Source organism: Phoenix dactylifera, chromosome 5, assembly GCF_009389715.1.
Source record: "Phoenix dactylifera cultivar Barhee BC4 chromosome 5, palm_55x_up_171113_PBpolish2nd_filt_p, whole genome shotgun sequence".
NCBI lineage: Eukaryota > Viridiplantae > Streptophyta > Magnoliopsida > Arecales > Arecaceae > Phoenix > Phoenix dactylifera.
Genome location: NC_052396.1, coordinates 2,609,402 through 2,662,094, shown reverse-complemented (window position 1 = coordinate 2,662,094; position 52,693 = coordinate 2,609,402). Strand labels below are relative to the sequence as shown.

General features: G+C 38.6%; 5 protein-coding genes across 11 annotated transcripts; 3 read left to right on the top strand and 2 right to left on the bottom strand.

Moving 5' to 3' along the window:
* The first annotated feature begins 1,706 nt into the window (after positions 1 to 1,706).
* Positions 1,707 to 9,651, top strand: LOC103704666 (ubiquitin carboxyl-terminal hydrolase 3-like). Of its 2 annotated transcripts, none has more exons than XM_008788056.4 (9): positions 1,707 to 1,924; positions 2,087 to 2,218; positions 2,340 to 2,390; positions 5,287 to 5,392; positions 5,636 to 5,694; positions 5,808 to 5,882; positions 6,622 to 6,670; positions 6,797 to 6,873; positions 9,080 to 9,651. In XM_008788056.4, the coding sequence occupies exons 1-9, from the start codon at positions 1,865 to 1,867 to the stop codon at positions 9,170 to 9,172; spliced, it is 702 nt and encodes a 233-aa protein (XP_008786278.2). In that variant the 5' UTR covers positions 1,707 to 1,864; the 3' UTR covers positions 9,173 to 9,651. The 2 variants fall into 2 exon arrangements, with proteins under 2 accessions (XP_008786278.2, XP_008786277.2); XM_008788055.4 differs by having other exon boundaries at positions 1,714 to 1,924; positions 5,281 to 5,392.
* A 2,289-nt stretch (positions 9,652 to 11,940) lies between these two features.
* On the bottom strand, positions 11,941 to 12,714 carry LOC103704664 (oleosin 16 kDa-like). Its single transcript, XM_017842166.2, has one exon. The coding sequence runs from the start codon at positions 12,596 to 12,598 to the stop codon at positions 12,200 to 12,202; it is 399 nt and encodes a 132-aa protein (XP_017697655.2). The 5' UTR covers positions 12,599 to 12,714; the 3' UTR covers positions 11,941 to 12,199.
* A 1,422-nt stretch (positions 12,715 to 14,136) lies between these two features.
* On the top strand, positions 14,137 to 26,229 carry LOC103704665 (COP9 signalosome complex subunit 7-like). Of its 6 annotated transcripts, none has more exons than XM_008788051.3 (10): positions 14,137 to 14,265; positions 14,357 to 14,544; positions 14,717 to 14,792; positions 16,845 to 16,933; positions 19,290 to 19,379; positions 20,394 to 20,438; positions 20,544 to 20,614; positions 24,676 to 24,808; positions 25,063 to 25,151; positions 25,907 to 26,229. In XM_008788051.3, the coding sequence occupies exons 2-10, from the start codon at positions 14,386 to 14,388 to the stop codon at positions 25,926 to 25,928; spliced, it is 774 nt and encodes a 257-aa protein (XP_008786273.1). In that variant the 5' UTR covers positions 14,137 to 14,265; positions 14,357 to 14,385; the 3' UTR covers positions 25,929 to 26,229. The 6 variants fall into 6 exon arrangements, with proteins under 6 accessions (XP_008786273.1, XP_008786274.1, XP_008786275.1 ...); XM_008788052.3 differs by having other exon boundaries at positions 25,043 to 25,151; XM_039126496.1 differs by having other exon boundaries at positions 14,142 to 14,265; positions 14,361 to 14,544.
* A 2,579-nt stretch (positions 26,230 to 28,808) lies between these two features.
* LOC103704663 (ethylene-responsive transcription factor 2-like) lies at positions 28,809 to 30,464 on the bottom strand. The gene has a single exon (XM_008788049.4). It carries the CDS (start codon positions 30,356 to 30,358, stop codon positions 29,387 to 29,389), a length of 972 nt encoding a protein of 323 aa, XP_008786271.2. The 5' UTR covers positions 30,359 to 30,464; the 3' UTR covers positions 28,809 to 29,386.
* A 20,816-nt stretch (positions 30,465 to 51,280) lies between these two features.
* On the top strand, positions 51,281 to 52,492 carry LOC103704662 (ethylene-responsive transcription factor ERF105-like). The gene has a single exon (XM_008788047.4). The coding sequence runs from the start codon at positions 51,372 to 51,374 to the stop codon at positions 52,218 to 52,220; it is 849 nt and encodes a 282-aa protein (XP_008786269.2). The 5' UTR covers positions 51,281 to 51,371; the 3' UTR covers positions 52,221 to 52,492.
* Positions 52,493 to 52,693: the final 201 nt, after the last annotated feature.

The following is a 52,693-nucleotide window of genomic DNA, read 5'->3' as shown; positions in this document are numbered from 1 at the left end:
TATATGCATGTATGTATATATGTATATATATGTATTCTATTATGTATAGAATATACATAATAGAATCCCAAAGTCGCCCCAAACCCTGATCTCGAGTCGGCACCCTTGCCGGCCTACTGGTCTTTCGGGAATCGAGGGAGAACCCGTTCGAATTTGATAATAAACCAAAGGAGCTCAACCGGTTAGAGGGGATAGCGGCCTTAAGGATGACGACTCTGGGGTTGACTCAGTCGTCTTCCTCGGCTGCTGCGGCCCCTTCATGGCTGACAACAATCAGATCTTTGTGGCCACCAATCAAGGGCGAAGATCGGTCGTTGGGCCATCTCATCGGAGCTCGAATCCAGCTCACCACTATCTCCCAAGTCTCCACCCCGTCTCAACCACCATGGGAGTAGGAGACTTCGTTTAATCTTGCACGTCCCTCTCCACCCCCGGCACCGGAAACTTGCAGGCTACTTCGGTGTTCCCAATTTGCTGACAGTCGTGGCAGAAATTAAGTACATTCTTATAAACAAAGGGCTGCCACAGAACCTTGGACTTGCCCTTCATCTGGACTCCGAGCAGCAACAACATGGTGACATCGATGGCCAACTTGACCCTTGCAAATCCCAACATCCTTTGCTGCTTTGTGATGCCGTCAACGTCCAGCAGCCAACTGGTCACCGTGGCAATTCGCAGGATGGTCTCACTCGCCCAGAGAGCTTCAGCATCCGAATCTAGACCACCGTTGTCTTCACCGTATCCGGCCTCGGGCGAAGTCGAAAGCCCATGGCTCCATAGCTAGTAGCTGCTCCACCACCACCCAAGGACCACCAGTGAGCATGATGTCCCAGTCAACCTCCGTCTTGAAGTGGAGGGCTAAGTGATCCTCGACAAGTGGCATAACCTCTACCTCGTGCTTAGTTTTCCCCAAAAACAGCACGTCTTGGGCCACCCATTTCGTCGGAACCCGATAACTAAAACTCCGAACGACCACCGCCTGATTTTTCCATGGGTTCCTCAAAGCTTCGATCGGCTCCTCCGACACTTTGAGAACCACCGTGAAATGTCGCTGGAGGTTCTCCACCTCCTCTTTTGAGATCCGGTGCATAGCCCAACCCTCCGGTTTTGCCTGGCCTCTCTTCTCCTCGTCCCGTGCCAGCGGTCCCCGACTCCCACTAGCGGCTGAGTTACCCTCCGCCTTGCTCACTCTGTCAACCATCGTCAGTCATGCATGTATTTCGATGCAACCGCCCACTGAACCAACTAGTCGTTATCTATCATATCTATGGCACAAACTACAGGTTGCTATTTGTGACTACTAATTTCCTCAACAAGAATTTTCACCATCACTTGGATGGCTGGTTAGTTCATAACACAGAACCTTGTCAACAAAACAATTTTCCCAGCATCAATGTTATTTTATGATAACTGACCTAAGTTCGCCTTGATAGCCTATGGCAATTAGAATATTTTTCTCATTGATTGCATATAACAAATACTTTTTTGATAGGTCATGGCAACCAAGGTTCTAAGTCCAGCAGGATGGACAACGTCCTGGCCATCTCATCGCGTTCTTATGAGAAAACAGGATCAAGACGGGTCAAAATTTGGAAACCCATCTATGCGGAAAAAAAAAGAAAAAAAATATTTATTAAATAAATAATTTATTTATTAAATATATCAAAATTTCAGTTCCAAATCTAAGTATTTTATTAAATAAACAGTTTAATTCCATCTACGATGAATCAAGTTATTAAACGGTTACGCATTGCCGCCTCACTCAACCCACCGCGCAAAACTCGCCCCGTACGGTTTATATACTCCCTTCGTCCCTCGCTGTCATTTGGATTCCTCAACGCGACCTGGACGAGACCCAATCCCGATGGCGGCATCGAGCAAGAGATGGATTCCCCTCGAAGCTAATCCCGATGTCATGAACCAGGTTCTCCTCTCTCCTCCTCCACCATCTCCTGTCATCGATTCCAACCTTTCCTTGATTCGGATTCCATTGATAAGGGTTTGGAAGATGATGAGAGCTATCAAAATTTCTGGGTGGAATTTTATCGTTTATGCGCATGGAACTCTTTTTTACTTACTGATGCAGTTCATCTGGGGACTCGGTGTTCCCGAGGAGGAGGTGGAGTTTAACGATGTCTACGGTTTGGACGATGAGCTCTTGGAGATGGTTCCGAAGCCCGTCGTCGCGGTGTTGTTTCTTTTCCCCTATTCTACCCAGGTAATTCCGTTCCTTTTCAACTATGTTTGTTTGATTTTTTTTGTTTTTTTGGCCATCTGGATTTATCCCTGTCATATTTTTGAAAAATATTTCTTACCGTTGTTTCGGCCTCTTGATTCAGGGTGAAGCTGAGAGGGAAGCTGATGAAGAACAAGTTTCGACTGAGAAGAAGGTAATTTGCATTAGTTTTCCCTATCTAATTGTATTAGCTTAGAGTTAAACATGTTTGTTCCGTTGAAAAGTCCTGGAAAATCCGTAAAAATTAATGGAAGTATTGGAAAATCGTTTTACATGTCATTCAATCTAATATATAGTAATAATGGTTGAGAAACGTTCTTTAGTAACATAAAATCCGAGAAAGAGTCGTGAATATATGAAAACTTAAAAAGTGTTTATAAATAGTATGAGCAGAAAGCTGGCGGCTAGATATCAAGGCAGCATTAAAAAAAAAAAAATCAATAGATGCAAAACATAACCCCAATATGCCATAGTTAAGAGGGGCAAAAGAACCTACAGTGCTTGGGTCCTGCACCCTCCACTACGGCCTGCATTTACAATGTATGGGCTCAGCACAAAGTCCATGCAAGCCATAAGAAAATGACTATAAATCATAAACAATGAAAATGACAGCGGAGAAAACGAGCCACTACTGTATATGATCTGTTTACTGTTTGGGGGAGGGGGCTGAGGTTGAGAGAAATGGACTATTATTTTATTTTATTATATATGATTTTAATGCCTGATTTAAATGAAGGTGGCAAGTTCAATATGGAACTGATGTTTTTGAATGTTCGCATGGGTATGCATCCTTATTGCTTAGTGAAAGGAACAACATTGTTGATAGACTGAAGCTGAGTCCTTACTCTGTTGAGGTCTAAATGATTCATAAAAGTGCTGCTAAGAGAATTAGTATCAGTTTACCACCACAAAGTGTTAGCGGACATTAGAGAGTGTTAATGTAAATGGATGCATTGAAATATATTTGTTTTTTATGTTATAGCTCCATATTAGGTTATCCATTAAATTAGTGCAACATTCAAACCAAATTACCAGCAGCATTTGGCTGGCTGATCGTTATTAAGTTAAAGTTCATATAAATGTCAATATGAAATTTTGGCTGTTCTCCTTTACTGTATCACTACTGGTGCTCTATTATATGTGAGTTTTCAAAACACCTGTAAGCACTTGATCTTTTAACATGTAGTTGTCAAATGCTTCTTGAATCATTCTATTTGGCTTTCCTTCTCTTTGACAATTCTTTTACCATTTCGTAATACCTAGTGAGAATCTTCAAGCTACCTTGCATATTTTTCTAGAAAATTTCAAGCTCTTAAGGCATTTTTTTCGGGAAGGCTTGAGTTTTTTTAACTCTTTGGTGTTTTCGTTGGACAATTAAATTCCCTCCTTGACTAATCATCCCCCTTCTCTCATTCGCTTCTTGGTTGGATTCATGCTCCTGCTTTAATCTGGCTTAGTAGTACTTTTGAGTATATTTTTTGGTACAGCATATCTTGGCTAGTTGTTTGTTTAATTCATTGCTTACACTACCTGCTACCATTTGCTTCTTATTTTGAAAATGTGTGTGCTCATTCTTGACAATGGACCTTTTGCAGTTAATTGTGTTTCATATGTCTAGATTGGAAGTAAGAACATAAGCAGATAAGAGTGCTTCATTGAGGATGCAAAATTTTTTTTGGGAAATATGCTAATGTTTGTATAAAATATTGAAAATAATACAAGGAATGCTTATCAAGATTCAACATGATTTATAACATGATTCATTTATTTTAGAACTGAGATTGATTTTGATCAAATAGGGGTGAAACCTAAAGTTACTTCATTTGAGATCTGCATTTCATATTAGCAAATGACCTATAGCTATGGGTTTGTTAATTGCTAGCCGATTTTGTGTTGGCACATTATAGTGGCATAGCTGGCACATTAACATCTATTATTAGATGACTTTGTTGTTTCTTTAGGACTGTTTTACTTACCTGAGCTCATCTAGACTCTGGGAAAGAATTCATATCAGTTTTAATGACTGAAAACCTCAAAATTGAGTTGCAAACTTGTCTACTTATGAAACAGATATTTATTTGTCACATGAGCCAGAAAGGATAAATGTGGAACTAAGTTCAATCCTTGGTACACAGTCTTGAGCAAGGTTTACATTCCATGCTTTTGCCAGCCTCAAGATGGCATTGTATGGTATAATATGGTACTGTGTGGTGCTGATTACATGCCCAGTCATGTCGCAAGGCACATAGCAAAATAAATGACCAAGCTGGTCGATAGCAGTCTGGCCGGCACATACCTCTGAATGATGTGCATACATGTCCTGTCTGGTATTTACAATACTCTGTGGAATGGTACGCTGTGATACTAAATCGATGATCTTAAGGAGTTGAGCTGCATGAGTTCAACATCATATTGTTAGCTTGAAACACTTCCTGTCTTTTATCATAGTATGTTTGATTTTTCTTATGTTCTAGGAAATTTTCCATTACATGGATCTGGAAAGGTGTCCTTAATGTTTGTTGGTCATAACAGGTGAGTAATACATTAAAAATGATTGTGTTCTTTATCTTGGTTGTGTTAAATAGAAATATAGGGTACAATAGATTTAATCTCAATAGTGTTTAAAATAGGTCCGATGAATGAATATGCAGTTAGGTTTTGAAACTTAATGGATAACTTAAGGAAAACTTAGTAAGTTCATCTTGGGGAAAAAAAGAATAGTGGTTAATGCAATAATGGGTAGCAATTGTCTTCAGAGTTTGTTTTCCGTTTTTGTGTTTCTTTTTTTTTTTGTTTTTTTTTTTGGGGGGGGAGGGGGGGGGGGGGGGGGGGGGGGTAATTGTCTGATGTTGGGAGAGAAATGTGAAGAAATTATGTGGAAGCTAAATGAGGATTGAGGAAGCTCATAATGATGAATGATATGGCCCTTTGTAGGGAGGAATGGTGAATTAGGCTTATAAAGACAACCTCTGACAGAAGGACAATATTTGCTTGTACCAATATTGCATTGAGTTCTTTTGATCTAACTTTTTCTGTTGCTTCAGTTGCAGGAACCAAATAAAGAAGTGTATTTTCTGAATCAAACAGTTGGTAATGCTTGTGGAACCATTGGTATTCTTCATGCTATAGGGAATGCGACATCTGAAATTAAACTAGGTAAGTCCAGGCTATGCATCGAGTTTGTGTGGCCCTTGGACATTGGTTTCTTGTACTTGCGCAGATAATGCTACATACGTTTCTCAAGTGAAGGGTCCTTTTTGACTGTTACTGAATTTAACAGATTTCAGTAGTAGTTGGATCTGATAGCCGGAACAGTTAGCTGCAATTCATTGATTGTTAATCTTCATGGCTAATTTTTTATAAACTGCATTGTCTCTTTGTTATTTTTTCTTTTTCTAGTTGAGGGCTCATATTTTGATAGGTTCTACAAGTCAACGGCTAACATGGATCCATATGAGGTTTTTGTCAACCTTTGCTTCAAATTCATTTAGCTACAGACTTCCACATTGTGTATTTCTGTTTCTTTGTTCATTAACTTTTGTGTCTGTTACATTATGCTTGTGTTCTTCAGCGTGCTTCTTTCCTTGAAAAAGACACAGAAATGGAGGATGCCCATTCTGTAGCAGCTACTGCTGGGGATACAGAGGTGATACTTCACTATTTTGATTTTAACGTGCATTGAGTAGCATACTGTCAGTTTGTCTCTATTATGATATTTTATACTAAGGATTGAGCTCATATTCTGCAATTAATATATGTCAATCAAACTTTTGGCAGCTTGTGTTCAAGTTTTTACAACTCATAGTACTATTAATAGGATAACAGCTTCAGTCTGTTGTAGTTGTATCTTTATATTACCAGCATTTGGTTAACCTTCAAGTTTGCAAGATAGGCATATATTGACTCCCCTTTTCTATGGATTAAAACAATCTCAGAGGAAATTATGTGCCAACATCCTCTTTTGTCCGTCCTATGCAGATATATGATAGTTTATGATCTTGATGATTTAAATGAGAAAACATTTAAAAAGGTCTCTTTTAGAGTAAACCGAAAAATGAGGTGCTGATAGATGAAGATAACTTATATGTACTGGGCGGTATCTAAATTGGGCTGTGATGGGAGTACGTTGTTTTCTCAATATGAGCTGGATTGTATTTGATCGACCCTGACATGAAGTACTTGGAATCAACTTTTAATGTGAAGACTTAAAAGCCAAACCAAGTTCATTGCATATTTGCCCTCTTGACCTCATTGGGTTGGGTCAGGTCAGGATTGGGTTTAACCTGTCCTGAGTTGCTAGCCTTGTAAGGAGCATATAGTTAGTAATTCTGTTTGGAGTAAACTGTGAATCATACCTTGTATTTGACTCCTGATTTTTTTCCCAGGCTTCTTCAAATGTAGATGAACATTATATTTGCTTCACATGTGTTGATGGTAAGGATGACAATTTCTTCATAGATCTTTGCTAAGTTATTTTTGTTTTCCACTTACCTTTGAAATGGATCATTTTTTGTTGTCAAAATTAAGCAATCATATTATTGTTTCTATGCCATATTATAGGAGAGCTTTATGAGCTTGATGGGATGAAGTCCGAGCCAATATCTCACGGTCCTTCATCACCTAGTTGCTTGTTGCAGGTACTCTGTGTTTTTTTGATAATCCTTTTTCTTATTGTTTGTGCTCTTCTATTCTTTGCTGACTAATTAGCCAAAACAGATATATAGTCTTATAGATAAACTATGAAATCATGATTTTGCAAGGGAAGCCATTTGTTTTCAGGGGATGGGAATAAGTGGGCAACAAATAACTAATATGATAGGAAAGTACTTTTATGAGAGGTCTTCTGAAAATAATAATTATTTTATACATCTATTCATGATGTCATCAGCCACTTCTTTTATCATTGTTGTTGTTGTTGTTGCTGCTTCTGCAACTACTGCTGCTGCTGCTACCACTACTACTATTATTTTAAATGCAATGTCCTAGCTTCTGGTTGATATTGCTTTTATTTTAAGCTATGCATCACAGTACTATCCGGTTGTGTAGATACTTCAATCTTGTCCAAGCAAACTGATTTATCTTTTGGTGGAGGTCCATACTGTATTCTTTAGGAAATTATGCCAGCATTTGATCATCCCCTGCAATTCTCCAAATTATTATGGTTAACTTTATGAATTCTTGTCCTTTCATTTCAATTGATGGCCTATGATCATCTGTCGACACCTGTTTCTTCTCAAATCCTTCCCCAAGTTCTATTTGTACTGATTCTGTCTCTTCTTGAGAATTTGCTGCACACAAGGTCTATGTATCACCTGGCTGTGGCATGCTGTTTACTGGCATATTACTTCCCTTGCTATGTCCAACTGTGTCATTCTGTGCCAATGCTGGATGCATGCTGGCACAGCAGCATGCCAAGTACCAGCACACAGATGGCATAAAGCCACTGCTGTATATCAATAAGGCAGTAGAATGGTACATATTGTTCCATGCCATGCCGACTAGCATATGTCCATTTTTCCAAGCCAATAGTTATTCTTCACTCTATCCTTAGCTTTGTTACCCGAACCAGTGGTTTACTTTAAATATCTGAAGCCAATACCAAGAAATAGGTATTGTCATGACATTTGGGTATGGATGTGAGGGAAGAGTTTTATAAAAATTCAAAGAATCTGACATTTTGACACATATCTGCACCTGGAAGCTCTTCCCAAGTCTATGTAACATAGATTCTTAGTGTGGTTCCTTGAATTGACTCATTTCAATCCTATCATCCTTAGTTTTCCAATCCATCTCATCATTCTCTTCCATGCTTTTATTCTCCATGGCTTCACATTATTGCTCTATACTTTTATTCACTCAACATTTTATTTTCTGTAAACAGACATTTACCATTCTAGAAACGTTCTTCCATATCATCCACATGTTTTTATGTAGGAATTTCTTTGTCAATATTGTGTAGTGAATTAAAATTTAAAAAAGGTCACCCTTGTGTATGCCTTTGCCATGAAATTGGAGCCTCATTGCACTAAATATGTGTGTATGCATGTGTTTATTTATTAGTACAATCGCAGTGCTAGACAACCCTGAATAGGGTCAGAACTTCCAGAATTTTCTGCTTTTAGGTGGCCTGCCAACTAGGACATCATCTTCAACCCCCGTTGAGTAGTTGGGTGCTATTCCTGTTTCTTCAGGGTTCTTTGTGAATTGCTTTGCCCATGGATAAAGATCAATGGTTAAATAGGATACACTAAGTTAACAATAGATTAATCAGAGTAATGCTTTATTGGAATTTCCTGAGGATGTTGGTTTCAACAGTGTGGATCATAATATAAATTTGATTTGTGAATAAAACGCAACCAACTGTTTATCTATTGCTTCATAAGCCCTAACAATGGGAATATTCCGTAATGGACTGGGTGGCAGAGAATCATCATCTCGAGGCCCTATTTCTGCACCTTAACAATGGGAAAGTGTGGAATGTTGACAACCATGAAAACGGAAAATGTTGCTTTTAATTTGATGAATGGAATGCTCATGATATGATGCATAGCTTGGTGGGACAAAAGTTTAAAGGTTTTTAATATTAAAGAATTCATATCAAGAGACAAGAGCATGCTGAAAATTTTAGCTTTCTTTTAGAACATAACACAGTTCAATTCTAATGTGGTCCGTTAAAAAAAGATTGCTTTTTTGTTGCTTTTGGCATTCTAAGTGCCATGGGATTAGCGGATACATTCTTTTCCACCTGCATGATTGGTTTTATACATTCTTGTGTAGGCATATCTCCTGTCGGTCATTTTGTTTGTATTTTATGTAATGCCCTTGCGAATTATCTTTTGACAGGATGCTGCGAAGGTCATAAAAGCCGTGATCCAGAAAAATCCTGACTCGATGAACTTCAATGTCATGGCACTCTCAAAGAAACAAAGTAATTAACCCTGAAACCAGTCAGCCATCCAGTTCATCTTTCCATATGAAGTCCACATTTGGCGTTATACTATCCTAAGTCTCAACAGGGCCCTCTCATTAACTTAAAAATCCTTGCAATAGTCCATGACATGATTGCAAATGATTTTTAGGATTGTGATGATAGAAATCTTTACCAAACGGTGGTGGACTCCTTAAGTTTGCAGGGAAGCAGTCACTGCTGCTGTTTTGGTTAACGTGCCGTGCCAGTACATGTGCTAGTACTCTCAAATATTTGTGCTTAAAAGATTTTTATCTCCATGTCATGGTAGCGTGCAGGCAGAAACACTAGACAAGCCTTGCATTGTAGTTGCACTTCCATGTTTTGCTGATTGTTGGCAGCTAGCCTTCCAGCCGTTGTGTTTTGGTCTATTCCTTGATGTTTTAAGAGTACAATTAATCTCATCCTCCTGATTTGAAAAAGAATGTTACGTGGAGAGCTTGATTCATCTGTTTGGGCTTTCCATATTGCTGGAACGTTGCACAAAGATATGAACTCGACGGAAAAGAGGTATGTTTGGTGGCCTGGTGGGCATTGGTGGAAATAGTGATCATCTATGGATTGTCTGCTAGCATGTAAAAGATCCACGTAAACGCAAGAATCTCGTAGGTGACTTCGGTGAACCATTTGCATTGTTTGGCTCCTTAAAAGTCCTTGCAGCATCTGTAGTCACAACTTCAGATTGGTTTCTGACAAACGGCTGTCAGATTGGTCATAAGTCTGAAGTTGCTGTTTGCAGGCCCCTTCACTTGCATTAATGACGTCTTCCTTTGAAGCCTAAGGTGGCTTTGTTGCCTCTTGAGTCTTGAGCCTCGGCAGCTCAAAATGTTGCATCTACGCTATTGTCTGCAATTGATTGGTTGGATTCGAAAAGTGGATAGATACGGTGATGGTCATTCTCTCATCCGTGAGACTCGTAGACTGGCTCAGGAGCTGAGTAATTTTTAGGTTCTACATGTTTTTTAAGAGGCGAATAGTGCAGCAGACTGGGTTGTCTTATTTGTTGCTGGGCACTCCGGAGAGATTACATGGACATCTATAGGAGATATTCCTCCTACCTTATACTCTTTACTTTCTTTTGATATGGCTGGATGTACTCGAGTTAGAGCTATATGAAATGCTGGTTTTACCAAAAAAAAAGAGCGGCGATTTCTGGAATCGCACTTCTCTTTCTCTCTCAGGCTGCGGGAGCTACACCTCAGCCTCGAGAAATGTGTCACCTCGCTTCAATACCTGAATTTTACGGCGTTAGAGTCCACGTTGTATGAACAACCCAAATGCTCGAGCACAGTAATACCACATTACGAATGGCAATTTATGGAATCTGTTGTTTGCTTAAGCTAGCATGCTATATCTCCTATACGAGGCGAGTTCTGGAGGCCCATTACGTCATCCTGAAGGGAGACTCAGTGAAAATGGTAGAGTAGGTTTTATAAGGGAGGCTGGAGGTCTTCGACCATCCGTTTCTAGAGGACATCAAACGATTTTGCAGGAGTGTGCTGTTTTTTAGGTTCCCCGTGTGTTTCGGAAGACAAACAGAGCTGCTAATTGAGTTGTCTACTTCTCATCATTCTGAAGAAATCTTTTAGACTCGTTGCGTACCTATTTCTCCACCGCTGTGAAGTATTTTGGCTTTTGACTTTGTAGGCAATGCTCATGCGAGATTAGCGTGAGCGGTCGGTTTATCAAAAAAAAAATAAATAAATAAAAAAGACAAAAAGATGTATTGTTTAGAACTTCGGATCCACCATGCAGAAAAATATTTGGAGATTTTACAAACTCTTTCATCTACTTATATTGTACTCTAGGATTGAAGAAGAAGCGTCATTTGGGCGGAACACACACGTGTGATACCACCATTAATTGCGAAGTACTTTTTAACAAAGGCTGCTTCTAGGTTTTTAACTCGTTAGTTTATAAAACTGCAGTCAAGGTTCCGATGCCATGTTGTTTGCTATTCCCGCTGCATGCATCCGAACATTGCAAGTGGGCGCGACACCTCATCTTGAAGTGACGACGTGTCTATTCCTCGACGCAAGATGACAACTAGCTGCTCTTTTTTTTTTTTTTTTTTTTTTTTTTTTTTTTTTTTTTTTTTTTTTTTTTTTTTTTTTTTTTTTTTTTTTTTTTTTTTTTTTTTTTTTGGTAAAAGCGGCAATTTATATAGCTCTAACTTGAGTACATCCTGCCATATCACGAGAAAGCAAAGAGTACAAAGAAGAAGGAATATCTCCTATAGATGTCCATAGAAAATCTCCGGAATGCCGGGCGACGAAGGAGGCAACCCAGTCTGCTGCTCTGTTCGCCTCCCGAAACACATGTGCTGCCTGCAGACCACCCATCTCCTGAACCAACCTACGAGAGTCTCTAATGAGAGGATGGCCATCACCATACCTGTCCACGCCTCGAATCCAGTCAATCACCACCGCAGAATCCCCCTCGAGATACACCCTCTCAGCTCCGAGGGACCTCCTCGCATATAACAACCCCTCCCATGCAGCCCGAAGCTCTGCTCCTACAACAGTAATCCCCGGCGTGCGCCGACCCCCGGCTGCTACCAGCCTACCAGAAGAGTCTCTGATCACGAATCCAACTAGCTGCTCTTTCCCCATTCTCTTTTTCCCCTTCACCCTTTTGCCGAACCCCTTTTCCCCGTCTCCAGTGCAATAATCCAAGAAACGGATCCCAGCCCCGCCCTACTTTCCCCCATTCCGAGTAAAATAATGTAAGCAACGACTGCAACATAAAAATCAAATCTCTATCCCATAACATACTGCATTTACAGTCCCACAGTAAGATCGCACAAACAGTAACCGCAATCTATTCATTCAACAATCTCGGCAGTAGGAGAGCAAACTAAAGCAACTAAGACAACACTCTCTACCAGGAAAAACAGCTGCAAATAAAAGATGACCAAGAAGACGCAGGATAAAACATGGAAATACTACTAGAATATAGATGAAGAATAAGACAGACGGTCCCAAGAAGCCATTTATCTAGGAGGATTGGGCCTGCTCGGTGCGGCGCTGAGCGTGGTCCTTGATGTCGCGGGCCTTGGAAGCGAGCTGCGCCCGTGCTTGTTCCAGCTGCTCGGACCCCGGTAGGCGCTTGCCGGTGAGGTACTTGTACAACCAGGACAGCACCGAGATCGCCGCCACCCCTAACCCGCCGGAGGTGACGAAGCCGGTCACCAGGAGGAACACGGTGACGACCGCCGGCACCAGCACCGGGCTGAAGATGACCAGCAGCGGTGTCACCACCGTCACCCCGATCACCGTCCCCGCCATCATCAGCCCCGACAGCAGCAGCAGCGATCCACCAATAGTCGCCGCCGTCACCCCCTTCACCACCCTGTGCGACGTCGGCTGGTGTTCCTTCTGCTGTTGCTCCGCCATCTGCTCGACCTTCTTCTTCTTGACCTACCCCTTAGTAGTGCTATGCTGCTAGCTCCTCTCTCTCTCTCTCTCTCTCCACTCTTTATCACCTGAGGAAAGGATGGGGACGCGGAGTGAGGTGTTGGGCTCTTAAAGAGAAGAGAGAGGGTAGGGTGGGACGCGTGGAGAGGCACGGGCCGAGGGGTGTCCCAAGCCGGGCGGTTTGCATGAGGCTAAAGTGGGCGGGGAGGTGACACGCGCGGGCTTCGTTTGGCAGCTATCGGCGTTGTTGGGGAGAAACTCGAGAGGTTTCCTTTGGATTCAGGGGGCGGGGGTGAAACTCCAACGAGTCGACTCACTGAGCGATGGGCTATGGATTCAGGTTTAGTCCAATGCCGAAAAGAGTCGACTCACTGAGCTCGTCCACAGCTGTCCATCTCCGAGATGGATAACGTGGCAGAACTGTACGGTCATAGATAAGCACGCCATGGTCTTCCCAATCAAAAGTATGTGAAAATATCTTTTTCTCAAAAAAAAAAAGTTGAAATTTTTAGCTATTATATTTACAATTATAAGCAATCAATTGATCAAACCAACAGGCTCCTTGATGATATATTATTACATGCATAAACATAATTAAATAAGTATATCATGATCAAATAATAATTATATAATGACTATAATAATATTATTATTATAAATTTAATTGATATAAGAACTATATATTATTATATTACATTATTATAATAATATATTTAGTGCATCAAAATTATATAATATTAAACTTTAGTAATTAGAGGGTGGTGATGGATTCTTTTGATGTTAATTTTTAATTACAATAAATATTGTACGATTTGTTTCTTTTTATGATTCACATGCAGCAGGTATCGAAATAGTTGTTTAAATATAGAGTTCATCATAGACCAATTTTGGAGGAAAAATATCAAATTTTAAATAGATTTAGTCAGAAGTTCAACTAAGAATGAATATAATTTAGATTTGAGATCCGGCCCATGATCAAGATCAACTCCATTTAAACGCCGGTGGTTTAATTATTATTATTTGCAACCACAACCTATTTATTTGCTAGTAAATAAATTTTGCATCAATATTTTTTAAAAATTTAAATTTATGTAAATACATTCTTAAAATTTATATTTATTTCTGTATCTAAAAAAAATTATTTTTTAATAAATATCCCTAATATAACAATTCTTTAAACATCTTTCATAAAAACCATATATATTTTAATTAAACATAAAACAAAATTTTGAAATTATCTCTTTTTTTTTTGTCTCCATCGCGTTTATCTTATAAAGGTTGCTTTTTGCACATCTACCTCTTAAAAATATTTTAGTCATTTTAATTTAAAATCGTTAATTTTTAAATGATGTCAAAGGACATCGGTATATATAAAAAATAAAAATAAAAAAATAAAATAGTAAAATAAATATTTTATAAGGATATAAATATAAATATTAATTTGGAGAGAATATTTATGCATAATTTGATATTTAAGTTGATATTCGTGCAAAAAAAACCCCAATAAGTATCCCCACCTGGAGCCTCTCCCGGTGGAACGCTAAAGCCCGCGTACTCGGCCGCTTTCATCAGCAAGAAGAAAGACATCCCGAAGGCGAAACAGAAGAAGGGGGGAAAGGAGCAAAGAAATAGCCCGCCCCCACCAGGTCCGATCCCAATTCCCTCTCTCCGCCCCTTTATTAGTTTATGGGTGCCATTTCCTCTTCCATCTAAACTAGTATACGGGAAAAAAAAAAAGGAGGAGGAGAGCGCTCGAGGGGAGAGCGATGGACATCGAGCGCAAGCACGCGGAGCTCATCGATCTCTTCGTGAAGCAGGCCGCCGTCCTGGACGGCCCCGCCCTCGCCGGCCTCGTCCTCGAGGCCTCCTCCCATCCCTCCCTCTTCGCCTTCTCCGAGATCCTCTCCGTCCCCAACCTCGCCAAGGTCCAAAACCCTCTCCTCCTAATCGTTTGTGTTTCTTGTTTCATTTCTTCCGATTTACGATCGCGTTTGCTTTCTTTTGATGCGGTTCTGCTGTTGGTTATTTATATTCAAGAAGAGAGGGGTGTCTCGGTTTGGGTACTTGTTTGTATCGCTAATCTTGTTCGGGATGCAGCTTGAGGGGACCCTGTATTCGTCATCTCTGGACGTGCTTCGATTGTTTGCATACGGCACGTGGAGCGATTACAAATGTAAGAATTCAGTTATTTGTTTCTTTTGTTTTCCATCTGTCAGATGTGAGTGTTGCATTGCTTGTCTAGGGTTCACGGGACTGTTCTTTAGGGTTTGATTTGTTTCAAAAAAATAGTTGTTCGTTATTTATCAACACCCATGTTGTTGTAGACGGATATGCTTGCTTCAGAATATCTTGTATTCTAGTTCTTGAAAATTTATACCCTGATGGCGTTTCATGAATTTTTTTTTAAAAAAAAAATTGAAAGAAATTAATTCCTTCACCATGTTTATCGAAAATAAGGTTTGTCATGCATAGCTGATAACTGGTGGTCGAATGACTAGCCAGCGGAAACTGCAATGAGATATATTTTAGTGATGGTTTCATCCATCTACTTTCTTGTCGACTCTTTCCTATTGGATTTCATTGGTTATGGGTGGAGACTAGGAGATCGTGACTTAGGATTGAAATTCGATTGGATATGGATCGAAAACTAGTATATCCATATCAATATTTTTTTTGTTTGACAAATACGGACACGGATATGGATATTAGTTGGATGCAAAAATTCATATCTATATTTATTTTAAAAGGACGTGGATACAGATTAGATATTGGAAGTATGAATATAAATACGAATATAAGTCGAATAATCAACCTTTATGACCACAAAAGCAAAAATATTACTAAGTAGATGGTCAATTAAGTTAATAACATATTAATGTGGCCATATATCTTATTTAAAAGTTCATAAGTTTTGTATAAAATTAAATAAGATTATAAATAGAATTGAATATTTGGATACAGATTGGGTAGTTGTCTGTCTGTATCTATATCTATCCATTTTTCTTAGATGGATACGGATATAGATATTAGTCAGTGGTTAAATTTTCATCCATATGTGGATAGATTCGGATACAAAAATGAATCTGGATGGATATTATCCGGTTCACTTGCACCCCTATTGTGACTGCATGTGCTTACCTACACAGCTGTGTCTTGTTTGGAGAAGATAGACAAGGATAGGATGGCTAATCTTGGTGCTAAGATAATGAAAGTGACTTTTCTCTAGGCTTTTAAAATCGATTTTCTTTAGGTCATAAACATAAATGCCATAATATTATGAATATTGAAAACCATAAAAATCCCACAAGGGTGCAAAATTTGGTTGGGTCATAGCATTTATAAGCCAATAAGCTATGTATTTTAATAAATTTTACATGCTAGCTAGCAGGTGATATCGTATAAGTCATCAGAAAAAGGCAATGGTTTGTTTATTTCCTATACGTAGTTTTCTCGTGGGCTATTTCTTGGAATTTTGTTCTGAAATCACTTAGATTTAGAATTGTTTCCTTGCACATGGTTCATCCTCCTTATTGGATGCAAAGCCATGAGTTACTGCTCTGAGAAAGCAAATTTGTTTAGCTAATCTTTTAATAGAAGCAATGGTAGTATGATAATTGGAGAATCCTAGCTTTCAATGTAGAAAGTTTATGAAGTTTCAGACTTGAGGTGTTTCAGTTAACTTTTCAAAGGAGTTCACAAGTCTTTCTTGAGTTGATCTGCTAGTTTGCTGGACCACTTCAGCTTCCTTGTTTGGATGATTTATTCATGTTAATCATTTAATGGAATGTTCCCCCTGTTAGGATTTAGATTTTCTTCCTTTTTTTTGCATTCTAATATTTCACATTATTGGTTAATAAAAGAGAAGTGTCCTTTCTTTGTTGTTGTGCTATCTTGGTAACATCCATCTAAGAGCTTTATAATATCACCTATGGATATTTTACTGTTTTACTTAGAGCTATATCTCTCTTTTTTTTTTTCAGTTTATAAGTTTTTGACAGGCTATCTAGCTCTTGTTTGTTGATGATCATTGATATTAATGTATGGTATGCAGTAGAATTCTTCTACACAAAAGTTGTTAAATTGTATGATGATGATAATGTGATGATGAATGTTGTAAGTGATGATGGTCATACACTTAATACTATCAGCAGAAGAGGATGCCAATCTTTCTAATATCTAGTAGAATATTCTTGAAATTTTGCTTAGAAACTTGCTCCAATTATAGGTAATGCTGGCTCTCTTCCAGCACTATCTTTTGATCAAGTCCGAAAGCTGAAGCAACTTAGTGTGCTGACTCTGGCTGAGACGAACAAGGTATTTATGTCCGTCTAGTCATTTTGTATATTGCATTTTGCCAGTTTTGAAGTGCCTTTCTTCTTAGATTCTTATATGCCTTGAAGCCTTCAGACTCTAAATATGGAACTGCATGTAGCACCAATGTTGCAAAATTATGTAATAGGCATATTTGTTGTTAGCACCTCATTCATTAGGTTTATGTTGTTGGTGGGTCTTTTCCCTTATGTTTAACTGTCACGTGATCAATTAGTATTATTTTTTAAAGAATTCCAAATTACATCTCTGTTTATCAGCAACATACAGATCTGGAAACAGCCTATAACAATTTGTTGATGCTAGTCAGTCAGAATTAGATAAAATTGCTATGTTTTGGATTTGCGAAATGTTAGTCTGTGTACTTCAATATTAGTATGCAAGCTTTATAGGAGTTGAAAACAACGTTGGTTTTATTTTGCTGTATGTACTCTGAAAATTGGAGTATAAAACACATCTGGTATCTATTCTGAGAAATTAAAATCACATCTAAGGCAAATGACTTAGATTTTCCATGTTCAGTGCAATATTTTAGTTAGTTCTCTTCTAAGAATGATCATTTCTTCCATTGCTTTAAGAAAGATTATTTGGAGAAAAATGTTTAGCAGAACCCTAGGTTAGAAGGGATAAATCCTATAGATTAAAGGATTTTAAGGTGGATAGGAGGGACTTGGTGGTGAATCATAACTTGCTACTTGAGAAAACAGTATCACATCTTTCCGCTGTCACTCTTCTTGGTTTTTGATGTGTATCTCAAGATCTGAATTTTTGATGATAATCATATTATACACTTCTTGAAATTCAAGAAGAGCGATACTGGGATAATAATATGAACTTCTGTGGGCCAACCAGCCTTAGCTCAGCTGGTTTGCACCCTCTCCACTTGGGAGAGGCCCAGGATCTGATCCTTGGTGGTGTTGTCCTATTTTATTTCTCCAAAAAAAAGAAATAAAGTCTTTTAAGGATTTCAGTAGTTTATTAGATTATTTTTCGAGCAAGATAGCTGACTATAAATTCAAATATTGAAAACTAGCACTGAGGATTTCTTTGACAAGTAAACAGAAACACCATGTGGTCATGCTTGTATGTTCTATTCTGTAACAGCAACAATGAACAATATATGTCTAATAGAAACGTTTTCATGCAGATTAATGTGTTGAGATAAATAACAAAGTGGCATTTTTTTAATTCAAAAGATTTGGCTTGTTGACTTGCGCCATATGGCAACCTTAGAATATATATGGTGCCTTTCTTGTTGCATTGATAATAGAGCAGCCATGTAGTTGTTTCTATATGCTAGCGCTTATCTACCTTTTCTCTAACATCTTGTAAGATCTTCATTAAGGTAAGTATAAGCACTGAAAGTGAAAAGATCCAAGAGAGAAGTAATGACTGCTTTATGAAAAGACTACTTGTTATGAAGACAGTTGATGCTGCTGCTTGCAGATAGTCAAGCTTATATTTAGGTTTTTAATGTAGATGTCATGTATACCCGTCTTGATAGCAGACCTGTAAGAGTTTGTGCTCTTACCATGTCATCCTTAATCACCTCTGCATAGCACAGCTGAGTTTGTCTGCATAATTAGCATGGTGGTCAAGGACATAGTGAATGTCTTTCTAATTTTTACTAGTGATATGAAGACAAACTATGGAACCCAAAAGATCTATGGTGATTTCAAAATGTATGAAAGTGTAGCATGCAAAATAGGAGCAAAATTTCATTGCAAGGTTTGTAGCATTATATAAACAATTTAAGCTCTATTTGTAGCTTGGCATGCATTTATAAATTTCACTGTAATTAAAAGTTATTTAATGACAAAAGATAAGAGCTCTTTCTATGGTTAGCGTGAATTTTTAAAGTTTGATTTCATATTACTTATATCAATTTCCACTAGTCATGCCAATGCATGAGTTAAGGTTGTAGCACTAGGAGCTAAAATTTCATTGCAAGGTTGTAGCTTAAGAAAATAGTTTGAGTTTTTTTGTAGTTTGGTTTGCATAAATTTCACTGTAATGGACAATTATTTAGTAACAAAAGATAAGAGAGTTGTTTTTGGGGCTGGCATGTGTTCTAAACTTTAATTTCATATAAGCTATATTTGTTTCTATTATTCATGCTTCTTATTAGTTTGACTTCTACCCACATTGTATTACTTGAGATATCAAATTTTGAAACTTCATAGATTTGGCGACCACAAATGCGATACATCTTGAATAAATGATGTACCAAACACCTTCTCAGTGTTAGTCTTTGGGCTAATTGCTGAACCGATTCCTATGGGAACTCTTAACATGAACTGCATTGCTTTTGCTTATAGCCGTTAACGATGGTGATTGTCAGGTATTGCCTTATGATCAGCTTATGCAAGAACTAGATGTTTCCAATGTAAGGGAACTTGAAGACTTTCTCATCAATGAGTGCATGCATGCGGTAAGTGTTCTGTCAAGTTGGTTTTTCTTCTTTTCTATTTGTGAGCCCTCAATTTCTCCTATCCATACCACAGACATGTTTCCTGTAAGAAGCAGGCACAGAGTGATCGGTTTTGTAATATAGGATCTAAAGTAATGGAGAGATAAATGAAGTCATATGATAGAGTTAGAAATGGTTGGATGAAGTGAAGAGGTTACATTGAGGTATTATGAGATTGATGCATTCCTTGGTAAGGAAAACCTTATAAAAGCAACAGTACAGCTTGCAATGTTGTATAGCTCAAAATATTAGACAAAAAGAGGTTCCCAGAAAGAAAGCTAAATGTAGCATGAATAAAAATGCTGAGATGGATGCCTGGTAAAAGTAGAAAGGCTAAAATGAGAAATGAGTATATTAGGGGAGTTGTAGGAGTTGCATCAACAAAGGACAAATTGGTGGAGAATCAATGGAGAAGGTAGATATGCACAAAAAAGATTTGACGAGCTCTTGCTGCGGGGCGCAGGGGGTGTTGTACTTTATCTTCTGTTGGAGATGTAGGAACAAGAGGGGAAAACTTGAGGTTACAGGGATGGAAGTTGTGATGTAGGATGTGGAAAGGCTTGCAATAACATTGTAGGTAGCTCTAGTTTTGAATTCCAGGTGAATTTTGGGACTAGGCTTGATAGTTATGGTTATGGATAAATATGAGCTGCGCCTCTTTATAGTCTAACAGAGATTCATATTTTCTTCTAAAAGAAAATGTTAATTGCATATGCAAATACCTTATCATTGGGAAAATTTTGGTCTTGGTGGAATAGTACTCTTCAATGTAAAGTCATGTGCTGGCATCTGACTCAGTGGGCACCAGTTATGATTGCATGGTTCAGAATTATGATTTCCCTGTATGGATTTTCTTCTGGTTCACAAAATAATTTGTATTTTTTGTTTTTTGCACTCTTATTGTATACATGTTATTTTGCAGAAATACATGACTGAAGTAAGTGGCTTTTGGTTATGTTTTTGTGGTTCTCGCAGGGTATTGTTAGAGGAAAACTGGATCAGTTGAGCAGGTGCTTTGAGGTATGAATGACTTTGCTGAGGACTTGTTCATTGATCTCTTCTTTTCTTTCCTTAATGAACAAATCTCTTGTTAGTATACATCCTTTGTTTTGACTTGTGGTGCAGGTCCAGTTTGCTGCTGGGAGGGATCTTAGACCTGAACAACTGAACAGCATGATACAAACATTAGCACACTGGTAACTTTCCTGTTTTTGGACATTGTACTATACATCATGTTTCCTGTGGCCTCTGTTTGTTATCCTGTTTCGTTAGTAATATCTTTCCCATGGCTGTCTTGTCAGCTAATCAAGATGGGTCTTTAAGTATCAGTTCTTTGTTACATGCTAAGTGGGGAACTTTTGTTGACATGGTTTGGCAACGAGATGGAAGAAAATGTTTATAATGTGGCACTAAATCAGGGAATTCATTGCATGTGCTTTTATTTAAAATGGTCTTAACTGGAAAACCATATATTTTCGTAAGTAATGAATTTAACCTATAATTCCCACATATTAGACTTGAATTCAATAATTTGTTTGTAGTAAACAAGAAATCAAACTGCCTACAAGAGTTCTATATTCCTTGTTGCATGACGTTATTGTAGAAAACTTGGGTGTCTGTCTGGCTGCCTGTTGATAATGTGCCAATTGTATTGCTTCCAACTTTTGCATTGATCGCTATTCTGTTAGCAACAAATCCTACTTGTATTACAAAGGAAATAGCAACAGTGGTAGGATTATTAGAGATGATTGATCTGATATTCCTGCAGAATGATGAAGAAAGTGCTAAAGGGGTGACTCAATCAAAAGGGTTTAGTAATAGAAAAATTCAGAATAATTGTAAAATAATAGCATCAGATCCCAATGTATGGGACTCAGGAGAATTAGTTGGGACCATGTATTGAAATCAAATATAACGAACATATTGCATGTTCATCCAACAAATAACATGCATTACTTTCACCAAATATTTATTTTTGCTGGGAATCTTATACACCAAATGTATTTAGTCATGTCATTGATTATTTGAGAAGCATATATTCTTTATTTTTTGGATTTTATGAAATACAGCATAATCTTGCTTGTATACATATTAAAGGTGTCCGGAAATCCCACATTTTTTAACCTGATTTATTCATTTCAAGATAAGTAATATCGAGACTTTATTTTTTTTATTTTTTTAACATGTATCCCTCATTTGAAGATTTCATATGATATAAAACTCTGATATAATCAGCTAATGCATCTTTCTTTCTTTGTATAAACTTATCCACAAATCTAGAAAAAGGTTTTATATTTCCACATTCAATTTCGAACCTGGTGAAGGAAATATATTTGAACAAGTTCATCTTAGATTTTACAGAAATGTAAAGTTGTAAAATTAAATGAAGGCAGTTTGACTTGATGATAGGAAGCTAGGGTAACAGGATCAAATTTAATGGAAGAATTAAATTATACAATTCCTATGTTGTAATGATTGGTGCATACTCTGGGTCCCACATGCTGCATCTGCATCAGGTGCACGCACCAATCACATACAGGGCACACTGCATGCAGGCACAGAGGATCCAGTCTTGATTAAAACAAAAACTTTTGTGAAGATCTTGCGAGTCATCGAGTCATCTCTAGTGGGTTTCAAATTGGATAGTCATTGGAGGCCATCTGCACTGTTCTTCCCTTGGATTTTTTTTTTTTTTTTTGGTATGGTCCCTAGGATTGATCTCTAAAGCTTCATAATTGGTCATTGCCTTTAATATGGCTTCAGACCTTGAATATAGGAAGAAAATTCTCAGATTCCATCATCAGTTTGGCATAATAGAATAGTTGGCACTCAAATCCATGTGTCCTATCATGAGTATTCAATTGCCTGATTTGGATCAAGATGGATCAATGAAAGTTGTCTAGAAAAAAAATGCTTACATGAGAAAATAGCAGTGTCGACAAGGTTGATTCCCCAAAGTCATGGTGTTTTAATGTTGCCTTGTTCCTTTAGTGAATGAAAAGGCTATTGGTTGCTGCTCTGAGATTAAGCATAATCTTTTTCAAGCTGCTTTAGTCAGTCTTCATTAGAAAATTGAGATTGGGTTGATGTCCAAGCATAAATTCTTTGTAAACCCTTTAGTAATTTTGAATATTTCAAGGTTGTGGAAAAGAAGATATGTGGGTAGAAAACCATTAACGAAGTTTACGATGTCTTGTGTTAACCTTCGTGAGTTTTACATACATAACGAGGAAAATACAGCACGGTTGGAAGATGTAAACACCACATTAAAGGAAAGAGAAAAAACAATCTTGACATCGTTACAACTCAATTCTTTAAAGGCAAATGAAGTGTTTTGAAGTATCACATGCCACAACAACGGTGATTTCAATCTGGCATGGCATGGTATCATAATGTACCTTAGCAGTTACATGCCCAATCACTTATCATATCTCATTACAAAATGCATGGTCCATGCTGATTGGCACAGATTGACATGCGTGATGCAATGTGCAAACCTCCCTGTATTGCATTCATGCAGTTTAAACCAATACATATTGGCTCAATGTATGGGCAAGAATCATTGATAAGTTAGATGATGACAGGATCAGAGCCACCTACCATTGGATGCTGCTCTTTAATTGATGAAAAATTCTTCTCTCATAATATGGAATGACATTATGCACTTGATGCAGTGTTGAAAGTGATAATGGGGCACATCAACAAATCCAAAATATAGAAGAGGAAAATGATATAGGGCTAGAAACAAGATTTTCTATACCGGCTCATGCCACCTCATACCATGCTTATCATATCGACATGATAAGGTTGCAGTACAAGGGCTCAATATGGTTCTATATTGATGCATGTTACAGCTGCTGCTGGAGCATTAACCATGTGTTGGTATGGGGTGTACCATACCAACCTGACTTGTACTGATAAGCCACAGGTACAGGATCAAGTGCTGAAACTGGAAACGTTGGTTAGAAGTTTGGCTTATCTTGAATCTGTAGCTGAATTTGAGCTAGGATTCTATAGTTAACAGATAATTATTATGGTTTTCTAAAGCTTATAATGGAGAATTTTAGTAGATTTTTACAGAAAATAATTAGAGTCAATTGCAGCCTAGCTTTCGAGTGTTGTAACATGATGTCCATGAGTTTATTTTAACAGTATACTCAATGTTTTTCGGACAGGTTGACTTCAGTTCAAGTGTTATTAGAATTTCATTAGCTATGGAATATGGATGGGACTGTCATTTTATCTTCGGAGACTTTAGTAGGCTAGGTATTTTCATCAAAAGTTCATCTTCAGATATAACTACAATTTAGATATTTGATGCTTACAAGTGAGTTCCAAGTCCATTTTAAAATATTTATATAATTCAGGTGTTTGTTCGGTCAAACTTTTGCATTCTCCCATGGGTTAAGGATGCATTCTTTATTTTTGGTTTATTTATGATGAAGACACTTGTTCCATGATTTCTTATCAAGGTCAGCTATTGTGAACCCTATATAATTTATTTTCTTTTTTCCTTCCCAGAATATAAAAATTGATTACTCACTCAGAAAGTGCTTAATGTAACCCCCAGTTCTGGTATTGGTGAGGATCCCTTAGCTTGATTGTGTTCATTGAGGCCTTGCGTATAACTTCTTCAAATCACTATCTGTTGAAAATTGATGTCCTTAGCATTTCTTCTTAGAAAGAGAAAATAGATGTCCTTTATTGTGTTCAACTCTCCATCTGTTGAAATTCTAATTCTATGCTGCATGACTTAAAATTATCCACTAAGCTAATTAACCTGGTACATCCACTTGCAGCTGGTTCAGTCTGAACAGCTATAACACCTCCTTTCTCAAACGAAATGACATTCAGCTAATCAGCTTACTAGGCGTTTGCTTTCAAGCCCTACCAATGTAGAAGCAAATGAAATGTCTATCTTATTTTATTTTGTGGAGTATTTTCACAACATGCTACTGCTCTATCCTTATAGTCTTCTCTCATTTGCATGCGGTGGTTCTGATTCCACAGGAAAGAACAAATGCAGGTCACCTCCGCACCCCCCCCCCTCCCCCACCTCTCTCTCTCTCTCTCTCTCACACACACACACACACGCACACATGGACGCACGCACGCGTGCACATTTTGTAAATCAGTATTTCTCTTGGTTTCATTTCTGTACAGAAGCAGAACTTGCCTTGCATTTTTTTTGTTGCTATTTCATGATCTGGTATTTATTATGATTTTTTGCTTCCGTCTGTGGATGCATACCCTTCAGGTTGGACACTTCAGATAGTTTACTTCATTTGATTCAAGATAAAATCAAGTGGGCTGACACAATGAGTGAGGCAACCAAGAAACACCGCAAGGAAATTGAAGACAGGGTGGAAGAAGTGAAAAAATCACTGAAGGTGAGTTTGATGATTTGAATACAAGTATATTAAGCTGTTAACAGATATAATACATACTGCTTACCCAAGTGTATAAAGTCCGACTCCACATAGAACTGTGTATGCTCTTCTATCATTATTTCACTTTTTTTTATGTCATCTATAAAATCATATGACTGCACATAAAAGCATGTAGTAACTAAACTGCTTATCAAAGATGGGCAATATTGGTCGATGTGTCTTACTTGGTGGCAGAAGCTAAACACTTTAAGCAGGCAGACATGGACTTACGAAGCAACGAGGAGATGTTCTTTGAACATGGAGGAATGATGGACTATGAAGAGGATCGTGTCCGCCCCAAAAGGTAATGTGAATCTAATAAATGTATTGCAGCCTGTGCATCATTTTGACTTCTGACATGTTTTATGCAAATGCCTGTGTTCATAAGCAACATGTACATCAGCAAACTCAGCCACCTGTAATTATTCCAATCTATGGCTGGACCATTCGTGCATCTGTGATCATCAATACTGATCTCTACTCCAGAATTGTTGTATCTTGTCATATCACATGAATGCTAGCAACAAAGTCTGATAGGACACTAGCATCCTTTGAACATGAGACGATTGAACTCCCTCTTTCAATTTGAGTTTGCTTTCCATGCACCATCAGTTGCATTACTGGTGCGGCTGCATCTCTGTATGCATGATCTCAGCCCATAATCAGTGAACCTTCTTTATTCATTATCTGTTCTATCTCGCTGTCCGGGCATTGGATCAGAAATCAGTCCCACATGCTTACATGTGGAACATGAGTATATTCCTTCCCACTGTCAATGTTTTACTTTGTTTTAATTGTTCATGATTTTTTCATATATTTACACATGCTGGTATTTTTTTGCTCCTCTCGATCAAATCAGCAAGCACCTGCGCTCACCTAAGTTAGGAAGAATATGGGGTCTGATATTTCTTCTTTCTGCTCAACATATCTTAGCCATCCAGAATTTTATATCACCACCATCATATGTGCTTGTTAACCTGCTAAACATTATTCTGCCATCTAGCATCTAGTGGCGTCTTATTGCATTGATTCCCCCCACCCCCCTTATTTCCATTGCAGGAGGCGGGCGCCAATGCCATAGGCATAGAGGGAGGGAGAAATTTGCGGTTGGCCTGTTTCAAGTGGGTCCCAGGATTAACTTTTTTCCCGCGAACAGTCTTTTTCGGGTTCAAAGATGTTCTACAATCAATCAGCAGCCTGCTCTCTCTCTATCTCTCTCTCTCTCTCTCGAATATTGGTTTTCAACCATTTGCATTCCTTTCGTGCATTATTTAAAGGAGGAGATTGTTTGTACAATAGATACAAAATAGATATTTGATTATTTCTCTATCGGGGGACATCTCACTCATGCATCTTATTGGGAATCATATTAGAGAGGTATACAAAGTTTGTCCGAGCACTTCTCCAGTCAACCGTCAACAAGGGAAGGGTATCGAGCTCGTCTGTTTTTGACTGCGGGGTCTTTGCTAGGGGCTTGTGCCAATGACCATATGCAGTCTGTCTGTATTGGCCCCACCTGGCCCTGGCAACCATCCGATTTTGAACCTGGGACTTTGACCAGGGGCCCCTGCCGGAGAATGCTGAATAGAATATTATACTGCATGGGGCCTCCTATCGTGTTTAGAAGCAGCGCCTCGTCTTCATGGCAGACTGAAGCTTCCACGCAGGGGGCGGTGTTGGATCAGCTTCCCAAGTGTCTCGTGGTGTTGGAAAGTGGTAGGGCTTAGGAATCTGATGCACCCACCCACACGAATGAGATGAGAAAGACTTTGACGTCTTGGACTTATATTTGACCAAAGCCAATCAATATATTTGACGTCTTGGATTTTGAATGCTAGTTCGGAAAGTCAAAAAGGAGATCTAAAGATCTGATGATAAATCTAGAGTCAGATTCCAATCCAACCCTCACGTTGATTTCTGCCTACCGATCCTCTGCCTCGCTCGTTTTCCTGAAGCCATCTTCTTCAGTACTGCCTGCTGGGGTTGTGACATCACTATCCGTTCATGGGCGACTTATCATAATTATGTTATTTGTGTGGCCTGTGGCAGCTGCTTGGGAGATCTTGATGAATGAATTGCATTCCCATGGATCTTTGGTCTTGAGGGATTGGGTAGATTGGTAGGTCGGTCCCGAGCCTGATTTAGATTTATGGACATGCGGATGGGTGTTTGTTGCTAAACTAATGGTGTGGCTTGGAAAGCATATCTTCTGTGGTTGGATGGATTAGCTATTGGAGTGTGACCGACGTAATAATATTTCATTCTATATTGACAGAACCAGCCATGAGATCTGCAAATGAAAGGTGCTCCGTGATATTTTATTTGGTGAGGGTGACGATGTGATGAAGTAGCTAACCATGAATAAGATCATGTGCTTCAAGGATATTTAATTTGCATTTGCTGCGCAGTGAAGGGGCCACATGTCATCCTCTTAGAGTTATTAATTGAGAAAAGTTATTCAGATGGTGAGGCAGCAGCGGATTAATCCCGCTGTTGGTTTCCACTTGGGTCTTGATATGGTCCAAGATAAACTCATGCTAAATGCCTCCTTTAGCTGTTTTGATCAGAGAATTCGACCGGACGTGGGAACCACATACTGGTCCCTTGAAGCCAGTGAGCTGGCTTAGTCGACCACAAAAGGTAGAGATACAGCGTTTCTCCAATTCAGTGTGAATAAAGAATTTTCGTCGGGGTGAAACAAATCAATGGGCAGAATGTTGATGCTTGATTTTTTTTTTTTTAAGTAAGAAAAAAGATTTAAAAAAAAACAAATTTCGTGTGTCCCATTGCTGGAATCCTCTAGCTTCCATCGATGTCAAGTCTCTCTACTAGCTTCTTGACCTGGGACCAATTTTACAAAAAAAAAAAAAAATTCTAGCCATAATAGGTTTGTTTTCTAGCATTCGATGTTGTCCCACAACCTGCTACGTGAAAGGAGTGGAACTACGAATACTTGTTTTCTTCAAATATATCATCAAGCAACTATGAAAGATGTGGTAGCATACACTGCCCTTCATAGGAGGGCAATGAACATCAAGTGGGGAATATGGCTCAGAAATGCTAGCTACAAAACTTTCTTTTCGTTTTGTTGTCTTCATCCCCGCGCACCCTCAAGTGAGGAAAATGGCTCAGAAATGCTAGCTGCAAAACTTTCTTTTCGTTTTGTTGTCTTCGTGCCCCCTCGTTTTTTCTTTGTTTTCAGAGAGAACGAAAGCCACCTGCAGTATAATTATTCAAGTCCAGATTTTCAGGGATCCATCATCTCTAATTCAAACCCAAAATTTCTAGTTGCTAGCAAGAGGTGTGACGATTGTACACGAGGTTCGCTTAATTCTTGAATAATTAGATATCAACATCAACTAGTTAGCTCGTGGTTTAAGAGAAATAAAAATATTATCCATATAATTTATTGGAAATTGTAAGTTGGCGGTCAGAAAAACTCAGAGTATCTCTCAGATTCATTATTACATTAGTTTTTTTTTTTTTTTAAGAAAAAAAAATCCAAGTCAAATTTTCTTACTAGTCATCATCGCTTCTAGTTCACGTATAGACAACGTAAATCATACCCATGAACAGCCTATTGTAAAACCGCGCTCAATGATGAGCTGCTTAGCATTCCCTGCGAGCAAAAATAAAAAAAGAACATGGCTACCAGCTGTCTATATGTTTGATGAGTCAGCAATTTAAGAGTTAGCACTACCGGATAGAAAAAGGAAGGTCAGCATTACTTTATGCCAATGTTTTCTTAATGCTGTTGCTTTCCCCTGAAATCCAAAGTCTGCATCTGCTTTCATCGTTCCCCTGATTCTAGATATTTACAGTTTGGCCAGTATGAACATTTACCTATATTTATCACCGACACGGAGTTTTTAGGATCAACATTCATGAAGGTCCATGAAGCCAACCCCACATAGATGGGCTATCGATTTATTTATTTGTCTACACTCTTGTTTTACACACATTTTGAAGTCCAACTTCTAGATACTTGATAATTCCATTCCAATCCAGTTGTATGCTCTCAGATTACGTTGCCCATGTTTTGATGGCAATTCACATGGCTGTCACCATATTGACTTTGCAAATTAAATAGATAGAATCCTCAGAGTTTTAAATACTGATCTCATTAGGTCTATGCTTGTAGCCCAAATCCATTTAGACCTGGATCATTCAAGAAACCTTTCTTTAAAAATCCCTTGTAGAAATGGAACCTTCTCTAAAGAATAAAGAAGATCATCTAGAACTCTTCATAGTTTATGCAATAGAGTTGGAAGGTTTAATTTAAAAAAATCACACAAGAACCCCAAATCCACTACACCAAATCGTAGAAACAGATATCTTCTGTTTTGCCCCTCCAAAGTAGAAGCAGAACAGTCCTTCCAGTGGTCTCTTTCTTTCATCCTTTCCACCTCCTTTCCATCTTATCCTTTTTGCCCCCTCAACTTTCCACGATTTACTCGAAAAGCTCTTGTTCTGGCCGCTAATTACCCGGCCCTTCTTCGCTGCTTCAACCGTACTCCGGATTTTTAACGCTGCCACTGATTAACTAACCAAGAGCTGACCTACACGTGCCAGTTGCACGACCGGCCCAGCCGCGAAACCCTCCTGCCGGCTCCCGAAACCCAGCCCGGTCTGCGCCTGGACCGGAACCGAAACCAGAACCGGAGAAGAGGAAGGAGGAGGCATGGAGGCCGCCGCCGCCACCGGAGGCATCGCCATCGCCATCACCGACGCCGCGGGCTCCCCTCTCTTCCTCCTCTTTGGCGACGCCTTCTCCGACGACGACGACGACGACGAGGGGGAGCGGGGAGAGAAAGAGGCGGAAGAGCTGAAAGAGGGCTCCGGCGAGGCCCGCTTCTTCGAGGGTGACGCCACCGCCGGCGCCGGCGCCGCTGCGGCCTCCGATGACCCGATCCGGAGCGGGAAGTTGAGCAGCGCGCGGGAGCCGCGCATCCGGTAGGCCGCCTTGTCATAGGCGATGGCGGCCTCCTCCGCCGTCTCGAACGTTCCCAGCCATACCCTCGCCCCGTTCTTCGCCGGATCCCTGATCTCCGCCGCGAATTTCCCCCAAGGCCGCTGCCTCACCCCTCTGTAGTGCTTCCCCTTCGCCTGCGCCGGCGCCGCCGGATGCGCCTGGATCGCAGGCGTCGCCGGCGGCAGCTCGGTCACGGGCTCCGATTTGACGACGACGGTGGGGGCGGCGATGACGTTACCGGCTTCGGCGGGGGGGGCGATGACGTTACCGGCTCCGGCGGAGGGATTCCAACCGTGGGAGTAGGCGTCGCGGAGGGCGCCGTAGACGACCATGTCGTCGGGGTCGTCGAGGCGGAAGGGGAGGTCACCCCACTGGTCGGCGACGAGGCTGCCGAAGCTGGAGCTCCGGCAGTAGACAGGGGGTGCGGCCACCGCTGTGGACGGGACCCCGGCCGGGGGCGCCGGCTCGTCGAGGAGGTGGTGGCGGATGGACTCGAGCAGGGCAAGCTCAGCCCCGGGACTCGGCTCCGGGCAGAACATTTCTGGTCACCGCCGGTGAGGATAAGAAACGAATGTGAGGTTTTTAGCGGGCCGGATCTTGGATGGCCGGTAGAATCCTGGGAGGAGAGGGAGGGGAGTGGCGGGATTATATATAGGCGGGGACAACCGGAGAAGGCTAAAGTTTTAAGTGAAATCCGGGGGCACGGCGTGAGGTAAGCGCCGCTCGTGTTTCCTCGAAATTTCCTCAGCCTAAGCACGTGTGGATTTTTTTATTTTTCTTATTGTTATCATTAATTTGTTACTAAGGAGGGGTGTGGTGGAGATGGGAGCTCGCGGAAGGGTGACGTCACAAGTGTGGTCGTCAGCGGCGCGCCATGTCAGCCTCGTCGTTGTCGGTATTTACTTCGCCGGGCAAAGATTGGCCGTTGATTTATTTACTCGCCGATTTCATCGTCAGCGGAAGCTGAGAGGATAATGCTGGGAGAAGGCGACTGTAACATCATAAATCCTTCCGTAGCTTTGCTTCTTTCTTTTTCTTTTTTTTTTTTACTGACAATTACAGACATCATAGGGCTGTTTAGTTGCATCATCTACAGCAATTAGATGTTTTAATTATGTGTTTAGTTAAATGTTGTTGATCAAATGTAACGCCATATGCTGGACTTCTAAATTTTTAGAAGCCAGGGTAAGACCCAGGGCGTTTTCTCTCGATGTGAAGAGTGAGAAAGATATCATGGTTGCATCTCAAACTCATAAAGAAATTGAGGGATGGTATTAGGTAGCTACCTACCAAGGTTGTTCTAACTTCCTCTGTTGATGTATATTTTTTATTTTTATTTTTCACTTGCCTTAGGCATTTTCCATGAGAGTTCCTGTGGGCGGTTATGATAGCTGTGGTTCAAGTGACCGACAACTTGACAAACGAGATGACCAAGGGTTCTAGATTTTGGATATGGTAATACGGTTGAGAATCATTGCTTATTCTTTATAAGTAATTAAGTTTTATTTTTATCTATTATTGGGTGATGGTCATCTTTATTCTTTAGTAGGAATCAAGTTTTATTTTTGATGAGTGATACTTTCTTCTTTTTTTTATTTATATAGTGATCAAATCTTATTTTTTTTAGTAAGTGCTACCTTTATCCTAATAATGTCTTAATTTTTAATGGGTCATAGTTATTTTTATCCTTTAGTAGCTATCAAGTCTTACCTTTTAGTAGGTGATACTGTCACGCTCCCGACTCTTGCAACCGCCGCATACTTATACGAACTCACAACATAAATAATTTAAATAATAATATTTAAATTTTAATTAAATGACAAAATTATAAGTTTTACAAAATCAATAATATTTCAAAATCTTGCATCAACTCTAAAACAAAATCTAGTCTAGATAAAGATGTCAAAATCTTGTCTCTAATTGAGCTCCTATGATAAATTTCTGAGTCGAGCTAATTTTTCGAATCTATAAAAATAGTAAGATATTATATAATGAGCCAAACAGCCCAATAAGTAATGAATACTTTAGCTAGATAAATCAAACAATATAATAATAATAATAATAATATACTAAAATTAAGTATGCAAAATATGTTAATTTAAAACCAAATCGATATGATGTCTAGTCATTTAAATTTCAAATCTCGTTTCATAAATCAATTATCTTTTAAATTATTAAGTTCATCTCGATAGTCATGAACTATGACTATATTTATACCCTGTGGCTAGGCTAGAATACAAGTTCATCAAAGTACCAATGTATAATTCCCACTAGCAAAAAATCAATACGCCAACGTATAACCCTCACTGGCAGGATGTCAATGTATAACCTCCACTGATAAGGTATTGATATAACAATGAATAATCCTCACTGGTAGAGTGTCGATATACTAGCGAATAATCTCCACTAGTATGGTATCAATACATAGTCAAGGATGTACAGCTCTCTCGACAATATACAATTCTCTCTACAATATAAAATAATCATAAAGGATCCGAACTCAACAGAATTTAGGTAAAATATTTCTCCTCTCCTTCCCGTCTTTTGTTGCCTTCATCACTATCATAAATAGTAAACACGGCACCAACACATGGCAGAACGAAGTAAAGATTAGAATCAACTTAGGATTGTAGATAAAAGCAGATAGCAAGGCACTTTCCGACTGTGAAAGTTCCAATAATGGTGCATTTAGTCCATAAAAAAAGTGTTTATGGCATGTGTGAGGAGGATGAAAAATTTATGTATTTTTTTATTTCCTGCATATTTTATTTTTTGATTCATACGGACGTATTTTTACTGAATTAGTAAAATAAATTCAATTTTTTTTAAATATATATATATAGTCTAGAAATTGTCTAATAAAGATTTTGCAAAGCAAAATTAGAAAAGGCTAACTATTTGCAATTTTGATTTCTTTGTTTTATAGAAATATATACTCTTTTGTATAATAAAAAAATATTCTTTTGGCCTCTCTTGGCATAGAGTCGAAAAACTACACAATATATATTAAATATTTATAAAAAAATGCTTAGTTTTTTTTTTCCTTAGGAAAAGCAAGATTAAAATAATTATTATTTTTTCTTTACATAATTTTTTATGCAATAAATATCAATCATCAAATTACCCATACCACAACTAAAGGTGGGGGCATTCCTAGTGGGACCAAGAGACTTGGGGTCAAAAAGAAAGCAGGCGAGGAATCGGCGACGATGACAAAGCGGCCAAAGAAGGATGCAACGTTTCTGGACCGCTTGGGAGGATAAGGTCTCGTTGGTGGGGGCCGCCGCCGCTACCCGCCCGTCCCTCGCACGGCCCCGCCATGCCTTTTTAGTGGTTGCTTTGCCTTTTCTTTCCTTCTCTCTTTTTTTTTTTTCTTCTTTCTTTCTTTTTTATTTATTTTTTATTATAGAATGGATAACTCATATCCAACAAATACGAATATATTTAATAAAATTAAAAAATTAAATATCTCAAAATATTCGAAGCAACTTTCTATCTCTAGCTCACGGAGTATCATCCACGTACAACTTTCTATCTCCAGCTCACAGGATACCAGCTGGCCAGATAGTGGTTTCGCTTCTTCGGAAGACATTATCTCCACTCTCCAGCCCCGCATCCACGTCCTATCGACCCAATTGCCGCATAGGCCATGTCATCATTTGTCCAACAACAATTGGATCAGTACAGTGTATGCTGTTCGTCCCATACACCACTATCTCCTCTCTCTCTCCGTTTCTGCTGCCACCTAATGCTCCAACCCAGCCTTTCTAATCTCTCTCTTTGAGTCCCCATCACCCCACTCTAAAGTTTTACATGCGTCTAACATTCTACTTCCATATCCTATTACTTAGTTCTTACACAATAATTATAAAATTGTGGGGTTGAAGAAAGCTACAACATCCTATGAACATCCTTGAAATAATGCACATTGAATACCAATAGTAATAATATTTGCACGTGGTCATTTAGGGGATTGGCAGATTGATGTTTGGAAGGCGGTTCACGAACATCGAGGTGTCTAGAAAGTCTACTGCTGGTGGAATTAGGTTATGACGAGGTAAAGGAGCTTTCGAGTTTTGACCGTTCAACTCATCTAACATGAAAATTGTAGCGATGATCCTCCATGGTTTGTAAGTCATGATTTATAAAATTGTTTGTAATTGATCTATCTAAAATGTTAACTTAGGAAGTAAAAGTTCGCTGGGGCTTGAATGTTTGGAAATTTTTAGACTTATCGGTGTTTGAAAAAAAATTGATAAAGATTTTCAGGAGTTTTTAATGTTTTGTTGGATTACATTTAGTCTAACTTCTCGATGGTGGTAGTGTCGGTTTCAAGCTTAGAATTAGAAAAGGTGAATGAGTGTCGTGACATAGGCGATGAGTTATATTAGAGAGATAGATTGATGAAAAAAATCATGATTTGACTTTTATTGATTGTTATGAATATTTTTATGTGGACTTTTGACGATGAGGATTTTATGCTGATTTTCAATATTTACTATTGGCAACTAATACTTTTGGCAAGCTCTCAATAAATAGTTCTGTAGTTTTTATTATATGGTTTTCTCTTGGTCATGCTTACCTAACTATGTACTGCTTTGCATCCTCATTTGTTGCTCTCTCGCTATGGAATCAAAAATTATTCTTAATGGCACATATGAAATAGCATTACTATCTCCTCTGACAAGTGAAAGAAGGGACAAGATCTTATATCTTAAGAGATATAGCAATGACAGTAATATGATTTCTATGGTTTTTAACTATCATCACTACAAAATTTGAGAATTAGATCCGCGAATAAAAAAATCAATACCATCACTCTCATTTGTTAAAGTTGAAATGGATATCCGGTGCAACGGTTGGTGATAGCACTCTTTTGGATGAATCTATATAGCAAAGTTCACTTCATGATAGCAGAGATAGAACAACCGGTCAAACATAATTACTTCTTTCTTGTTTAAAATAAATTTATCTTTCTAAATAGATTTAAACTAAATTTATGAAAAACATCTCAATACCTTTTATCGCATGCATAAAAATGTCATAAGAAAAAAATAGAAATAATTTTAGACTATGTTATCAAGCAGTACTTAGTGAGAATAGCAAATTTTGTTAACAGTGAGTTGATGAGTATATTTTTCTTAAAAAATAAATTAAACAAAACTTAGACATGGTTACTTTCTTATATGAGAGAGAGAGAGAGAGCATAAACTTAAAGGAAAAAAAAAAAAAAAAGATGAAAGCATGCCATTTATTGGCCCTTCTCCCAGTCCAGGGGTCAAGGACGGCACCAACAACCAAAGGCTTATTAGTCATCGCCTCATGATTCTAGTTGATTAATTATATTTGCGAACAGAGTATTGCTTAGAAAAAGCAGTCCTACTCCTAATCATACTTTTCTACATATCTCCTACTTTTCTATATATAAGTTTTATCAACCAATCAATAAGGTGGCGACACTCCAAAGTAAATGACGTTTGCTGAAGAAATAAGCAAGCTTGTGGAAACGCTTGCATTGGAGTTTTTGATGATCCCAAGTTCGTTAGAAGTTGATGCGTTGGATATGAGGAGGTGGCTGCTCGAACGCCCACAAGAAGGGTAGGTATCTTGCTGAAGAAAATATGAGGTTGACTGGTCTAGCTCGTTTGAATTTGACCATAGACTTCATGGATCCGTTTGCCTTCTCTTTTAATTCACAAACATGCCAAGGATGCTGAGAAAAAGGGGCTCTCAGTTTTGGACGTCAAGGTAGGAAGAAACCCCCACGTGTGCTAATACCATTAAAATGTGAGACGTTTGACCGCGGTCCACATCGCTGCTCCTTCCGGGCTGTTTCCTCCTTGGTCGCGAGGTATGATTTAATTAATCTAATTTTGGATTGCATGGAAAGTTGCGACTTGGGTCGGGTCGAATCCGGGTTAGGATTCGACCGACCCAAACACTTGCCCAAAATCCCGACCTTCCTTCTCTCTCTCTCTTTTTTTTTTTTTTTTTTTTTGGGTGAAAACAGCATTTCATATAGTTCTAACTTGAGTACATCTAGCCATATCATTCCTCCTCTCTTCTCCGCCCCCTCTCCCATGGAAATGCTGCGCCGCCCCCCACGACCGCCGGCCTCCTCGCCACCGTGGATATGGATATCGTCTCCGACCGCCTCCTCGCCCTCGACTGCTTGAAGGAGCTGCTCCTCCTTGGTCGTGGCCCACCTCCCAACGGAACCTCTTCCCTCGTGGCTTTCTTCTGCGACCTTGCATGTCTCTCTTTTTTTTCCCCTCCGTCGCTACCCTTGTCGCCTATACGCAGCCATTGATGTTCGCGATGCTGCCGCTCGCTCCGACCTTCTCTCGACCGTTCTCTCTGATCTCGGCCTTGGAGTCGAAATCCACGACGCCCCGATGGATAGGGGTTGTATCTTTCACGAGAAAGAAGGATTCACCTTCCTTCTTGTGAATCCACCGTTCATTGGATGCTTCGAGATCTGTGGAGTATTGAATAGATGATTTTGGAATGCTTTGATAGTTGTGCAATGGGGGATCAATCATTAAAGATGCAACCTGAATCTTGAGGAAAGGAGAAGCCAATCCATCAAATAGGGTTAAAAGGTCGGTAATCGGATCCTCATCTTAGGTTGGACCGGGTCGGGTTAAACCTAGCCCATGGACTGCCCTATTTTGGAGTGCGATCATCTAGAAGTCACGCATTAATCTAGTTGGGCGGACCTTAGGCCAACCTTGCAAGGAAAAAGAAAAAAAAAAAAGAAATCACCTATTAGTATCTTAAAATACTAAAATCGGTGATGGCATACTAGAGGCACAAGTTGGCGGGATAGATCCAAATATGATCTTGTTTTTGATCTAATCCGAACTCATGGGTAGGGACTTTGGTCCTAAATTTAGATCCAATCAGCCACCAAGATAGGATTGAGTCGGAAAATTAGGTCTTGATGCTTATGTCCAAGCTCATCTAGGCATGGCTTGATCGGCAAGATTTTTAGCTCGAGTTCAATAAAATTTAGACTTATCTTTACATTAGACCCAAACTCGATTCAATTTGTTTGGTAAATGGGACACTCTTAAATCCAGAAGCAATCTAGGATTCGTATGTATGTACCATGTAAAAAGTCACTAGCATTGTGATGCCCCTGCCCTACTACATTAAAACTTAAAATAGTGCCTCCGCCTTTCTTGCTATAAGAAATAGTGCTATGTTGAATTTCATCATCTATTAGCAGGAGCGAGAATAGGATATTGAAAAAGGCCTGTTTCGAGGGCCTTGTGATGAGGAAAATATAATGCATGATTGGTGGTTGGTGTAATATAATGGAGACAAGACTTTGGTGGAAAATTAAATATCAAAATGAAACAGAAAAGAAACGTGGGTTTCATAATAAGCATAAGCTGAGTTTGAGAAGATTCTAAATGGAGAATAAGGTTCGAAACATGAATACACGAACCAATTAAAATTTGGCACATCGGTAATTATAAAAAAAGGGATAGTTTGGTTAACATATGACCTTAGAATTTATCAAAAAAAAAAATGCAATAAAAAACTGCGAGTCATGATGTTAGGACGAAAATAGAAAACTAAAAGGACAACTCATACACACATATATGAGATAATGAAATGCTGCAAGGAGTTCTTTGTTAATTTCCACCAAAAACAAGGAGTTCTTTGGTGACAAAAATATAATAAACACAAAAAACCTAGCCACTTCAAAATTTGTGAAAGTATTTTAATAATCGAGTCGATTTGGTTTAACTTGGTTAATTTTTTTTTGTTAAATTTGGAATGAATCATCTCCATATCATGTTTTTCTAGTTTGAGTTGCATTTCCCATTGATGATATGCTTGTTAAAGACTTATTAGATATTTCTTACCTTACCTTCAATCTCCATATTTATATTAGTTAAAGATGCACTAGTCAGAACACACACCGAATTATTTCAAACAAGACCACAAAACTACACCTAGCACTACTTAAAAAGAAAAATAAAAAAGTAGGTCTAGCTAGTTTGTGTGCCATAGTTACGACAATCTAGAATCAATTTAAATTGATAAAAATAAATTGTTACTAGATTTAATTGAAGGTATATATTTACAGGGAATTAAAGAAGAAAAAAATAGTGAAAGATAGTCCCTAGATGATAAGATTAAGAGGCCAATTATCACGGTAGCCAGAGGAGTAGGTGCCACCTTAAACTAAAATGCTTTCCCCCTCTTATGTCAATTATAGGTGCAGTGTTAAGCGTCCGGTCCCATTTCGCTATAAACTTGGCCCGATACATTAGGCCAAGAGCCATGGGAACCAATTTGATAGCTCGACTGCTTGTCTTTCTCCATACTATCGAAAACTTGCACATGATTCAAATGGGTGTTTTGGCGAGGATGCGTTCAGCAAACTCCAAGAAGATTCTGTACCATTTTATATTTACAAAAAAATATAAAATATAAAAATAATTTTATTTTATCCTACCAACTTAATTTTTTTTGGGACAAGTAGTAGTTTTAACGTGATTGAATTCAAATCTTATTTTATAAAATTTTTTTTAAAAAAAAACTATATAAATAAATTTATTTTATTTTATGTGCTTGTGTTTTTGGGATAAGTGACTCGTGGTAAAGGCCAGGTATAGCTCAGTGGAACGAGGCCTTACTTCCAACTAAGTGGTTCCAAGTTCGAAACGCACGGGACGTCGATTAAATTGTGAAGACCAGATGCTTTCTACTCGGACACGAAATTTGGAAGGGCTACTGGTCTACTGGTAGCCTCGGTAGTAACAAGTGTGACGTAGTCACACAGAGAATTTGTGCCGGAGCTCAGAAAGGTATTTGAATCGGACTCACGGATGGGGAGGGTATGCGTAAAATCGGCCGGGGTACTCAACATACCATCATTTCTGCCCGCATCAAACATTCTTTTGGCGGGATGGGCCTCCAGTGAAGGATGTTATGCGGAGTATCCCTTCCTTCCTTCCTCTTTTCTTTATTTTTTTTTTTTTATTTTTAAGGACCACACGTAGACAAGCAGTTGCGTGCGAGCTTTGGAGGGCGGTCCACGTCCCATCACGCAATGGACAAAATAACTCCGATCGAACAAGAAGCTTTTGTTCCCTCTTGGGCACATCATCGACGTCGTCGTTAGGAGATAGCTGATGTTTCGAGGATCAATCATTACACGCTATGAGGAATCTGGAAGGGACTTCATGGCCATCCCTAATCAATGCATTTATCCTCATCGTCAGCAGCTGTTCCACAGCAAGATGCGTGAGAAACAGATAAATATAAGGAAGAGATAAGTTATATGAAGAAGCATGGGTACAAGGAAGGAGAAAAATATTATAAGGTGAAAAGGACAAGGCTTAGATTAAAAAGTGATGGGTGTTTTTTAAATGGTGGGGCAAAAACAATGGGGATTATAAATTTATGTCAAAACTGAATTAAAAGAAAAACTACATTGTGGGAGCAGGAAAGGGAGAAAGATTGTTTCTTTGAGATAGAAAAAAAAAAAAGGGAAAAGATTTTTTTCCTTTAAAAAAAATGAATAAAAAGATTTTAGTGGAATAAAATCTTCAAATTTGAAAATTGAATTTATACTTTCTACCAGGATTGCTAATAACTAATAACTCTAAAGTCATATTTTTGCGATTTTGAGATTAAGAATAAAGCTTAACTGTATGACTTTATTAAATGAATAGTATATAGAAGATTTTTGTTGTCCTCCCTGCATTATTCTCTATTGATATTGATATGGAAGAACGATGTCCACCAATAGTAATCTAACCGCTTTTTTTTTTGACAATTCTATGTAACATGTTTTGCAATTATTTTATATTAGTCATAATATATATACTAAACGTTACATGATTAGCTACTTGATTTTATTTCGAGGAGTTTGAGACCATATGTTGAACATGGTCATTTGTAGTGATGCACATAATCTTATTCATGATATATATATATATATATATATATATATGCACTTTTATGCCATTTGGCAAGTATGAATAATATAGTACAATGAAATCAACTAATACATATATCAAAGACTTATTTTAAAGGTGATATAAATAGATCAATTTATATATATAAAGAGAGAGAGAGAGAGAGAGAGAGAGAGAGAGAGAAGAGAGAAGAGAGAATTTAAGTCTTATAAGCCATCCATTCTATTCTACCAAATCTCCGATGGCCCCCCCTAACTTGGAATAATAAATGCATCACAATTTGCATGTGTTGCTTAATTTCAACATGTATTGGAGGCATGTATTTTGACTTATGAATTTTTGATGAATGTGAGACTGTGGTCACCACTTTCAGTTCGTGCGTTATGGGTAAAGCATATACCTTAGATCTCATATCAGAGGGTTTTGGATACCTTTTGCAATTGATATTAGAGCTTCTAATTTTGCTCCACAAATGTGTACCCACATTTTCTTGAAGTTCAATTGTAATTTTTGCTTTCGTTATTATATATGATCCTAGTGCAGATATGTGGTAGTGATATATAGTCTTTGTGGAAACAATAGGTTTTCTATACTCTTTTCTCTTCTTGTGTCAAACTATAGGCTTATCAGATTGCTTCATGAAACTCTTTATTGGATCAAGTTGTTTTTCTATCATCTTGTTTATCTTTTGATAACTTGATTTTACCCTTTCCTTCTTGTTTAGCATATTTAAAATATTTTTTATCATGCTAGTCATAGAGTTGGCAATAATTTTCTTATGTCCACCTAACTCTAACAAATGTGTGTAGATTCAATCTTTTTTTTTCTCATTTATAGTTCACTTCTTATTTTGCTTGACATTGGCTGATTCCATACTTTCTGTGAGAATTGTTGGTGCAATATGCGATTTTATGAGACACAGGTCAAACAGTCGCATACTTGTTTTGCACCAGCGTTTTGCTTTTGACATATGATCAGCTAAACTGTAGTCTATTCTCTCTTTTCCTTAATTTTCTCCCTCTGCTTTGATTTTCCTTCTTTAGGTTGTTTCAGAAAAGTAGTCAAAAGGTGGTTGCTCCAAGTGAAAATAAAATACAAAGTATTCATCTGTATCTCACTGTCCAAAGATGAAGGTAACACAAGCTCTGATAGCAAAAAGTTAATGGCCAGGAAATGAGTTAAAAACCTTAGAAATAGAAAAGAACTATACAATCTAAAGAAACTATATTGAACGAAACCCTTAAACCTCTTTTTTGAAAAAAATCTTATTTTTAGCTTACCATTTTTTAGACTCAAGGGCGAGAGACTTGATGAATGCCTTTAGGCTTATGGTACAGGCTATATTGATGTGAGGCACACACATTCTTTAGGCTTATTATACATCTTTTAGTGTCATAACAGCATCTCATGTAAGGAACACTCCTTATTGCTCTACCTACATCCTAGTTGGAGGCTTATACACAAGGCTATAGTGTTTTCAATGACAAAAGGAGGGATGGGTGATTTAATTATTTCTGCTGGTAATCATGGTGCATGAACACAAATGCTTAGCTTTAGCATCAGAGCATTAGTTGTTGGACACTTGAAACTTTACATCAATATTAAGAGGATGGTATTTCTTTATGTTTATGTTAAAATATGTGCAGCATTAGCTTATGCATTGGCAGATCCTCTCAAAAGTTTGGTGTATTCTGAGTTTAAACACAACATTCATGTCCTTTAATTTTCACAATGTTTATTGTCTAAAGTTTATAATATAAAACAAAATCCTTGATGCTTATGCTGAAGATCTATGTATTATGAAGATTTTGTTTATAATAATTAGAACCATTCATGTTCTCGAGTAGTTCATTGTAACTAGAGTCCTAAAATAGAAATTTAGATTACTTGGATGTATTTGAGCTTATTTAGGTGTAGATCTGTCATCTACTTCCAAGTTAGCGGCCGGCTCACATTTTTGACTTAAAAATGGGGTTCATGGCCAAAATAAAAAGTTGTCTAGTATCCTTTTCTAGTACTTTATTTCTCTTCTTTTCTTGTGTTCATTCTTATTGCCTCCCTCCATTTTTGATCTTCATGGCACTGTTCTCTCCTTTCTTGATCATTGATCTCCGACGACTATTTTGAAATCTGTATCCTGTCCAAATGAACAAAAAAATGGAGGGCTTAGGATTCTTTTTGCTTTTTCTCGAAGTCTGGGACCCTCCAAACCACATTTTGGAAAAAACTCACATTGTTGACTGTTTCATCTTTTCTTTTTTTTAACGTCAAATCACTGCCAGATAGTTTATATTTAATCAATTAGATCCTGGCTTACCACCATAAACTTTAGAGAATCATTGAGAAATCAAATAGACATTCACCGCACACTATGTGACATTTCTGAACCAAGATGAAAAGAAGAAAAGTATTCACAAGTTGTACTTTCTTTTTTCCTCAAAGCATGAATGAATTCCCTGAGGATGGTCTTGAAAACGACCAAGAACCAAGTTGTAGATCTACTTCCCTTCGTCCAAAATATCTATCTTCAACAAAGCTTTGCTCTTAACATTTTGTGGTCAGTAAATTCCTAACTGATCCTATCGTATCTTTTCTCAAGCTGTATATTGAAAGTCACAAAGCTTGTGGCCAATTGACCATTGATGCAAGATCAAAATCTGCAGAGCAAAAAGCTTGCCAGTCACCAGCAGGGCACTGAGTTCATAAACAAACAACTTGGCTATCATCTTACCAACTTTTGTGAAGTTGCTGCATCCAAAGGAAGCAACTTGGTTTGCGATTATTTTCATCCTACTAGCACACACCTCGACCGCAAGCTTATAAATATCATTCACTGATCCTAGAACTTATCACCTCTAGAGTAGAATTTCTGGTGATCTTCAAAGGTTGGTAAGAAGAAAAAAAAACCATCTAACCTCAAATGTCCCATTAGGAGTTATATTGTACAGTTATAAAAAAAACTACGGTAGCCATCTTATAAAAATCTTACATCTTGTCTGATATATATCTTCTCATTGGCAGCAAACAACTCGTGTAAAGGGCTCCAAGACTTTAATTTCAGCTTGTATGAGCTACTAGATAGTATTTCTTTCTATCCTGAACCAATTTATCTGCATATATTCCCAACATGTCTTAATATTGAGTGATTTACCCTATACTCATTTGCATATGGAACGTACCACATATAATTTCAACTGTCAGATCTCCCAAGGCCCAAACTTTTAAAAGACCAGAACCTTTATTTCTTGTGCGGCAGAATCTGCATTCATTAGATAGTTTTAGGTCTTGCACATTAAAGTTACTGTTAATTTATCCTTTAAATTCTCACCATTCACTCCACATTTATGTAGCAATGGATATTGCAGTATACTCTGCCATGGAAATTAGCTCTGTAAGGTTTTTCCACCCTTCTTCTGATACAACCACTGTTACACCATCGCATGCTTCCAAATTTTCGCTCTACTTGATATACAATGCCTTTCTATTTCCCTTTAGGGTTCCTAATCTAGATTCTTTTCTCCTTTGCTTCTGCTCTGTCAATTTGGGTGCGAACTTCTTTGCTGCATTCTTTATTATGTGGTAGTGTTGTATGTGCATTATGAATAACTATAGACATTGTTATCATATTACTATGGCTGCCATGGTCTCTTTCGGGCAGCCATGAATGCTCTAGTGTGAAAATAATGCAGGCTGAGGTCTGAATAATCCATGGTGTTAAATGGTCTAACTCATCCAGAACCATTTTAGGGTTTTACATATCGAACTGTTGTTGTGTCTGTCATGGATCAGTCTTGAGGTGGTGGGACTTTTTTGCCACCCTTTGACAATCGTGACAGGGAGTGTAATTATTCTAGGGTAAAGTTGGTGCAAGGTAGTGACTGTACTCATATCGAAAGGTTGTCGTTAGGCACCATCTGATAACCTGCAAAAGCAGAATTTAACTAATTCCAGGAACTGAATTCTCAAGTATGTCTTTGCAGTGTTATTCCCTCACAAAAAAAAAAAAAAATCTTTGCACTGATATTTCATCAAGATGTCCAGTAGAAGTACTTTACTTAATTTAAGGAGTTTCATGTTTCAATGTCAATGACTGCATCAAAAAATCTGCGAAGGATGCGGAGAATATTCTAGTTAAAATAGTTGAGATTGGTTTAGGACAGGACTTGCCGGAAATGTCAAACCTGCTTGGATCCAAATCTATTTTTTTTTTAGATCTTAGGATCCATCGAATCAGTTCAGAGTAGACCAATTGGGCCATGCGAGTGCTTAAATATCAATTCTATACAGCCTCCCCCTATTCCAACTTCTTCTTTCTTCTTTTCCTTGGAGAAAAAACACCTCAAATATCAGATCGAAGAAGGAATCCTTGGAGAAAAGAACACCTCAAATATCAGATCGAAGAAGGAAAATACCTTCTTCTAGTATTCCCTTGGTATTAAAACACATTCTTCAGTCTTGCACGTATCGCGCATGAGAGCACACTCTGCGGAGCAGAGAGATACACGCTTGCGTTCTGAGAACATGGACATAATTTATGACCAAGCAGGCCCACGGTGGGCCATCACCATGGACATAACTTGTGACCCCCAGCACCTTAAAAGATATGGGACGAGACCTGGTGGATGAATAAGATATCCAAATTCCCACTTGGATCCCTTTGGGATAAGGCATCCCTTTCAGCCCAACCCCTCATTTCTCATGCTACATTGTGCTTGACGACTGCACATTACTAGCCTTCATGCATCGTTTTCGTCTATTACAGTGACGGGAGCCCGGAGTACTTGGTTCATGAGCTTTTGCCAAGCTGCCTGCCCGTCTTGGTGCAAGTGGGCTGCATCAAGCTTGCTTGCTCATAGATATTTATGTATAAGCCATCGGTTTCCAGGAAATTGTCACTTTGGTTCTCCTAAACCATTCATCATCTCTCTTTTCAACTATATCCACAAAACTCTCCTCTCATCGGACGACACTCGACAGTGACTCGAAGCTCTTCTTTTTAACCTTCTTCCGATTGGTCCACATTTGGAGTGAAGCACGTTTCTTATCTTCCATCCGTTGTTGGAAATGAGCCAAATCGTAATCCATATCCTAAGAAGATTAGTTCAGAGACATTGCAAGAAGTACCAGTATTTACTTCATAATCATAAAATGTATGGATTGTCATGTAACTAAGGGTTCTTTTAACCCTTAAAATGTTGCAAGCTTTATAAACATGCATCTAACTATATCCACATACTAGTTGTCCTATCAAGCATCAACCCTTTGCCCTAGCTTCCATCCTGTTTCCTATGAAGCAGGTTGTATTTGTTTATTGTACGAAGTTCGGGTAAGTATTTCTAAGCCTATCTTATTTGATCCATCCTAGTTCCAGCAGACCTACCTAACCACGGATAAAGCTTCAGGATAAGATATACTAAATTAAATGACACGGCTTCGAGACGTGGTACTCGACGTATCCACGCATTTGTGACAAGCATCGGTGGATCAATTTATTGATACAGATTTTTATATAAACAATAACAAAATGCTCTCAATCGGGTTTTATTAGTGGTAAATGAAAAGGTTCTTAAATTATTTATTTATTGTGTGTTATCTGTCTATGTTGGATCATAGCAATTTAATCATAATCATCGTCGTGTGTCTTTGTTGGTATAACTAGTTTATGTCTCCTATCATTTGAAGCTTCCATTGGTTGCAGTATAAATCATGTTGTTCTAACTGTTTTGGTTTTTCCCAGTTAAGTTTATTTCATCAAAAAAAATGTAAAAAAAAAAAAAAAAAATCATCCTGTAGGATATCTAATTTGTATTTCATTCATGCACTATGTCAGTTTAATACTCTCTTCATCTGCCTCTATTGGATCAGAGTTGAGTTGAGTATTTCCGATCCTCTTCTTACATACAGATAACAGGCAAGAGCCAAAACTTTTTCGTATCTTAAAAGATTATTTCAGAACCATCGTTGAAGCTGTTTGTGGATCATGGCTTCTTCAATTGTGACAAATATGTTTTACCTTATAAGCGTAAAATTGATTGTTTGATATTGCACTAAGTTTCTTTGTTCATGACGCAAGCTTCTGTTAAGATTGTAAAAAACTTGAACACATCAGCATATTTATATAAACAAAGAAATATATTATCAGCAAATTAGCTACTTCCCTATGAGTATATCTACAAAACAAAACCTGTCTCCTCTCATCACAGCAAAGACATGAGACAGTGACTTGATGCCAATCCGATGTTCTCTTCACCTTCCTCTGTTGGATCATAGTTGGAATTGAATAACTTTTTTTACTTTCTATTCTTCCATACAGACACAAAGCAGGACACAGAACTTAGTCCATTTTTTAGATATTCTTTCAGAAATCAGAACCATCGTCGTTCGCAGATCACAGCTTCTTCAAAATGACAAATACTCTTTGCCTCCTCACAAGAATTGCAATTGATTAACACAAACTTAGGCATTTGTTTTACTGTTTCAAGCGTATATGATTTTAAAATGCTAAACTACTTCAGCTTATTTATATTTTCCCTATAAAAAACTAGATCTGAGCCCACTATATCTGCAAAATAAAACCTGTCTCCTCTCATCAAGGCATAGACATGAGATAGTGACCTAATACTAATCCAATGCTACCCTCACCTTAATTTCTCCGTTGGATCAGAGTTGGAGTCAAATATTTTCTGCGTTCTGTCCTTCAAGACAGATGAGAAAACGCCAAAACCTAATCCATATCTTAAAAGATTGCTTCAGAACCATTCTTGGAGATGTTTACATATCATGGCTCTTCTTCAGCGGTACGTATCTTAAAAGATTGCTGTTCTTTCATGCAGACAAGAGACAGAACCAAAACTTCTCCATCGCTTAAAAGATTATTTCAGAACCATCGTCGAAAGCAGTTTACGGATCATGGCTTCTTCAATTGTGACGGATAATTTTTACCTCATAACCATAAAATTGATTGTTTGACATTAAACTAAGCTTCTGTTAGATTGTACAAAACTTGAACATATCAGCATGTTTGCATAAATATATGTACATATATTATGAGCAAACCATATATCTAACTTCCGACGAGTATATCTACAAAACAAAACCTGTCTCCTCTCATCACTGCAAAGACATGGACAGTGACTTAATGCCAATCCAATGTTCTCCTCACCTTCCTCTGCTTGATCATAGTTGGAATTAAATATTTTTACTTTCGATTCTTCCATACTGACCCAAAACCTCATCCACTTTTTAAATATTATTTCAGAACCATTGTCGAAGCTGGGCTTCTTCAAAATCACAAATACTCTTTGCCTCATAACTATAATTATAACTGATTAACACAAAATTAAGCATTTGTTTTGATGTTGCAGACCTATATGATTTTAGAACACTAAACTATTTCAGCATATGTACATTTTTCTTTAAAAAAAAAAAAGAAGAAAAACTAGACCAGCTTAAATAAAACCTGGTCCTATGAGCCTGCTATATTCTGCAAATTAAATAAAACCTGCCTCCTCTCATCACGGCATAGATATGAGATGGTGACCTGACACTAATCCAATGCTATCCTCACCTTAATTTTTCTGTTGGATCAGAGTTGGAGTCAAATATTTTCTACCTTCTGTTCTTTCGAGACAGATGAGAAAACGCCAAAACCTAATCCATATCTTAAAAGATTGCTTATATATATCACTGGCTTCTTGAATGGTGACGAATACTCTTCACCTCATAACCATATAATATATTGACTGACTTGAGATTAAGGGTTTCTTTAGTATTGCAAGACTCCTAGGATTATAAAACACTGCACTCTCATCAGCATACTACTAGTCTTTTTGACCTTCGGCTCTTCCATCCGGTTTCCTACAAAATTATAGTGAATGATGCGTGCGTGGTAAGTTTGCCTCCAAGCACTGATTGAATATTGCTTAATTTGGACACCAAGGCTTTTGATATAAATTACATTCGACGTCAGCCTGCTCAACAAATCCTGTCTCCTTCCACCAGAACAAGGAGGCATGACATCAATGAGAAAGCTACTGCAGGTTAATCCTGGATGGAGAATGTTACAAGGAATGTTGTAAATGACCTTGGAGTTGGTCTATTTCTGTGGTATTTTTCATGCTTTGGGTTCAATTGAGTTTATTGGTTGGAAATTTAGAATTACCATGCATGCATAGGTGGATATATGTATAACATAATAATTTGTGTGATGAGCCAACCCCAAATTAATGCTCTTCTTGTAACTGAAAGTGTGACAGAAGATTATACAACCCATGCTTGTTTGAGAAATTAGTATATAATCATCCGATGCCGCTAAGTTTATCCAATAATCTCCTAGGAATGGTTGTAAACGTACTTTTGTGGTGCCAAACATGATGGATTGGTGATTAGTTCTTGGTGATTCGTAAAAAAATCATGAGTTGAAGAAATTTCGGAAGGTCAAACATTGGCGGTCGACCATTGCAATGATGCTGAAAATTTTGTTCACTGATGGCCTGAAAATTATGTTCCATTTTAAACATCACCATTGCTGATTTTTCTTGATGGAAAATGGCTATAGAGAACAAATTTACATAAAATGGTTTCATGAAAATTTTGACAAAATTTTGAGGCTAACTATGAGTTTGACATCGATCCTCTAAAGGCATAGGGTTCGGGTTGTATCGAGCTGCGCAAGAAAGATTGATCTTCGTTGTCGACTGTTTGATTGCATTTTGTACAATTTTTTGAGCACTCTAAACTCTTTCGTCCATCAGCCCACACTGCTCTTGAAGTGGTTATTGCGCGATCCAATGGTAGATTCGCGCGAAGAAAAGCGAATTCATCTCTCGTGCGAAAGGGACAACCTTTTCCTAAAGCTATAAATAAAAGATAGTTTTAAGCAAGAGAGGGATATAATGAATCAAGCCAATGCCCTGGACCCGGAACGGGTCGGAACTTTCACCTGAGGTCGTGCCAGAGACAGTTGCACCAGAGTCTGTACCGGTAAGAGTCAAATCCATCATCTGGCTCGACTCAACCCGGATTCAAGGTGTTAAAGGAGACTAAATTTCGACTGGGTTCAAGGTGTTGGACCTAAAATGATTGGGGAGACAGCATGATTGTTTGTAGATTTCCAACATAGCCATTGACCGATGACTCGACTTGCAAGATTTTCTCTTGTATCTCAGGTCAAAAGTAAACCTATAGGATTCAGCCCGAAATTACGTATATTGCATAAAAATTCCTATGCAAGCCCTCAATCTGCTACTGACTTTGCCATTAGCTCAAGAACAAGAATAGACGTGTCACACCTATGCATCATTTTCTTGGCGATATACCATGAGCAACAAACAAGTTTACTTTATAGGAATACCGTGGAGGGCATTTCAAGTTCTTGCATGCATGCATGCATAAATAAATAATTCTATGCAAGAAGTGGGTGTTTTTTTAGAGAGAGAGAGAGAGAGAGAGAGGAAGGTAGGTGTTAAGATCTCTCCCACTTTATTAAGATAATAAATTTTATAATGGTGTAGGTGAAATCTAAATCCAAGTCATTTATGGCTACTTTTCAGTAAGTTTGCCGATTAAACTAGTTGACACGGCCACTCACCCATGCGAGAGTTGGTTGCTTGAAGTCGATGTCATAGTGCAGATATCTTTCAAACAAATAAAAGGAATCATAACTTAGAACATACGCATGCGTGTGTATTACTCTCTGGGTAGCTATCCCATCGGTTTAGTTGGGATGCTACTTTATCATGCACGTAAGACTACAAAAAATAAGCATTACTTTTCTCATTATTACCTCTTCTTTTGGTAAAATCAGCATTACTTTTCTCCATAACCACATTGGCATGCATCACGTATGCTAAATTATGTCCTGGATAATAACAAAGATTATAGAAAACCTCAACTTACCCTCACATATTGGTATCCTACACTGGAAAAATTATATCCTACATGACATGCATCACATGGCTACGCACATCGATAATCACAACTGCTTGTTTCTGTAGCAGTATATCGAGATAAGCACTTGATGAATAGAGCCTAGATGGAATGAGATTAGCTTGATAAAAAGAGCCTATGAAAATGAAATTGGTGGTATGTACGGCCACATGGTGCACTTAGTATACTATCGTACGTAGGTCCACCCACTTGTGACATGATGGGTTCAGTGCACGCACCTAGATCAATCTGTGGAGCCCAAAATGGTCCCAATGGCTCTCCCTCTCCTTAACCCTTTCCCATCAGTCTCCAAGTGGCTAGCCCAAGGGATGATAATGTCATCCCTTTCTAGCTGCAGCAAAGAAGAACCTTTCTATAAGACCATCATATGGATGGATAGCCTGCTGTTATATTACACGCTATCAATAATGAGTACCCAATTACGTTCTTTATCCGACTGCTGATCTCATATGACGGCCATTAAGTCACCATACAGCAGGAATGAAATTAATCATTGTTTGACCTTGTCTAATATAGAATAAATAGTATAAAATCAAATTTTTATACTAGATTTTTAGTGTTCCGTCACTGTTTGTTGGACCATATGCATGCATACACATCTACTATATATAATTCGAAAACATGTGGTTAGCTTTAATTAGCGAATTATCTGTGAAACAAAATCTTAAATTAAAGAATCTATGTTTTTTGAACTGTTTGTTTAACAAAATGGCTACTACTCTCAAGCATATTGGACTTTACTTTTCATATGATTTATCTATTTTCATCTATCTTTTTCTACATCCAATTATCTCTTTTTCTTTGGTATATATATGGAGACCTACCTATGTGTCTCACTTGTAACTCACATAATGATGCTACGGTAACACCCTCAAAGAAGTCACTCTGGTTTCCAGCAGCAGGCACTTTGCTGCACTCAATGGGCCCCTTCACACTACATCAAATCAAAAAGGGGCAATGAGAATGCAACACACCAACTGATTTACTTTTTGAAATGATTTTTTTTTGAGTTACTTAAAATATTTCTGCGACTATATTTATGCCTAAACTTTAATGATTTATTTTGAGGGTTTTTTTTTCTTAGAGATGCTGCAATTTATTAAGGAACAATCACACAAAAACTTCTGAATTATTTAGAGACTTTTAATTTTTTTCTTAAATTTTAATGTAGTGCAACTAACTTATTGATTTTTTATATTCATTTAATTCAAATTCTGACCATAAATTTTATCTGGCTGCTTTGATGAAATCGTCAGGCAACGTCACATAAGGCATTATCTTTTTATGCCAGATCATGTGAAGTCACATGATGATTTCGTCATGGCGTTTTGATAGAGTTTATAGTCAGAATTCGACTTGAATAAATTTAAAAATTTAAAAATTTAATTATATTAAATTATAATTTAATAAAAAAATAAAAAAGTTAAATAATTTGTTATTATTATTAAAGTTAAATAAAAAAGACAAAAGATGACAAGGTCCACATCGCATATCATCATTCTATCCGCTTTCTTGGCTTCTTCGTCCTTCTTTTCGAGAGAGAGCGCCCATCTATCTATAAATCTATGAGCCCACTCCTCTTTCCTCCACCCATCCTTGAAACGTCCCTCGTCGCCCTTGCTCTTCTATCTTATCTCTCTTCTTGCTTTGCCGAATTCTTATCATGGCGTCCATCGTCGACGATGACTCCACCCTCGACCTCATCCGCGAGCATCTCCTCGGAGACCTACCCCTCTCCCCTCTTCCCCCGCCCTCCGCCCCCCACGGCATCGCCGTCTCCGACTACCTCGACACCACCCAGCCCTTCTCCGGCAGCGGCCGCATCGATCCCTACGGAGGGCTGGAAGCTTACCGCTTCGCCGAGCCGGTCGACCCCATGATCCGGTTCGGCGGCGACTCGCAGCAGGCCTCCGACCTCTGCCTCCCGTCGCTCACCATCTCCCTACCCCCGATCCGGAAGTTCGAGATCGAGTGGACGGAGGCGGCAGCAGCCGTAGGGCCGGCGGAGCACAACGACGGGCGGCGGTACCGGGGGGTGCGGCAGCGGCCGTGGGGGAAGTTCGCGGCGGAGATCCGGGATCCCAACCGGCGGGGATCCAGGATATGGCTCGGGACTTTCGACACCGCCGTCGAGGCCGCGAAAGCCTACGACCGCGCCGCTTTCCAGATGCGCGGCTGCAAGGCGATCCTCAACTTCCCCAACGAGATCGGCAGCTCCGGCCGCTGCATCCCGCCCCCTCCAGCGCCGCTCGCGACGGCGGGGAAGAGGAAGAGGGCGCCGGCCGCGGCGGAGGAGGCGAAGGAAGGTGAGATGAGGCCGATCAAGAAGGAGAGGTCTCCGGAGATGGAGGAGTCGGCGGAGGAGAATATTCCGTCGGTTTGCCCCTTGACGCCGTCGATTTGGACGACCGTCTGGGATGGCGCCGACGTGATGGGCGTATTTACCGTGCCGCCGCTCTCGCCGTTATCCCCGCACCCGCAACTGGGGTTTCCGAAGCTCATAGTCAGTTAAGAAACTGACGGTCACCGTCAGGCAATGAGCTTCTAGAAGCTAATCTCTGAGTTTAGATAAACGATAAAAAGGGAAGAAAGTAAAAAAAAAAAAAAGGTTGCTGTATGAAGTTGATATGGATAGCCGTATTAGCTCAAATTCTTTTGTTCTTTTTTATGTGTCAATAGCTGTATTCGAGCTTGTAATGTGTTTTGTTACTGGGGTTTTATATGTAATGAGATTCTTCAGAGCTTGGAGAAATTTACTGTCTTTCTTTTGTTGTTTGAAATCTATTCATGCCTTCACTGTAAAGCTAGAAAGGAATTCAGTAAGAGTGTGTAAAATATGCTAATATGGGACAAGCAAAAACAACAATGAGAATAGAAAACACCAAAAGAACAGTGATTATTCTATTATTTATATATTGCTTAAATAAATTTTAAGAATCAGTAAATAATTATCTATAAAAAATTCGAGCTAACTTGCCTTCTAAA

What these genes read in the sequence shown, in the direction of transcription:
- LOC103704666 (XM_008788055.4), top strand. Translation starts at nt 1,865, where the DNA reads ATGGCGGCATCGAGCAAGAGATGGATTCCCCTCGAAGCTAATCCCGAT. An exon ending in TTTTCCCCTATTCTACCCAG is followed by an intron (nt 2,219 to 2,339) that starts GTAATTCCGTTC and finishes CTCTTGATTCAG; the next exon opens with GGTGAAGCTGAGAGGGAAGC. An exon ending in CTAACATGGATCCATATGAG is followed by an intron (nt 5,695 to 5,807) that starts GTTTTTGTCAAC and finishes TGTGTTCTTCAG; the next exon opens with CGTGCTTCTTTCCTTGAAAA.
- LOC103704664 (XM_017842166.2), bottom strand. Translation starts at nt 12,598, where the DNA reads ATGGCGGAGCAACAGCAGAAGGAACACCAGCCGACGTCGCACAGGGTG.
- LOC103704662 (XM_008788047.4), top strand. Translation starts at nt 51,372, where the DNA reads ATGGCGTCCATCGTCGACGATGACTCCACCCTCGACCTCATCCGCGAG.
- LOC103704663 (XM_008788049.4), bottom strand. Translation starts at nt 30,358, where the DNA reads ATGTTCTGCCCGGAGCCGAGTCCCGGGGCTGAGCTTGCCCTGCTCGAG.
- LOC103704665 (XM_008788051.3), top strand. Translation starts at nt 14,386, where the DNA reads ATGGACATCGAGCGCAAGCACGCGGAGCTCATCGATCTCTTCGTGAAG. An exon ending in CTCTGGCTGAGACGAACAAG is followed by an intron (nt 16,934 to 19,289) that starts GTATTTATGTCC and finishes GGTGATTGTCAG; the next exon opens with GTATTGCCTTATGATCAGCT. An exon ending in TCAATGAGTGCATGCATGCG is followed by an intron (nt 19,380 to 20,393) that starts GTAAGTGTTCTG and finishes TGGTTCTCGCAG; the next exon opens with GGTATTGTTAGAGGAAAACT.